Below are 60,948 nucleotides of genomic sequence, written 5' to 3'. Positions count from 1 at the left end.
GAAGCCTGTCAGCGGGTGGTTCTTAGTTAACGGCTCGCAAGGGGTGAATTGCATTTGAACCGTTTTACCCAGTTGGAAATAAAAAATCGGTAACTCTTTCGGAATGGAACGATGGAACTTGGCACCAATTGTATCGAATCGTAACAAAAACAAACCCAGCGTGAAGCTGTTAATTCCGACGCGACCGGAGGCCATCCTAATCGAATCGACGGAACCGAGAGAAAAAAAAACTGGGCTTTTGAATTGAACTATTCAATCCCTTTTTTTGTTAAGGATGAGAAAATTGAATTAAAAGAGTCGAATTGAATTGATTCACAATGGGGGAATTATTCGATTCAAACTGATTTTATTTCTCATGTTACTTTTCCCGATTAAACACGGTTTGAGCTGATTTAATAGCCCCGACTACGGAAGTTTATCGAAAAAAGATTTTTCATTTTTCAAAATTCCACTGCAACTAATCTCTTGCTTAAACATGCTGCCCACTTCTCGTAAGTATGTTTACAAATGTTTAGCCTGATTTGCTCGCCATTAGTGGCCCTTTTAGAACCCTCAGAATATTTTCAAAATATGAAAATATGTCCAATCTATCCCTCCGAATATAAATGACATACGTCTCTATACACAGCAGCAGCAGCAGTCAAATGGATGACGATCGATTTTCCCTCTAATCCAGATGCTGTGCCCAAACAAAAAAATCACACTCCCTCCTTTCAACGGTTCAATAAATTGAACCATCATTACACGGCAGAAGTCCCTCGAGCGAGAGCGGGCCGCTAACTGTTCATTCCCAGCGGCGGGTCCTTCCGACCAGGCGTACAATTTTTGACCTTCCCAACGGGAGACTTCTCACCTTGGACCGATCGGAGCGGCAACACGACGACAGTCGCGTCAATTGTGTGTTGATTAATTGGCTCCTTCCGGAGCGTCGATTGTGCAAATTTTGACTGCTGCTGTTTCTAGTGATTTTATTCATTTGCAATTCTGTTTTCTAAGCGGAAATGAGAGCCAAAACTGATAGAAGATTCATTTGATTTTGCACCTAAAAAAGTTTTTTCGTTCGGAACTTCATTTTCACTTGGCCCTTTTTCGCTACATTCATTTTGAAACTCGTTTGAGATTCTTGAAACCAGCAAGGATGAAATAAAAAACCAGCTGAATTTAGATGAAATTTATTTTGAATTAGTTTCAAAATTCGCACGACACCTTTGATACTGATTTACGAATTTCGCAGTAAGTTTGTCAAATTACAGTATTGAATTTTAGTTTTTGGAAAATTGTCTCACTGATAAAAGTACATATTTTCTCTTCATTCTTCAGTTATCGGTCTTGGAGTTAAAAAGCGTTGCAGTTAAAAGTCTTGCAGTTATCGAACGGCGACTGTATTGGGTGGTAATTAGGCATTTTCCAGAAATGGAAGTCGCCATCTTAGAATTCAAAATGGTGTCCGGGGTCGATTTTTATCTTTTGTGCATCATCCTTATCATTTTAAGCTGTTTTCCGAAAAAATTGAAATATGTGTTTCATTTGTGTGGAACCCCTTCCCCCTCCAGAGAATGGAGCGTGTCAAGCGATCATAGAAACGTTTCTTGTACTCTAATATCCTCACTCTCCAAATATGGTTCCATTTGCTTGATTACGTCTCGAGGTATATAAAAATTTGTTTTCTTTTGTATGAAGTGTCGAACTACCATAAAAACATGTTTTACCTCCAGAAACCTCCACATTTATAATGGGTATGGGAGCCATCCATTCCAGATGAGGGAGGGGTCACAAATCATCATAAGAACCTCTCAAAACCGCTGAATTTTCACGCCTTTGCTTAATCATTTCCAAGTCTATTTGAATCAGACAGACAGAACTTGATTTGTATATGTATATCAGTTGTTAATTGTAATTGTTAATCAGTTTCAAAAAAAAAAGAGTTAGAGATTCTACAAAATAAAGTGGAAGTTGAGCCCCTAAATTCAACCGTTAAATTCAAAAAAGTTTAAGGGTTGTTTATAAGACACGACCGCAAGTTAAGGTAGAATTACGACAGTCTTTCTTATGTCAAAATTTTATATTTTACAGTTGAAAATATTTACAAGATATACATTGAAGAATACACTTAATCGATTTAATGGTCTGAAGCGGTAAGTTTTAGTAATAATAACGTAAACAGTCTCTGATAAATCTTGCGGTGTACCCTAAAAACTTTTAAGCAGGGTCTAACCTTTCACTAATTAAGGTGTACATAACAAATACTGTGTACAACAGATAATCAGCAATACGGTCGCAATGACTCTTAGTCCTTGAGGCATACACAAAAAAAAAACACTTGTGCTGGTAGAACTGGAACCTTGGTCCGTTTCTCTCGAATTGTTGATGTCTTTGTTGATTCTTGTCGAGAATCACGCAACAAATAAATCAGACCTTTGTCATGTTTTTGGTAAATAGCTTGATTGTTTGCACCTGGATTGGCAAAAGGACAGTTCACGTAATTTGCATCCAGCTGAAAGTGGAACAAAATGGCTTCCACAGGCAAAGTTTTTTGGCACTCAGGAACGCTCTGGATTCGAGTTTCCATTTTGAAAGTTTTTTTGTAACAAACTGACACTATTTTTTTTTTCAATGGATAACCCTGATAAAAGCGTTGCTTAATTGGTTGGAATATGTTGAGTAGAACATGATGTAACGGTTTGATCAAAAAGTAGGCGCGGAGTGAGGTTTTTTAGCTATGGAAGGTTGGAGACGAAGTATCACTATGCAACAGGAGGAAACTTTTCCTTGTTTTTTAGCGTTTCTTGCTCGATAGAAAAAGAAATGTCTCATTTTTCAGTGTTTTATTTGTGAGGCATTTTTAAGAAGCACAGATGTTAATAGCATTGTCATATTTACAGTTTAAATGCATCTTAATTCTATATTTAACGAGGCGAAAAGTTATTTTCCAATGGCTTTTTTGCATTTTCAGACATTTTTTGGCAAATTTGGACTTTTTTAATTTGTTTCCAAAATGACCGATTCTGCTTTTGACATACCGTTATACCATGTCCAAGTGTTGAATTATCAGAATCATCAAATTTGCCATGTTTAAGCTTTCTCAGTCATCAAAAACCGTCGTGGTTTTTCATCACAAGCAAAAACACTCAATTTGTTCACGGGGCTATGGCAAAGCTAGCCTTTCTATATCGGATGTCGGTATTTGCGTTTGTTTTAATTTCTGATTGGTCGAAATTTGCGTTCGAAGCAAGGCTGATAGCTAGCGTCATAAAATCACAGATTTCAACATTCCGGAGGACGCTTTATTTACCAGTCGATTACTGCATAACTAAAGGAAATGCCTTTAAAACTGACTGAGTTATAAGCATTATAAATTGCAATATTTTCATAACGCTTTCATTTCGGTATTTCAATTTGCATCCCTGCCGTAAGACGTAATTCTACGTCAAAATTAGTTTAAGTGTTGAATATCAGGGGTGTGCTCAGCGTTCAAATAAACACACACAAAAAATGAAATTCTCAATAAAAACTGATTCAATTGTGTAACCTTTGGAAATTGAATGTTCGAATTTGGAAATTCTAGTCTAGAAATTACAAACCGAATTTGGAATCGGCGGGAAACGCCGCTAGAGATAAGGAAACGAGAATCATCCCGCGTTATTTGCAGCTGGTAATCCACAATGACGAGGAATTGTCCAAGGTAATCTGCTCCCAAATAAAACGAGAAAGAAGGCATTATTCAATTAATTCGCAGCTTTGTCAAAGTTGAAACCAACCGTTCTTTTAAGGACAACCACATATATTGAAACAGTTGCACAAGGTTTAACCTCTTAACGAAATTTAATTCGCGTAAAAAATCAACAGACTACAACAGAAATTCGTAGCAAAAGTAACAATTAAAATCTCCAAACTTCACGTAGGAAATCTCAAAAAAAAAATGTTAATAAAATAGACACAAAAATTTGAAAACTCGTTCAAAAAATCTTTCATTCCAAAGATTTTTTAGCATTCAAAAACTGCAAAAAAAAATTCTAATAAAATCTACTAATATTAATTTTTTTATATGGAATGAAAAAATACTTTTAAACTTAGAAAATTAAAAAAGGCAGAAAAATAACATTTAAATGTTTCAATAAGTGCTAATAAAAACTGGTCGTACGAATCTTTCCTGGGTCTAAAAAAATAAATTTAAATGTTATGTATTAACTCATGAATTTCGATTTGATTAGTACAATCAAAGTTGGAGTAAAAATCGTATCAAGTGACGTTTAAATCGCGAGAGTGTCAAAGTTTACCTGAGGAAAATGAAGTAGTTTTAAGGAACCGCGTTGACAGAAAACACACACAAAATTGTGTAAAAACTGGGTTGAAAGCAAGCTAAAAATGCCCTATGAATTATCCAATTGAAATAATAAAACTGTTAGTGCAAACGGACGCAAAAGTGCAGTGAGTAAGCCTAGAAAACCACGAGGCCGCCACTTTGTACGGCGGGCCGGGCCGGTTTATATACTTCCGATCATGCATTTTTACCGCATTTTTTTCTAGATTCGTTAGCTCAGTTCCCTGCCGAATGTTCTGTTCAAGGTCATTTTTCATGCCACACTTTTCTATGTACGATTGCAAATTTGCTGCAGCTAAAAATCTGTTTTTTTTTTACAGAAAAAAATATGAGTATTGTTTTGGTAAAATATGGATTCGATGTGTCCATTTTCTAGAAATTATGATTTCGGAAGGACATTCTTCTCTTTTATTTAGGTGAGAGAGTGTAAGAATACATAAAAAATACAACATCAAAACTGATCCTTCTTTAAACCTTATCCGGTAAACTGAACAACCATGTCTCAAACAAATAAGGTAAGTGGCGTTATTTTAAACTTTCATAACCAGTAGTTAGTGAAACTATACATTATTAGATGCTTTTTCTCTTGATAATAACGCTAACTTACCCACAAATAGTTAAGGCAAACACCGAAACCATCTCCCTTCAATAGTCTTTTTCACTGTTAACCCTCCACAGTAAACGACCGAGAAATCACAAGCGTTAGCAGCAGCAAAAATCATCACCATCACACATAAATAAGCATATAATGAACCCACCACCCAAAACGAGAGGCGTGGTTATGTTGTTTACCCTATGCTTCTTGTGTGCACCCCGCTTCTCGTACGTAGCGATCTCGTTTGGGTGGAGTTTCTCACCCTTCTTTCCATGCTGTTCTCCTCTATGTACACGTACGCGCCTTGTACACCTATCAGAGGGAATCTGAACTGTGCTTGCTGAGACCAGCCAGCATCAGTCAGTCTGCTTTCGAAGCTGGTTCGTGACGGATTAATTCTGAGCCTGTACGTCGTCGTTTGAGCATAAAACTTCAATCAAAGCAAGCAAGCAGGGTTTTCTCGCGCGACGGTAGAAAAATAAAAACAGGAAAGGTGCTTACCTGTGCGCTAGTGGGTGTTTTGTTTCTAAAATTGTTTACCCGGGGTGCGAAATTGTCACTGGTGACCACCGTCGGTTGAGTTCGGAGCCCTCGGACAGCGAGTGGTGTGCGTGTGTGTTTTTTTTGGTGAATTTTTGAAAACAAAACCAATCCTTCGAAGATGATGAACGACCCGGCCGCCCTGGGGATGATTCCCTTCGACACGATTGGATTATACGAGCAGCCGAAGCCGAGGTTCATCTTCAAAATGCCCCGCGTCGTCCCGGATCAGAAGAATAAGTTTGAGAGCGACGATTTGTTTAAGAAGCTGAGCCGCGATAGTGAAGTGAGTATTGTTTAAAAAAAACTAGGTTATGTTGTCCTTTTGGACAAGTTGTCAACTTGTCACCAGGTTATAAATTCACTAACCAGGAAGAGAATTTCTTTGAGTGACAGACTTTATTTTTATTTTATTTTCAATCGAATAGGAATTGTCACGATTTTTTGACGCGAGTTCAGTAAACTATGTTTGTTAATGTTTCTTTCAAACACGTAACAATGAAGTAAAAATTAAAAGTATCTTAAAGCGATGATTCGGCATTGCCGGAGCTACCTTCCTTCCTTTTCTAAATCAAATTTCAAACCGTTATTTTAATGTTACTTTTTCTACGTGAAATAATTTTACTGGATAAGCTTCGCCAACTTTGGACTTTCATCATGAGTTATGATTTTGAAGTAAATTTTGGAATTTTTATTCTGGTTCTTTTATCGTGAATTACTTCTTTGGAACTTGTTCGTGTTTTGTTTAATAGAATTATTAGTACCTGTGTTACCGTTAACGTCGACATAACGCTAGTTCCGAGAAAATTTTAAAGTATAACTCTTTTCCACGAGTTTCGCGCTTCTATATGACGCAAGTTAAAAAACTCATGTAGATTTAAACGTAAATTTTTTGTTATGCTCCTTTCAACACAAAATGCATACCTGGATTTCGAATTTAGGGGTATTTTACGTAAGTTTTGAAATGACGAGGTTTATTTTTGTTAGGTGCGTAGTTTTTTGCATATATTTTTATTGCAAAACTGCGAGGTGCAAAAATTATTTGCTTTTATATTTTCTCGAATATATATAAAAGCAAGCAAGGCAAAATTTCAGAATAAAGATTAATATTTGCGAATTTCAAATTGATATTCTTCAGTCGCAATTTTTTAGTTTCAAAAAACTTAAACAGAGGAGTTTCTTTCGGCTTCGCAGTCTATAGAACGTGAAAAGAGAACGATATTTTTTTCTTACACCGACGTTTCGAATAATCTGTATTCATTATCAAGGCTCGAGAGAATGACTTCGGAAATTTTTAGGGAACTCTATGTTTTGTTCAACACTGATTTAAAAATTTCTGAAACTTTGAGCTGATTTTTTTTAAATTTTTTTAACTTTAAAATAATATAAAAAATTTTGGAGCGTTTTTGTTTTAGTTTTTCCCTTACAACTTTTTTTTTGGCAAACTAAGCTTCGAGGTTTCGGCCGTTTTTGCCGTTGTTTTGTTTTTGAACCGTATTTATTTGAAGCAACATAAGGTTAAGGCTAAGCAGATTTTGAGTGAATTTTTAATTGAAATTTTAAGTAGCAGCTTTTTAGTTTTAAGTAAAACTTGCTTGTTTACTACAATCCACGTTACTTTCAAAATTGTTGGGAAACTTTCTGTGTTTAGTTCAAGTCGAATTACATATTTTAAATGTTTTGAGGCATTTTTTCAAATTTGTTCAACAAAAAAAGCACTTTAAGTTAAGTAAAGAGGGCAATGCATGTAGTTTTGAATCCAGAATTTATTTTTCTCTTTGAAGTAGGACTACGTCTTTGGTTTCTATACTAGATTACATTTTGTGAAATTGGAAATGAAACTGGCAAATGTTGCGTCAAATTTCAAACGATTATAGCAAGCGAACGACTTAATACATCTTAGTCATTTATATGTGGGTGGATAGATAAAATGTGTAACAATTGTTTGATATAATGTTCAACATTGTTGCTTTACTGCTTAGTGGTGAAAAAAGGTGAAAAGTTCCAAGGTCAAGCTTTCCCATACTTTTCCCTCGCTATTGGCTTGCTTCTCGAGCACGGATAACAATAACATGGATGGAATAAATTCCACTGCCTACATATTTTGACTCAACAAAGTGTTTTGGTTTGTTTGTCTTTCTCTAAGCTGCGTGGCCACGCCCCAGTGGCAAAAATCTACTCTGAACTCGATACAAAAGACTGCGTGTAAAAAATTCAGCTTCAGTCTAGTTTGTCACTCAACAGCGAGTGGAGTATAACTGTTAGAGGTACGCGACATTGAGAAACGAGAGCTGCATACGAGTCATCTTCCGCAGGCACTGCGGAACATGTTACCTTTATTTTGCACACGGCAGCAACAGTTACCATCGTACGCTGCAGAATATTTAGCTGGCACAGCTACTGGAGGGCACAGCGGAGAGCAAACTTTATTATGCGCGGTCAAGCAAAATATTCAATGCTACCGATGGTGCGATCATCAGCACGAATTTCTAACTGAAGATTATGGAATCGGTTCTTTTCAGAACTATAGATGCTTGAAGATAAGAGTTATGAGAATTTTCGCAACTACTACTAATGTGAAATTTTCATGTATTCATGCATCGTTAGTTTTACAATAAAGGCCATCAAATATAAACGGTAGTGTTGCCTGTGAACAGTTTATCGCAGAATATAATATACATTTAGTCTTACGTCACCATTTCATACAACCCCTAGGGCTATATACCTTGTAGTATTTTGACGTAGGATTACGTCTTACCGTGACTACGTTTAGAGCATTCTTCACATCGTTCTTATGTTGTTTGCTCGCTCAAAACAGAGACAAATATATGAAGCATTTGAAAATCATTGCAATAAAAACTGAAAAATGACATTAATTTCATTGCATGCTTCTCATTACAAAGTTTTAGTTCCTACCAGAAGATAAAAATATTAAACTACTACGATAAAATAATTTAACTCAATTTTTCTAACCTGGACATCAGCCTTGTGTTGGATGGATCGTTCATTATTTGATGAATGGTTTTACGATTGTTTCATACCTGCAGTCAGACAATTTTCGGTGAGAATGGGTATACCTCCGGAGGCTTTTCTACTGCTGAATGACTAAGATTGTGGTGTCCAATATTGTCGCAATAAGTCGATGGGTTGATTAAGGCTATTTACTTTGCAGTCTTTTGCCCAGCCTGTGGATCAAGGCGTCAAACAAAACATCAAATTTCTATACAGAGGAAATTGGAACTACACACCTTGACCAAAAAAAATCTCTTAGATGGTCTTGAGGTACGATGCTGGCCTAACAAGCCAGTCGTCTTAGGTTCGAGTCCCGGCTTGGGAGAGACTGTTAGTGTCAGTAGAATCGTAGCGCTAGTCCCGTAATTGTCCTGTACACTTATCAGTTGGCTGAGAAGTCTGTGTATAGTAAAACAGAAGGTCGAATTCCGATACGGAATGTAGCACCAAGGCTTTGCTTTTTTCCTTGACCAAAAGTTAATTGATCGTGAACCTATTTTTTTTATTCCACGAAATTTCCTTCGGTGTTTAGGTTCAGATGTTGCCGTAGTTAAGAACAAAGTGAAAATAAAGGATGTTTTTATTTTGGTTATACGAATCTCGAGAAGCAGTGGATGATGAATGTATCAGAGGATCTTGCAAGAAGGAACTTGGAATCATTGAAGAGACTCTGCAATAAGAGATTGACGGATAGCGAAATCAAGAAAAATCGAGAGAATAGTTTACTTCCATGAGCCTAGACTGTTTTGATGTCCCGAAGGCAAAGTTTGTCCGAGAAATTTTTGAAGTGTTATTAAAAATGATGTCTTGAAGGAAAACCTGCTGTCATAGGCAACAACACCGAGCCGTTTGCTTCTCTTTTATTATTTAAATAGTTACATTTAAAATCTATTAGAGGATTTATTTTCAAGCAGGCCTATGAATACACTGGCTCTTATATCTTCATTCTCTGACGCAGAAGAATGCAAGAGCGATCAAGTAAGCTGATAAAAATATAATATTTGAGGTACCCTCTTTTGTGCCCGACGTTCTACTGTGATGTTTCGCATCACTGATTCTTGTCGAAAAATAACCGTGCGAACTCTCGGTTTAATAGAAAATACTGATCGTCACTATGCTGCTAACAGTCAACGGGAAGGTTCTAGAGCTGCTTTCAAAATTTAATATTACACAGTCTCAGTTAGACACAATTACAACCGATCGCGGAAGCAATGTATTGAAATTTGTACGCTCGATGATGGAGCAAGAGCTAGAATTTCATTCGGGATTGACTGTTAATGAAGCGCAAATCGATGAACTTTCAAAACGTTTTGATGATGATGAGATTCCTGAAGAAACAGATAAGGATTTATTTGTGATGAACGAGATTTTGTTTTAAATTCTGTCAAATGTGAGGCACATCGCATAAACATAGTCGTGACAGAGGTTTTTTCACCGTCATTTTCTGGAAATGTCTTAGAAAATGTTAGAGATCTTATCACAATTCTTCGCGCTGAACCGTATAAGTCAAGCTTTGTTGCGAGTGAGAAAAAAATCTCATTCCTTTACTGTACAATACGATGGGGACGTACGTATCTTATGGTTAATTGCTTGATAGAACAGCAACAATTCATCGAAGATATCCTGACAGATACTTTAAACAGTACTTACGACAAAGATTTCTGGGACGCAAGCCAATCACTTCAAATTACGCTAAAACCATTGTACATTTTCACTAAAGGCTTGCTAGAGCAGGATCTCACATACTCGAGCTCAAGAAATGTGCAACTCACTTTCGGTAGCCCTCGTGAATGCATTATAAAAACAGGAAAAAAATATTTTGACAGTGATGCGTTTCTAGCAGCTATTTATACTGAATTAATTACTTAGGAACTCCATTTTTGACCGAATAACAGCAGAAACGCGGTTTGGTAAAAAAAAGCAGGTTTAATTCCGAATGAATTTTAACTTATATTGTTTTAAAATATCATCATCAAAAGAGTGGACAGCTACGCGATTGAACTCGGCAGGGGATGATTAAACTTAAATAAACTTAAAAAGTTTGCAGTTCAAGAACGCTTACCACTTGAAATGGACATCCTTAGATGGTGTTATCAAAACCAGTTGATTGATCTACATTCGTACAAGCATGTGTAGTTCTTGCTGCGCCATGTACTCAAGTTAGTATGGAACGAGCATTCAGTGAAGCTTTCATTGCTTTTCGTACTCGTTTAGGCAAAGTGCGACTAGAAATAATTCTTAAGACTTCTTCTTTTCTCACCGTGATAAAATCAAACCAGCACTGTACCTTAAATCACTGGTAAAACCCCCAAGTATCGATTCGACCACTCACGAGCCATAACAATTGATAATCCAAATAAAAGACATTACCCAATTCTACCGAAGTCTAGCGTTCGATCATAGCAAGCGCCTGAACATTAACACAAATCGTAAACAAATAAATCAAAGCAAACAATGACAGCGCACTTCATCATCGTATCACACAAATCAACACAAATCGATCGCCGTGTGATGACGACGGCGAAGCCGGCGGTTTATCCAACAATTGGAATCACTTTTTATGCATATTGACTGACAATCGATAAATAGAAAAAAGCACACCGTCACGTACCGCCTCGCCGTCTGTAATCGCGGGAATCCCGCTGTCGTCAATTCAGCGATACCGCTACTAACGTTTACGTTTTATTTTCCTCTACCCTTTCTTCAGGTTCGATACACCGGTTTCCGGGATCGCCCGATCGAGGAACGGCGTGGCCGCTTCCGTGCCGGGTGCTGCGAGGGTCACACCGAGATCTCATTCGCCGCCACCGGCATCAACCTGCAGCTAGTGTTCAATCCCAACCATGGACTGTACCACCACCCGCACCACCATCATCATCACCATCCGGCGCACCTGGGACTGGAGAAGGAGTGCGACTTCGACAAGGAACACGGCAAGGTATGTAACGCAATCGACAATGGAACGGGACGGGATTGACAACTCAATTAGGCGCGTATAATTGGGAGCGAATTCGAAAACGGTACAACGAATCGGATTCGCTGGGGTGGATTTCTGTTCGATGTTGAAAATTTCCAATTTTCAAAATCTAAAGAAGAAAAAAAACCTGACAAACAGTACGAAGTGAGGATGATTTATAGCCCATGCCGGTTCGAATGTGTTTTGAATGGGCGAAAAAAGGGACAAATCGATCTAGGGACGAGTGGCTGTCCGAGTCGGGGGTGACACATGATGAACATCATTCGTTTTTTCTTTCGTTTCTTGCATTGCAAGCTGCTAGCAAGTTTTGCACAAATCTGGGCTGATGCGTATAAATAGCTGCGCACTCGACGGGAAGCCATGTTGGTAATGTTCAGGACCTGCAGAAAAAAAAAGGTTCCAAATTGAGACCTGCGCACTAGGAGGACGATGGTGGTCCTGCCTGGCGAATTTGAAGCTTCAGAACGAATCGATTTTCTGCTCTTAAAGTATTTTTTAAACCGAAATGCTAATTCCAGGACGGACACCGGAAGTGACCGTTCTAAAGAATATTGCTTTGTTCGTACGTGCGACGGACAAACGGTCGCCAGATTTGGGTCCACTAATAGATGCCGACTGTGTGAGCCCTAGTGTCAAGTTATGCTGCTACGGGCGACTTATGAATCATTTTTCGACAATCCGATTGTTGCACACGGGTGGCAACGGCTTTCGGCCAGCGCCGTGCCGAGTGAAATGCTAATGAGGGTTTATTATATTGTGTCGCGGGAGTCCAACAAGATCGGTTGGAATGGGGATTCCGTTGCTCGGTGAATCATCTCGAATAATTTATTCGATTGCTAAGCGGCAGCAGCGGAGCTCCGGCACGGAGTTGTTTGGAAAAAGTGTCGTTGTGTTGTGGAAGTTTACCGGCAGAATATGTTTTAAACTAGATTAGCTCCAATTAGAAGTTGGGTTTACAGCTCTCAGGCTACAAGGACACAAAAGGGCACCTGAGTGTTATAAATCAAATTTGTATGATTTCATGAGGTCATCGATGACTGGATGGAAACAAAAGCTCTTTTACGAGCTCGAGAGGGAACACTCGTTCAGGATCTGCTAACTAGACTAAGATCTTCTTAACCGTTTATTGGACCAGAATCATTTTATGACGTCCCTTCAAACTTCATAACGATAGAATCGTTAAGCTGGGAAAAAAATGATGATAGATTCAAACTGGAAAAATACTATCTTATTCCGGCAATCAAAACTTAAAATAGCATCACTCTATTAAAAAACAACAGGGTATCAAACATCATCTGAAACTATTTGGCAAGGCTGAAAATAATATTTGTCGTTTCTGTACTGAAAAATCAAATCTTCAGAGTATTTACTGTGTATCTTTCCAGCATTTCTCAATAAAAAAGAAATGTTTTTCTCGATAAAGGACTCCAACAGCCCTTTAAAATATAGATTTCTTGTTATAAGGTAGTGCAGTTTATAGGCACATAATACCTAATTAGAGGCATTCGTAAATCAGGTTCAGACAGTTTCTACCCTTTTTAACATCTTACTTTTTATGATAATTTTCATCTTTATTGACTTATTTTATATTCATCCTTTCCTTTTGTAGTTTCGTATTTTAACAACTTCTTTCACACTTTGCTTCGACATTTTTTAACATTTCTAATCTATACGATATTTTCAACCTGTTTTTGACACAATTTTTCTTTATGACCTTTTTTTTCTTTTTCTGACCTTTGTTGTCATTTCTTATTTGTGCTGATTTTTTTTTGTTTTTTTTTTCACATATTTTATTTTCCTATTATTTATTTAAAATTATTACTCTTTTTTCGACATTTTTAAACTGTGTTTGGCATTTTTCATCATAACTAACCTTTCTTGAAGTGTTTGATCATATTTATCTTTTTCAGCAAATTTTCGCATTTTGACTATATTTGACCTTTTTTTGATTTTTCTAATCGCATTTACATAAATACTCATTTCTTAAATGTTGCATTTTTGACATTTTCATCAATAATTATTTACTTCGGCGTTTTTTTCATGTTCCGGTTTTGTTTTTCACGTCTTTGCAGATTCTTTGTTTCGATATATTGATACGTTTCACCTTTTTCATGACATTTTTATGGGTAATTGATTTTTTAGAGTTTTAACCTTTTCCGACATTTTTTTCTCTATATATATCATGGCATTTTTGACCTAGATAGCACTTCTTAACCCCTGTAGGTGCTCCTCCATAACAAGGTATCTCAATCAAAAACATATGAATTCTACATCTTGAAGTGGGTCAAGATTCAGAGAGGAAAAAGACGTCGTCGTTTTTTTGATTAATCAAAACTTTGGATGAACTGATTTTGGGGACGATACATCTCCAATTTCACTGTAAACAGAAGTAGAATCCATCACCTTATTCAATGAATTAGTCGTCGAAGGATACGATCGCTGCAAGAAGGGGCCATTTAACGATCAACTGCTTCAAAAACGGTTTACCTGTAGGTAAAAATGTCAGCGAAAGGATAAGTTATGTTGAAATTTTGAAAAATCCCATCTACAGTGTCTGGAAATTTCAGAAGTCCAGATTCTAATTGATTCTTTGACAAAACAGAAGGAATAATTGGGATTGTTGATATTCCTGGTAGTGCTTGAAACTCCTTACAAGAATTTAGTTCAGCCGATTCCGGAGTTTTCAACAGGACTATTCGTTTTCAAAGTATTTGTCATTCCAGCCAGATAGGGTTCTGTTCTAGCTTTTCCAAGGATGGTTAGGAGAAGAGCAGTTTTTGTCTCTTCCTAGACTCCCCGGGTTCAATAATTGAATCGTAATATCAGACTCATGTGAAGACAAGACCTCCCAGATACCGTGAAACGGGGCGAATAAAAACAGTCTCCGATATATCTTGCAGTGTACAGACAATACGAGTTACGGGTCGATATTTGTTAGGCCCAGAAACGAATAACAATCAAAAGTGGAGCTTCATGCTCATACAAAGAAGACCGTTCAAGACGGGTGCATGTCCAACTTTCTCTCTGTCATCACCAAGGAAATGGAGTGGCCTCCAAACTCACCAGATCTCACCGTAACGGACTTCTCGATTTGAGGGATGTTAGAAGCAAAGGCCTGCTCACGAAAACACAAAATTGGACGAGTTGAAGAAGTCTTTGCTCAATTTGCTAGAAATTTCTCAATATGACATTAAGTTTACCGTCGAGTCTTATCCTGCGGGTCTCTGAGCTGTCGTTAGAGCTAAAGAAGGACACATTGAATGAGTTGTTTTTTAATTGTTTCTACTCAATAAATTAATTTAATTTCAAATGTTTTCTCTGACTTTCCAGAAACATGGTTAACGGTCCTCTGTTTCTTGTTGCAATAATTACGGCGCACCTTGTAGACATGGCGTCCAGTAACACTTTGTGCTTGTAGGACTGGAATCCTGGTCTGCTTCTTTCGGGTTGTTCATCACACAGTAAATAAATCAGACTTTAGTCAAGTTTTTCACTAATAGCTTGGTTGACTGCTGGATTGGATTCTGATGGTAGCTGAGGAAGTTTATTCCTATTTCGTGGTCGCTTGACGTATGGGTGTATTTTCCAACGTAACATCCTCAGCGACTTACATCAGGCGTAGTGGATCCGGTTTTTTGTATGGTTTTGAACCTTTTTGTTTGTAAGTCCTGACCAAGATAAGCTTAGAATGTACAAAATGTTTCAGGCATCATTTTACATAGAAAATGAGATCGCATTTCTCAAATCTACTTGGTTTTGTGTAAAAATATTCCCTTTGGCGTTGTTTCAATTCGTTCCGTAAATTTACGAACCGGGAGTTTTTCATGAAATATAAGTGAATGGTTGATAAACAACTGTTAAAACTTGAAATGCTATATTACCGACCCAGTTCAGCACACGGATAAGCTCAAAGTGAAACAAAATGGCTTCCATAAGAAATGTTTTTTGGCACTCAAAAACGCTTTGAACTTGATCTTCCATTTTGTATTTTTTTTTAATTTAGATACACGCAGTTTGTTCGGTGTTAATCTCGGCTACGACTGAAAAACCGTTTAATCAACCTCTTGAAATTTGCATTGTACAGTACCTCCACAGTTATGGGTCAGCTACAAATATGGGTCACTTTTACGCAAATACGTTTATTCTCACGAAACTGAACAATTTTCATTAGCAGTGGTATTTTTTGTAACACACTTGTAACCTTATTTATATGAATAAAATAATTTGAAGTTGAAAATGTCACTAAAAACTATAATTCTGCTCGGTGCAATAAGTGAAGTGACCCATAATTGTAGTAATGTTACATTTTGCGGTGCGCAATTGTGGGTCAGTCCATATTTTGGCTATTTTTATTACTTTTACATGATAATGCATCAAGACTGAATAAAATAACTTATTATCAAGCTTTTACAACAATAAAATAATTTGCGTTATGTATTTTGACGATTTTATAGACAAAATGATTTTGAATGCCAAAAGTGACCCATAATTGTGCCTTTTGCTATGTGAGTAATGTTTTTCTTCCCAACCGATTTACACGCATCAACTGCAGTGAATCTAGTTGTTGATCGAAAGTACGCATCAGAACACAGAGATACAGGTATACCTCGATTTTACGCACATGCTCGATTTTGAAATGTGCGTAAAATCGATCAAGTTTTTTAAAATATTTTTTATAACCTAAAATTACCTTCCGTAATAGGAAATTGGCAAAAAATATGTGAACATCCAATTATTACGTAACGCTCGAAAGGGATATTGGAAAGTTTGACAACATATACAAACAATTTTTAGGTCCAGCAGAAAAAGAGAGAGAGTGACATGGGAGTGGGGTCGAAGAAGGTAATTTTTTGCGTGATGTAATTATTAGACATTCTCTAATGGGCCGTGTATGTCAGTGAACTCATCTTTAACATCTGAAGAATGCTTGAAAGGAATTACTTAAAACAATAAGCTGGGCGTGTGTGTGTACATGTGTGTATACGTGTGTATGTGTGCATGTATGTGTGTATATGCGTTAGGGCCCCAGCAAACCAGAAGTCGTATAAGGATGTTAATTTTAAGTCGCTCAAATGTCAAGTTTGAAATTACATAAAATGCAAAATTAAATTTGTTTACATCGTATAAAACTTGAATCCTATAAAACGCAATATCAGGTTATATATGAAGCCATTTAACGTGTCATACAAAATTGTAGAATGCGTCAATCTTCTAAGTCGTATAGAATGCAATTTAAAGTTTCAAATGGGGCCATTTAAGAGAGCATGCAAAGTTATAAAAAATCATAACCAACTTTTTCCTACAATATACGTATATGGCCTCCAGATTTGTACACATAGGCGCCTTTCATGCATTTTATATGGTCATTTTTTACCAAATAAGGGTTCACTTAACAGAGTTGAGCGCGAGTTATATTAACCAATTTGTTTGCTGGGGCGTCAATGAGATGTATGGGAAAAAATGACCTTCGAATATCGTTTAGCGGTAGGGATCAAAAGTTTAATTTTTTTCGAAAAAGGCCCATCAAAAAATTTTTCAATATCGACGATTTCATGAACCTGTGCATATTTTTCATCGGTGAAACTTTGATCGCTTTATGGCACGTGTTCCCGAAATCAGATTTAGCTGAAATTTTGCATGGGGACCAGAAGACAAGACTTTTGAGCCCTACCTCTGAATGAAATTCCAAAAATCGATTTTCATTGGCACCCTAATGTGACTGTATTTGTGTGAATGTGTGTATGTGTGTGCATATATGTGTGTTTATGTGTGTGTGCGTGTATTTGTACTTACACATTCTTTTTAACCACATACTAACACCGACCTCCATTGAAAACAGCCCCTTTTTCTTTCAACAGTATATACATATGTAGACGTTTTATACAAAAGTGTTCACATGTTTACATGTTAGACACGTGCACAACCTTTGAAAAGTTCGCTGTTTCGCAGGAGAGATGTTGTTGTTACTGTCTTCATGGTTTCGCCAGATGTGCCAATCTTTATGGACAGCCCCTGATTGGTGAACGTGAGTTGTGACGTTAAATATATGTAATACTGCAGTATGCACCATTTAATAAAAAACATAGGAATTAAAAATGTTTTTGAAAAAAGTGTGCGTAAAATCGAGGTAAAATGTACGTAAAATCGAGGGTGCATATAATCGAAGATGCGTATAATCGAGGTATGCCTGTAGATAGTAAAACATTCGTAGTTGATAATTTTTACGATTTTAAATCCATTTTTGAACAATCATACCACACGTTGACTGACCCATAATTGTAGAGGGACTGTATTTAGTGCTTGACTTTGTCCCGGAAATACACAACCCTTGGCCCCTGCAATCCCCTTGGATACCGCTCAACACGCTGGGTCGGCTTCTGCGGTGTTCCCATTTTGTCTTTTGGAGCCTTGTATCCGGGAGGATAAGATGAGGAAACGCATGGGGTTATGTTCCCGAAGTGGGTTCAGGCATTTTGTCATGTTTTGGTGTTTTTTAGAAAAAAATCGGATAAACAACGTCACGGTTCCGAAAAAATTGTCAAACTTTTCCTCCAATACCGCTCATTAGGTGGCTCACACCTTCTTCGTCCATCGTTTGGGCTATCTTACTCATTTGATTGATGTTTTTGACAACTTTTTCCTTTGCCTTGAGTCTCCTATTCATGATTGTCCAGTATTTCTCAATAGGGCGGAACTGGGAGCAATTGGGTGGGTTAAGGTCTCTCGGAATAAACTGGAACCTCCTTCTGCATACTATTCTTAAACGACTTTGCTATAATGACAGTTCACCAAATCTGGCCAAAGCATCACGGGATGGTCGTGAGATCGAATGAACGGCAAAATTCGTTTTTGTGGACACTCTTTCTGGTACAGTTCCGACATTATTGTCTGATTTGTAACGAAAATTTTCGTTTCTGCCACAGTTGCAAATCTCCTGCCAAATCATAAATTTTCGTACAAATTTGTCGACAAACACAAATTTAAGTTTGGCTTCTGAGTACGGTTTTTGGCCACATTATTCTGTTTCATGGTCCGGTTTGGCTGTTTTCTAGTTTGCTACAAGTTGAGTCGAATGAGGAGACTTGAAAGGTCGTCGAATACTCCTCACGGTGATGTGGGCAGCACTGAATTTTCTGGCCAAATCACGGCCCGACAGATTAGGATGCATCTTGAACTCACCACGCAGTTTCCGGTCGACAATTTTACTCCGATGATTGGCTTGAGGTTTCTGTGCCGCTGCAAAAGTTTCCTTATACCGTTTGATAACGCTCCACTCGGTACTTTTGGGCATTTTTAGCTATTTAGCAGACCACAATGGATTTTCCAAAAAAACTGTGCAATTTTTACTCCTTACAAAATACAGCTGTATTGCGGAATGTCAAAAATATATCACCGGAGCTAACAAAATCCCCTACACGTGGGCGCCAAGAACATCCAAATCCGTCCACCAAGAGCGCCGAAATTCGAGCAAAAGTTTGTTCCAATTTTAAGTGAAGTAAGGATTACATTTTTTTTACACTAGTTTTTTCAATATTTTTGGCCTTGTTTAACATATTAGCAGTCTTTGCTTCGTCAGCATTGTGGAAACATTTTGTCAATTGAAAATAGTTGAAGAGGTTATTTATAACACACGACCGCAAGTTTAACGTAGAATTACCACAGCCCGTCTAATGTCTATGAATTTTTTACAATAGTTTTGGGAATACACTCGATTGGAGTTAATCAATTTAATAGTTTGAAGCGGTGAATTTCAATGATAGTTCTCTTTTAATTTTTTTAGTTAAAAACAAGCGTTGATTTTAGATTGCCTTTTACCGATAACACGGGATGATTCTAGTTATAGTTCAAGACATAATGATAATAACACACGCTACCGGCACAATCACAACTATTAGCCGTGGCCGGGAAGGCTAAAAGTAAACGCGACGCGACTAATCTGGACAAAATTACAAACATGTCCGTTGCGGTTCGCCAATTGGTCCTTCTGCTGTGAAACGCTCCGATCGAATGCACTCCTGGTTCAACAAAAGCTAATTTTCCATTTCTGTATGAATGAAGTAAATCCGTTGGAAACTGACTGAGTTTTAAACATTTGAACATGGACAATTTTCGTGACGCTCGCGATGTTTTCGATTTTTCAATTTGTACCCCTATATTGCCGTAAGACGTAATTCTACGTCAAATAATTATTATACGATTTTTTGACGTAGGACTACGTCTTTTTTTTTTTTTTTTTAAGGGGGGATTTGTTAGTAGCTTAAGTATTTATGATAAATATTAGTAAATAATGAGTATGTGTGTCCAATCACAAATGGTGACTTCTCAACACTGTTAGAAATTTGTAATTTTAATTGTTAGGATTTGTTTGCTTTCGCAATTAGGACTTATCATTCGTAGGGATTTAAACCTACTTGTCAGAAAAGGGGAAGTAAACTTACAACTAACTTAATTGCTAACTTATTGGCTATAAAGAGAGCTTATTGTAGCAATTGAGGATTGCAACGATTTTTGTCGAAAATTGTTAATAATTTTATTTGACATAGCTTCTAATGGTTCAACACCAGTAAGTCTATGTGATTCGAGTGTACCAAACCAAGGAGGACGCTTCAAAATCATTTTCAGAATTTTATTCTGAATCCTTTGGAGCATTTTCTTCCTTGTTGAACAGCAACTTGACCAGATCGGTACAGCATAAAGCATTGCTGGTCTAAAAATTTGTTTGTAAATCAAAAGTTTGTTCTTTAAACAAAGTTTAGAATTCCTGTTAATGAGAGGATATAAGCATCTCGTATATTTGATGCACTTTGCTTGTATACTCTCAATGTGCTCTTTGAAAATAAGTTTTTCATCATAAATTAGTCCCAAGTACTTAACCTTGTCGGACCAACTTAAAATAACCCCATTCATCTTGACAACGTGATTATTGTTTGGCTTGAGGAAAGAAGCCCTAGGCTTATGCGGAAAAATTATCATTTGAGTTTTAGAAGCATTGGGAGAGATTTTCCACATTTGCAAGTAGGAAGAAAAAATATCTAAACTTTTCTGCAATCGACTGCATATGACACGAAGACTTTTTCCTTTTACGGAAATGCTTGTGTCATCGCAGAACAATGACTTTGTGCATCCTGGAGGCAAATCAGGAAGATCTGAAGTGAATATGTTGTACAGGACTGGACCCAAGACTGAACCTTGAGGTACACCTGCTCTGACAGGAAATCTATCAGATTTTGAATTCTGATAGACAACCTGCAGAGTTCGATCAGTAAGATAATTTTTTAAAATTTTGATTAGGAAAATTGGAAAATTAAAAGTTTGCAATTTCGCAATCAAACCTTTATGCCAAACACTGTCGAATGCTTTTTCTATGTCTAAAAGAGCAGCTCCAGTGGAATAACCTTCAGATTTGTTAGCTCGTATCATATTAGTAACTCTGAGCAATTGATGAGTTGTGGAATGCCCATGGCGAAATCCAAACTGTTCATTTGCAAAAATTGAATTTTCGTTGATGTGTGACATCATTCTGTTAAGAATAATTCTCTCAAACAGTTTATTTATTGAAGAAAGCAAACTGATTGGTCGACTACTTGAAACTTCAGCTGGGTTCTTATCCGGTTTTAAAATGGGAGTAATTTTTGCATTTTTCCATAATTTGGGAAAATATGCAATTTTGAAGCAGCAATTGAAAATTTTTACTAAAAATTCCATTGTGCTCTCAGGAAGATGTTTGATTAGTATATTAAAGATTCCATCGTCACCAGGTGCTTTCATATTTTTGAAATTTTTAATAATTGATTTAATCTCATTCAAGTTAGTTTCAATTATTTCTGCAGGTAAAAAATTCTGGGAAGAAATTAAATCAAATTGACGTGTGACTTCATTTTCAATTGGACTCACAAAATTCAAATTTGAGTTATGAACACTCTCAAACTGCTGAGCAAGTCTTTGAGCCTTTTGTTCATTGGATACAAGAAAACGTTCACCATCTTTTAAAACTGGAATAGGCTTTGAAGGTTTCTTAAGAATCTTCGACAGCTTCCAAAATGGTTTTGAATATGGTTTCAATTTTTCAACTTTAGTCTCAAAATTTTGATTTCTCAGAAAAGTAAATCTATGTTTAATCTCTTTCTGTAAATCTTCATAAATAGTTTTAAAAACAGGGTCACGAGAACGTTGATATTGACGTCTGCGGACATTTTTCAAACGAATTAGAAGTTGAAGATTTTCGTCAATTATTGGTGAATCAAATTTCACTTGAGCCTTTGGAACAGAATAATTCCTGGCATCAACAATTTCACATTTTAATGCGTCCAAAGCGGAATCAATATTCACTTCGTTTTGCAAATCAAGCTCATTATTGAAATTTCTCTCAATATGAGTTTTGTATCTTTCCCAATTAGCCTTGTTATAATTAAAAACAGAGCTCATAGGGTTTAAAACTGATTCATGTGTGAAAGAAAAAGTTATTGGAAGATGATCAGAATCAAAGTCAGCATGTGTGATCAAATCACTACATACATGACTTTGATCTGTAAGCACCAAATCAATTGTTGAAGGGTTTCTTACAGAAGAAAAGCATGTAGGACTATTCGGAGACAAAATAGAATAGTATCCTGAAGAACAATCGTTGAATAAAATTTTGCCATTGGAATTACTTTGAGAATTATTCCATGATCGATGTTTAGCGTTAAAATCGCCGATTATGAAAAATTTTGAACGATTTCTGGTGAGTTTTTGTAAATCACCTTTAAAATAATTTTTGAGCTCGCGTGTGCATTGAAATGGTAAATATGCTGCGGCAATAAATAAAATCCCAAGTTCAGTTTGAACTTCAATTCCCATAGTTTCAATAACTTTCGTCTCAAGATGGGGAAGAGCACGATGTTTGATTCGGCGATGAATAACAATTGCAACTCCACCGCCGGAACCCTGAATCCTATCATATCTATGAACCACGTAATTGGGATCATATTTTAATTTTATGTTAGGTTTCAAAAATGTTTCAGTAATAATTGCAATATGCACATTATTTACTGTTAAAAAGTTAAAAAGCTCATTCTCATTGGCCTTCAATGAGCGAGCATTCCAATTTAATATTTTAATTGTTTTATTTAAAATCATTGCTAAATTTTAAATTAGAAACAATTTTAATAGTAAAATTTGTGCCTATTTGAATGGCTTCAAACATTGATTTTGCCTGCAACATGGCGTCATAAGATCGAACATTGCCTGTTGCAAAAAAGAAAGTTTACCTGCCGTAATAGGCCCCAGGCAGTTGACATTAGAAAAAATATTTTCGGCAGCAATATTAGCTGGAGTGATAGGTGTACAATTATTTTCTAGCCTGTTTTGCTTACCCATATTAACGGTCATTTTCGAACTACCAACACTAGGCGGTATAATGTTCGAACTACCTGAACCTGTGCATAAGTTAAACGGGTATGCAAAGGAGTAGGTAAACTATGCGTCACTGGTACGCTTGGAGAATTTTGTTTTGAGGTTGTTTTTAATTGAGAAATTGAATTTTGTTTACCTTGCCTTGCCTTAACAATTGCTAAACGGACTGGGCATTGATAAAAATTTGACATATGGTTGCCGTTACAATTCGCACAGCGAAAATTTTTACTCTCTTTCACAGGACATGTGTCCTTTTTGTGAGAAGAGTCTCCACAATTAAGACATTTTTGGTCCATGTTACAGAATTTGGAACCATGGCCATAACGTTGGCAAGTACGGCATTGGGTGATATGCTTTTCACCTCCGCCATACTTCCTATAAATTTCCCACTTTTCACGCACATTATACAAAGCATGTGCTTTTTCAAATTTTAAGTTGTTAACCTCATTGCGGTTAAAATGAATTAAATAATTAACAAGGGAAATTCCAGTTCTCTGACTGTTTTCGCCTCGTGATTTTTGTTTCATTAGAATTACTTGGGTAGGGGCTATGCCAAGTAATTCTGTTAAAGTAAGTTTGATCTCATCAACGGTTTGATCGTTGGTGAGACCTTTCAAGACAACCTTGAACGGCTTGGCGTTCTTGGTGTCGTATGTAAAAAAATTGTACATCTTGTCAGTTAAATACTGAACAAGACGATCACGACCCTTTACTGAGTCGGCTAATAAGCGGCATTCACCTCTACGGCCAATTTGATAGGTAACTTTAACGTCAGAAACAAACGTTGAAAGTTCCTTTTTGAATATATTAAATTCAGAAGAAATAGTTACCACAATAGGTGGAACTTTCTCCTTTTTTAAAGATTTTATATTTTGTATAGTTTCATTATTAATAACTTCCATTTCACCAGCTTCTTGCTCAGGCAAAATATCAAAAGGATTGTCACTACAGACACTCGATGTGTCAGAAAGAGATGCCTCTCTTTTCCTCCCCGCAGCGATGCGAGGTTTCTTTTTCCGTCCAGCCATTTCAGGTGATACGAAAAAAGTTAAAACAAATGTTAAATTCAAAAGTAGGTAGTCTTGAGAAAGACTGATGGGAAATAACTTTCAGGTAGTCTTTAAAAGACACACTGACAAAACACAAACTTTGAAGCTATAGGCAGTCAAAGACCAGTCCACAAGCAACCGAAAAAACGTCTGATCTGTAGGACAGTTCAAGACGCACTGAGGACTATAGTATACGTCTTTATTTTCTGCTAACCGAGTACCCGATCTTGCTCGTGATTCTCTTGTTGTTATGGTGGACTGATTGATATCGAAAATTGAATCGACGTATTTTGGACTCTTCTCTATAGAATGATTGTTATATCAAATCATGGCGATTAAAAAAAAACGATCGAAAATTCGACCAAAGCGGATAAGACGTCTGAAGGTAGAAATATTTGCACAGAAGTTTAAAAATTGCTGGAAATCACCCACTTTATTTATATATTCTTGAAATATCTTATACAAACAGCCATTAATTATTGATAGAAACAATACCGGAAAATGTCTCCCCCTATGAGCGTTACGCAAGTTTATGGATGCCTTCTAGAACCCTTAGAAACCTGTTTTCAGTCTCTGCTCTAGAAGTATCAATATTGAAAAGTGTTCGAACATTTTCGACCCTAACACAGCTTCGCAGAATCTAGATGTTATGAATTGAATTTCAAAATGGTGTCAAACGAAGTCCATTCGCTGCTTCTTGGTGTACTATCAGTTTGAACATAATATTTGAAGAATATTTGAACATTTCCCTAATTTCACCCAGCTTTCTAGACATCATCACACATCGGTCTAAGAACATGATCCCATTTCAAACAGGCCATATTGGAGTATATATGATCGATTTTCACGAATTTCTTAAAACCGAAAGAAGCCATAGTGAATTTCAAATGTCGTCAGACATCGATTCCGTGTCATTCTGGTTTCAGAAACACTAATATTGGAAGATTTTCTCCATTTTACCAAGCTTTTCACCATCTTTAGTTAAAATATAGCGTCGAAAATTATATTCCTTTAGACATCAGCCTTCAGCCTACAGACGATCGAATTAACCGTTATGTACTCGGCAATTTTAACACACGTAAGTACTCGGCAGGGTGCCCACCAAAATGAAATGCTTCTTACTTCTTTGATTCTTGACCGATTTTCAATCTTGACCCGTCAAAAGATTGGAAAGTTTGTCTATTTTTAGTATACGGGACCTTCCTGCAAATCCGGATCTCCGGGGCCAAATTTTAACAATTGGCAATAAAACCAAACAATATTGGTATCGGAATCCATGAAATCACTCCAGAAGTTGACTTTTATAAATTCTGAGTCCATTTTCCGATTTATCCTCGAAATGACCACTCTGGAGCAGATTCCCGTGGGGCCCTAAATGGCCACCAACATGAGTGGATAAAACCCTAGCAATATGCATATCAAAATTCTTGAAATCACTCCAGGAATCGATTCACATCTATTTAGAGTCCAACTGATGGGTTGTCCTCGAAATGGTCGTACCGGAGCAGATTCCCATGGGGCCCTACCAACATGAGTGGATAGAAACCCTAGCAATATGTATATCAAAATTCCTGAAATCACTCCAGGAATCTTTTTTGAGTTTATCTGTCAATTTGGCTCCAGAAGGCTATTTCAAAAACTTATTCGAAGCTTTTTCAGTTCAGAATGTAATGATAAAGGCTTTATATTTTTATTAGGAGTTTACTGGCCCATTGCAAATCGTTTATTATTTCAAGTTTTTGCACGAATAACAAGTCGTTTTAAGTCTGAAACATAACAAAAATAAAAAAAACTTTGTAATATGAATAAAAAAAAATAACAAATAACAAAATCAGCAATCGTTGCAAATGTCCTTGCTGTGCTCGTTGCATATTGGCTTGCAGCATGCTGTAAACGTCTTCCTTGTCTTTCTGCGTTTATTGTCCAAATTTTTGCAAATGTGGCAGACGCCAGCTTGTGGGACTCTTCAGTTGTTGATCCGAGTTCTTTGCCAATAACTTGCTCATATGCATATTGCTAGGGTTTCTATCCAATCATGTTGGTTGCCATATAGGGCCCCACGGGAATCTGCTCCGGTAAGACCATTTCGAGGACAACTCACCAGTTGGACTCGAAATGGATGTAGATCGATTCCTGGAGTGATTTCAAGAATTTTGATAACAATGTTGTTCTGTTTTATTGACAATTATACTAATTTGTCTCACCGGAACATGCTCCCGTAGATCCGGATTTACAGGAACCAGATGTGGTTACAGGTTCATGTCAATCCCAGATTCTGAAAATAGACAGATTTTCCAATCTCTTGATAGGCCAAGATCGAAAATCGGTTAAGAAATGAATAAGCAAGAAGCATTTCATTTTGTGGGTACCCGGGTACCCTGCCGAGTACTTACGTGGTAAAAAATTTCGAAGCCCCCCCCCCCCCCCCCTTCGACCCCTCTTGTTTGTACAAACAGACTAATGATGAAAAATGGTTTTTTTCCACTAGTTAGGAGCATTCCATAAGTTTCAGCTGTCTAAGTTGACGTTATCCTTGGTTTTTAAAGCAATAAAGTCTGAAAAGGTACCCGGGTACCCTGCCGAGTACATAACGGTTAAGTTAGAGAGTTCCTATAAGGTAAATGAAGAAAATCCGTTGGAAGCTGACTGAGTTTGAAGCACTTGAAAGTAGACAATTTTCGTGACGCTCGCGATGTTTTCGGTTTTTCCATTTGTACCCCTATGTTGCCGTAAGACATAATTCTACGTATAATAATAATTATACGGTTTTTGACGTAGGACTTCGTCTTTATTTTCTACTTACTGAGTACCCAATCTTGCACGGGATCCAATATAAGCTCTTGTTGTTATGGTGACTTAGAAGTTATTGAGGTCTGACTGATTGAGCTAAAAAATTAAATTGACATACTTTGGACTCTTCTATATCAAATGTTTGTGATGTCAAGTGATGACGTTTAAAAAAACGATCAATCGAAATTCGACTAAATTTAGAAATTCTAAAAAATTTTATACCCAACAGCCAACAATTATCGATAGAAGCAACGGTAAATACCGCAGAATACCGGAAATAAACATCATCACACATCGGTTTATGAACATAACGAAATATCTTGACTTCTTTATCAATCTTCGTCAGAGGTTACTCTTTTCTTCCAATATTTATTTGACTAAATTTTTTGTATAATACGTATGCCAAGTCTGGTGAAAATAGCTTCAGGCATTCAAAAGTCATGCACACATAATACAAATCTTGACTTTTGAGTAATGGTGCATTTTGCTTCAAGTTTCGAACCACTTCCGATTTTCGAAACCGAAAGTCGCTACCATGGATTTGAAAACAGAGGTCAACTTTAGGTTCTGGTCTCTGGACATCAACTTCTGGCCTCGAGACAGGACAGGGACCTAAACATCAACGAATTCCATCAGTGTATTCCGATTATACACGAGATAGTCAATTAATGATGGTTTCTAAAGTTAGGATTGTTAGCATTGATTGTTTCTAAAGGAGATTGTTACCTTTGGCAGAATATTCAATGATTTGCTCTGAGGATGCTTTTGAAGCTGATGTTTTAAAACTGCGATGTTTGATGCTCGTATTCAGTTCGACACGCAACGAATTAAGAACAGCATCACACAGCGAATATCTCTTCCATGGCATTCTGGCTCTATTTTTATATGAAACTATTTCAGTTCCAACTTCTAGAAAAAATTGTTTTATATAGTTTTTACAACCGCCAAGGGTTCCAAAACGAAATATAAAATCTAACTGGTGAAGAGGGTCTTATCAAGTGTTGGCCACTAAATGCTCAGTTCAAGTAAAAAAAACCTTCCTACAATGAAGACCATTATCAAATGGCACCATGTGACACCCTTCTGTGTCACAGAAAAAATAAGCAAGCAAAAACAAAAACGCTCGACGTCTGTTTACAAATCATTACGGCATCACAGCAAATTAGAGTTGATTTGCATCGTTTTTTTTTTTCTTTTTTTCTTTTAACCTTATCATCTCCGACTGCACCCCAACAGAACCAACTGAACGATTAGGTCAGAACAAAAAACATAAAACAGCCCCACTTCAGTTCCACTCATTTAGCAACGAACAATAACACCGAATGACATGCCCTGGAGTACTTATTCCGGCAGCACTGCAATTAACCTTTTCGGTCAGAACAGAACTTGGACGTCAGTGTGTGTGTGTATGCAAATAGTTTGATTGCACCCAACTTAGAGAGGGAAAAAAACGGCAGAAGTGTTGATGCGTCTGTGACAGCTTCCTGCTCGGTCCTTGCTTATTTTCAGTGGGCGATCAAGGGCCATGTCCCCTAAGTACTTTACCCGCCTTCGCCAAATTGGTTTGATGCGCTTGCTTGCAGGTTCTGCACGGCCGGCCAGCTGACGACAGCGCAAGCACCAAACAGAAGAGAAACAGACCATAAGGAAGGCTGTGCACTTCCGAAAGATCGCGTGCCCCTAATTGGCCGTCCCACACGAGGAACAAGGGAGAAAAACCACTTGATCTTGTTGCTTTTCCTTTCGAAAAATGGCATGGACTGGCAGCAAGTTTAAAGTTTGTTTAGCAACTGACGCGCTTTTTGACAGGGATCATGTTCCGAAAGATCATAACAGCGCAAGTCAAGTGATGCTGAAAAGTATCGAGTTTCGTCCGGAGTTGGTCACATTCCTGAAGGTCGAAAAAGAACTAATTGGGTCAATTTACCAGACGGGAAAACTAGATAGAGAGAGAAAAACGAAACTCGTGCACGGCACGAGATCGCAGTCGCGACACGGTCTGACGACGGGAAAGTACTGCACAGCTTCCGTGGAGGTCCCAGGGATTTACATGAACGTTACGTACGGTTGACAGCCGACCTGCGCCCTGTACTGCGGGTGGGTGGACGCGGGGAAATCCCCATGCTGCAAGTAAATCGCTGTTATGACAAAATTGAACAGTGAGGGAAAAAAATACTTCGGGAATGTCGCAACAGATAGAGCTATTAAAGTGAAGGGCTTCTGAATTTGATCTCTTTCTATAGTTTAAGCTGGGAACATAGAGATTAAGTGTGATTTCCTAGGAAGAGAAAAATAACTTCAGCTGTTTCTTTTTTTTGTTTCAGGTCCACATTAAGTCCCACTTCATTATGAACGGAGTGTGCGTTCGGTTCCGCGGTTGGCTGGACATGGAACGGCTTGACGGTATCGGTTGCCTGGAGCTGGACGAGAAACGAGCTGCCCAGGAGGATGCTATCCTGCGGGAGCAACTTGACCGCTACAACCAACGTCTGCGGGACTTTGAGGACAAGCAGAGAAGCTACCAACGAACAACGCAAGATGAGTTCGAACAGATGCGCCGGAATAGTTCCGGAATCGGGGTCGGTGTTGGTACCGGTGCCGCCGGCATGTGGAGGCGATAAGCCAGAAGCTCTGCAAGGTGACATTTTAACTCTTTCAAATCTATCTCGATCAACGTAAAATGAGAGCTGCTAATCACATTTCGATCGCATTTCTGTAAATATGAGTTAAAGAGAGTTGGAGGTTTTCGACGTTGTTAACTACTTAATTTCGCAATCATTTACCTTTAGTTTTATTCTATTTTATTTTGTAATTTTAACGCAAAACTAGCATACGACGAGGTTAGATTTTTTATCGATTAACCGTAAGTGAGATTTTTTACATTATTTTCTCAATGAAAACAAAAACCCGAAATTTCAATGGAACTTCAACCAAAAAAATCAAGGCAAAGAACACACGATGGTATTTTTTCTGTCGACAGGCGTTAGGTTTTAAGTAGAGAACGTATCAATAAATTTGATAGCATTTTGTTACGATAGTAGTGCGTACAGGGATGAATTTGATGGAAACGAGAAAAGAAACTCTTTAGTAAATGTGTTAACAACATCATTTATCAGCCTACACCTACAAATTGTCATCGGCAACTGTTACAACCCCATTGAATCGGACCGTAAGACCATGCGATGATCAAAGGGATGCTCCGGTGTGTCGAATTTATTAAATATTAACTCGGTAATAACTAAAAAGAGGCAACTCACTGTGCCAGCGTGAAAACACTTATCTAATAAATCGTATACCGGTCTGTCTGCCTTCCCTTTACCTCATTTAACCCATTTATTACACCCGTCATCGTACCATGACAGATTAACTCTTTCGACCAGGGGTTATTATATCGTTAGTACCACTGCTACCAGTGCAAGGCATTATTCTATAGTTTCGGAGCGCACGAAAGAGAACAACAAAAACGCTGTCGACGCCGTCATCGGCGAGTCCACCCTTGTGTTAGAGCTTAACTCGTTCTGTATTGTCTTTCTTTTTCTACTGAAAAAGGGCTCGATGATTCTGTTGTTCGGTTCACCTTGTTTGAGCCTGCAATTGATAATTTTGCTGTAATAATGTATTATAGCCAGTAGCGTAAATTTGCCTACAATGCATCATAGTAGACTGCGATCTAAAGTTTACAAACGTCAAAAGTGTCGCATTGGTTAGTTTTCTTTTCTGTTGCGATGTTTATTAATTTATCAAATTGCGTTGAATCCTGGTGTGTGCTTTTACTCTAACTGGAAGGATTTTATTTGGAAGACGTTTTTACGGTGTGTTGAGGAGACGTGAGTACAGAAAATATTAGTGAAAGAATCATAAATCACAAAATAAAGCAGCATAAAGATGGGCCAATGTTATCCAATCTAGGTAAGATAACTGTGAAAATAGATAAATAAACTTGTTCAACATTTTTCAACTACCAAAAATATCAAAACATCATAATGGCAAAATTATTTTAAACTATCAGACCCAGCTTCTACCGCAATTTGTACTAAATGTTGTGTTGTAAATTTCTTTGAAGAAAATGGACCATGCTTAACTTATGTTTCATTTTTGACTTATTTTTAGTTTTGAAATCTAATGGTTTAGAAATGCATAGATTTTATTTAGTTAAACCATAGAATGTACCGTTTAGCTGTAATCAAATAATTTTACTGTATCCCTCTATAGTTTGAATGTTTGTTAGAAAACTTTCATGTCACGTATTTAAATTAATTGAAAACCTGATATTGATATATCTGACCCTTCAAATCGAAGCTTTCGATAATAATCAACTTAAAATATTTAACTAAAATTCCCAAAAGAAAATTTATCATTTCAATAAGCACGATAGTGGGAAGTTCTTTCAAAACATCTCCGCCCACAGATAGCAGAAATTCACAGGAACCAATTGAAATCAACACAAAGATCATTTCGAATTCTTGTAATAACACATAATGGTTCACATTCTATCATTTTCATTCGTCGTACCGAAACCACTGCCACAGCGAAAATTAAGCTAAACCTGCTAAATTCAACGTTGGGTTGTTCTTGCAAAGAAAGGCGGAAAAGGTTAATATCAATACGTCCTTTAGGATTTTTACCGGACGCAAAAAGAAGCATTCAAATTCCTTGATCCGAACAAGAGTAATGTCGTATATGGACGCCATTTTTTTCTTTGCTAGAACAAAATCCAACAAATCCAACACCTTGTTTTCATTTTCTTGTTGAACTTAGTTTTGTTTTTTTTTTTATACAATACTCGCGACAGTGGAGGGGGATGAAAAAAAAATTGAATGTTAAGAGCATTGAAGAGAGAGGCAGTAACCTAAACCATGTTACTACACGGCATCAGAAAATCAGTGGTTTGGCTCGCTCACATCACTCACTCTCAATACGGGTTGCGTTGCAATAGAGAAATAAGTACGAGAGATTATTGAAGAGAGAGAATCGAAGAGAACTACAGATGAAGTTTTTTTTTCTGCTATCTTTAGCGATACCGCTAACCGTGCAACGCACGTGTTGTATAAATTAATAATTGCGTAATTCCGTCAACAACCAATTCGAAAACAACATTCATAGCAACTTTTTAAATTTCGTTAAGCAGTAAGTCTCAAAAGATTCCAGTTTAATCGAACAACAGCTTCTTTCCCTGAGGTACAGTCACAAAATTTAATTTTCTCATACAGACATCTGATGCAACCTTGTGTTGCATAGTCTGGAACAGTATATTCTGTCGACATTCCTTCGCCAGAATAAAGTGCTGAAACTAGACACCTTGTTGTCCGCATGCCAGCCAAATGAGTAGGCCGCAACAGAGAATAGCGATAAAGTTTTCAAAGAAATAAACAGATAGAAAAGGACAGACGAAAAAATTGAAAAAGAAAACTGTTTCTCTCCGGGGTTTCAGTAGAATTTGTTTTTAATAAAATCGATATAGTAACAGACTTGAATCCGGGCGGTCTTTATTTTTTCCGCACGTACGGGAAAAGGTCTAAAAGAATAGCTAAGCCTTTGCTATCGAACTTCCAGAAGTCGTGTCGCAAAGGAATTAAAGCTGCGCTTTTGTTGGTTGATGAAAAAAAATTGAATTTTTGATATCGAAAAAAAATTGGTTGTGCCAAATGCCTTAGAAATTTATGAGTCGTCGAGATTTAATACTGGAACACAAAAAGTCGATTCTCCTGAAAACTTTTGACGTGGAACTACGTTTTTGTTTTCTATACTGGTATGCATGCTGTAAAATTGGAAATGAAACTGGCAAATGTTGCGTCAGATTTCAAACGATAATAACAGCATAACCACATTATGGATAACAATAACCAATATATTGTTGGATAGATAAAATGTTGAACAATTTTGTAATACGCTAGTTATCATTATTTTTCCACTGCAAAGCGGTAAAAATCGATGAATAGTGTCAAGGATAATTTTGCGCGAACAATGAACCAATCACATGCGAGCACAGACGACATGAATAGACACCAACCATTCTCTGTGATATTCGCTGTATCAAAATCCAAAAAAAAATTGACAGAGTCTCCCCGTCCCAATAGGTCAATTTATGTTTACACTTTACTTCCATGAACTTAGACTAATTTGATGTCTCGGAGGTAAAAGGTTTTCGAAAAGTTTGAAACAACACCTTTTTCTTGAACAATTTCTAAACCTGCTGCTAGAGCTCAATAAAAACTGATGTCTTGAAAGAAAACATGTTGATGAAAGCAACAGTTACCGTAGGTAGAGTATATGTGGAGCAGAGCGCTGCTAGTTTCCCGCCGTCTATCATTGCAGCGGGCACGACTTCTATTCGCGTGCAATCAAAACTGCAATGCTGCTACTGGTGGTGATTGAAAGTTTATCTCATGAATATGGTTACCATGAAAACCCATAGATTACTCAACAAGAATTGAACATTTTTACAACGGTTATAAGTTGATATTTTTATTGAATTTTATCTTCGATAATCACTAAATAATCGTGACCGCATTATATCGACCGAGTAAGTTTCTAAAAAATACTAATTAATAGAAGATTAAGAGCCGGCGAGTGCTTGTGAATTTTTTGTCCATTTAGTAAGATCTATTCAGAATATTTTTTTTACATTTAAACATTGTTAGATGATATTTTTTTATTTTTAACTTTACAAACAATGTTATATACCAATATTAGCTGTCTTCGTAATACAGTGAACGTAATTGTTGGCAAATGAAACAAACTTGTGAAGCAAAACTTTAACTTCGTTGTAATTGTTAAATGTTTTTGCACACAACAAACATTTCAGACACAATATAGCCAAGTGTAAATAAAGTTCTTTCGAGCGTTGTCAAACGTTTTTCTGAAAAAATGGAGGAAAGGCTGAGAATAAAAATACGTAAATCACTGAACCGAATTAATTCTATCTGTAATTACAGTAATTACAGTGTTTAATCCCTCGTTACCATTTCATACAACCCTAGGGCTGTATACCTTGTAGAATTTAGATAACACCACGATCTATTTTATCCAGTTTTCGCGACAAAACTGTTGGGGTAGATCTTACACTTCAGGTTTGCTTAGAAATTCTCGATAGGACGCAGCTGGGAGACGTTAGGCGGGTTCACCGACTTGAGTACCCCATCGATATTCAGCCGCTTCATCTCCTCCAAAGATCGCTTCGAGTGTTGGGTCGACGTCAGATCCAGCCAGAACACCGCGTCTTCTCCTTTATGGTATTTCTTGATAAACGACGCAACTTTCGGCCCTTCGTATTATAAATTTTCCCGTTCGCGGCCAACCCGGAGCAAAGGAAGAGCGGCTTTGACATCCCCTTCTCTCTGATTATCAGCCACAGCAGCACCTTCGTGGGAACTTGATGTGTGAAATAAACTTCACCTCGAAGCTCACTTTCTTCGCGGAGGAAGGAAAATAAAAAGTGCCCTGCCAGTCGTTGCCATTCATGGTGAGATGGGTCTCGTCATCCATCACCACCGCCACGTTGCGATTCGCCGGAAAAATCGACTTAAGCATCTTATTCAGCCGCTACCACTGTCATTGTCTGCGGCTCCGAGAGCAGTGAATGGGTCTGCCTCGTGGTAGTCACTTTTCCCTCAGTCTTCCTCTTCAGCATCCTTCGGAGCTTCTTGTAGCTCAGGGTTGTCTGCCGTCCGGAGCTCTAAATATTGCCCAATAGTGCAAAGATATTATAGATACCGGAACGAGTGTATCCGGCGTCCACAAAGTGCCGAATGATGTCCGTTTTCGACGCGGCGGGGTACCGTACACTTCAGAACGGAGTAGCTTCACAGTTTTCGCCATCACGGTTAGAGTTCGACTGAGAGAGCTGTCAAATATTCCCTGCTGACTCATGAGTTTTTTCTCTTGAAATTCGTGAAGGAGGTTGTGACTAGTTTGCTGCTCGCCCAAGAGCCCGTAAAACAAATTGCAACGATTGTGGAATGCCACCTGGCTACCTTTTACCTATCCAACGTTCACTCCTTGATGGACCACGTTCACGAAAGCCGGGAGGTGGCCGTCCATGGTCCACTTGCACTCCGAAGGTCATCAGATCAGTAAGAGACAAAGTAAGGTGAAATCCTATCAAATCGATCCGGAACAGCATTGAAAAAGACGCATGCCATCATCGTATTCTCCGATGCGAAAATGTTCACCATCGATCTCGTATTTAACACACGTAAAGACAGGTTTATTTCGCCGAAGAAGATTGAGGATGTTCTAGAGAACGTAAAATTCAAGTTTACAATCAAACATCCGGCCGGAATCATGGTTGTCGGGGCGGTTGCGTCCAATGGCTTGAGAATACCGAGGTTTACATGAACATTTTGAAGGACCACATTCTACCATAGATGAAAGCCAACTTTGGAGCACACCAACACGTCATTTTCCAACAGTACGGAGCACCGTGTCATACCTCAAAAAGGACTCAAGCGTGGCTGAAGGAGACATGGAGTTCTGGCCAAAGGACATTTAGCCTCCTAGCAACCCCGACTTGAATCTTTTGGATTACTCAGTGTGAGCATATGATTAGACTTAGATCTGTGAACGTTCTCACCCAAGGGATGGCGCCCTGAAAGCTTCTATTTCCAAGCCATGGAACTCGATGACTGACTCATACATTGTGATGGTCTTGGTATGCTCTCGATTCCGTCCTCGTTTGGAGAAGGTTATCGCGAAAAATGGTGGACATATTGAGTAATGCAATCATAAAAGGCTCAATAAACGATTCCTAAATAAAGTTATGTTTATTTGGATTATTTTCTATGAAAAAAAACTTATTTGAATCTGGGGTATTGTGGTATGCCACAATTCACTCTATGTGCGTACGAGCAGGATCATCATTATTTAGGGAGTTGATGTCCTTGCTACATTGCACATTTATTCCAGTTGGGCAATGTGCCCATTTCCGAAGATACGCATTCTGCGTTATATTAATACTATATAGGTATTCCGAAGTCTCGCTTTCGATGCCACAAAGGCGACGTTTATCATCGAGTTTGCCTAGCTTCTTGAGATGATATTTGCTGGGACAGTGTCCTGTGACAAGAACGAAGCTCTTCTCGCGATTTGGCTTTATGATTTTTTTTGATTGTCGTAACCCGCTTGTGCTAACCCAGTTTGCTTTGATGGTTGCTTTCTCCCATTCGCCGAGTAGAGCTTTTGAAGCGCTCGGTGAGACTCCATAGAAAGGTTCTGGGCCAACAAAGTTAGTGGATGATCCTTGTCTGGCTAATGAGTCTGCCTTTTCATTTCCTTCGATTCCGCAGTGACCAGGAACCCAGGGTAAATTATCCTAGTTTTTCTTAGCTAGCTGTAGTTTAGAGTGATAAAAAGGAGAATTCAGGGCTTCAAGTGCTGCCTGACTATCGTGTCTTTCCAGACTTGTATTCACGCATTCTATTATCGCGTAAATTTCCGCTTTGGAATACCATTGGCCAATGTTTTATGGGGAGAAACTTATTTATTCCTGGCCCTGTGGATCCCGCGCCCACGGAATCGTTCATTTTAGAACCGTCTGTGTAGAACCAAAGTTAGCCGTCACGAATTCTGGGCTCATCTTGTTCCCAACTTTCCCGTTCTGTATCTTGTATTCTGCAGGAAATTTTGAAGTTTGCTTTTTTCCCACCCAATCCTCGTTGCTTTTTATAAGGTTATTTATTTGGAAATCTTTCAGTATTCTTAGGTGTCCTGTAGGATCTCTTTCTCTTAGATTAGCCTGTCGATTAAGCCTAAGAGTGCTTTTTCCGCTTCTAGTTGAACCATCTGATGAAGTGGGAGAAGATTAAGAAAAGCATTTAAGGCTTTTTATGGAGTACTTCTCATAGTTCCCCAACCGATGCTCAGGCCAATCTTTGGATTTTACGAAGCTTAACTTGAATGGATGTTACAGTCGTTTTGGGACACCAAACAAATGGGGCGTAGGTTTTCTTGGTCTGATTGTTGTTATATACATCCTTCGTATGTTGCTGGCAGACCCCAGATTCTTCCAATGGCTCTACTGCATACCTGAGCAATTCTCGCTGAAACCGTCCCACTGGTGACATGAGGTCTTTCAAAAAGGATATTTTCATGTCTAAATGATCGAAAGTAGCGAAAAAGTGAGAAAACCACTTTGGTTAGTTCATATTGATGGACCCCTCGGGCACAAATCGATTAAACGGTTTTACAAAAAATGATTTTTGAGCAACTCTTGACCTTTTCATTGATTTATTTCTCTTTTGAATATGTCATTAAACCCCCTGTAACCAACGCATCGGTCTCAAGAGGAAAGATAGAGCTTTCATTTGAAGTAGAAATACTACAAGGTATACAGCCCTAGGGTTGTATGAAATGGTGACGTGGGACTAAACACTGTAATTAGGGGATTTCTGCATACAGAATCAATGTGTTTGCTCAGCGACTGTACGTATTTTTATTTTCAGCCTCCCCTGGAAATCAATTTCTGATATATATTCAACAACACTCGAAAGAATATCGTTCATATCTGACGATATTATGCCTGTAGTATTTTTTGTGCAAACAACTTGTATTTGACAAGGCACAAGCATATCGTGCTTGTTGAAGAAGCACCAAAAATTTCTCATAATGCGTCAACGTCAGAATTAACTCTATATCCTCAAAAACCAAATCCAATAATACTTACGTTATCATAATGAATGGTTTTGTCTTATTTAACTCTAATTAAATCAAATCTTTAATATGGATCTTACTTTCAAAATAATATGGAAGCCCTTACAAAGGTTCATTTGAGGTTGACGGTTGAGATTCTGAATATGTGTGGATGAAGGGGACAAAAATGAACCTGATCGTTGCATCAATACAAATGCAGCGAGTGAAGTCTTGCTAACACATGCATTGCGGTGCTTGGCTGTATGTTCTCCTCCAGAAACACATACAAGCGTGTGGCCGTCATAATTTTTATTACTTTTTGTTTGTTACTCTTTGTGTATAATGCGCAGTCATAAGACACAACAAGTAATGAAAAATTGCCCTAAAGTAATAAAATGTTCCCCGTTTGCGTTGGGTGTATGTTAAACAAAATTATTAACAAGTTCCAGCAAAAAATCGCAGCAATCTACATGTCCCTTATATACGTTTTCCTGAAATCCATCCACGCCCCAGTCTAGTCCTGTTCCCTTCCGCCTACATCCAACCAAACGACAAGAACACCTTAAGACTCCGGATCCGGAAACAGCAACCAGACCCGCACGATACTCTCAGGGCCCGAGGGAGACAACCCAATATGCCAGTCCGTAACATCTTGGCCCAGTAGTGGAACATATTACATATGCTGCTTACCAATGGCAATGGAAAACCATCAAACAACAAACCAGTGCTTTTAATGCAAAACATTCTAGCTTTAAGTTAGATTTAGTTTCAGCTCGTAGTCGGCAGCGAGGATAAACAATTTGCTTTTAGTTATTAAGATACTTTAGAAAGTAAGCTACCAGATATAATTGGCGTCGGTAAACATTAATTTGTATTTGTGCCGTGTCAAATAAATTATAGATGAAAAAAAAAATGTAGCAATCCACAATTACATTTTTATTTTTTGCTTGACAATTTTTTTCATTTGCCTTCAACTACATTCGCTGTATTACGAAGACAGGTAATATACGTTTATTATGCTAAAGCTTAAAATAATAATATATCATATGACAATTTTGAAATGTAAAAAGAGATTCTGAATGAATCTTAGTAAATAAACAAAAAAATCACAAGCATTCGCAGGCTCTTACTCTTCTATAAATGTATATATTTAGGAATTTACTCTTTCGATACTATCCGGTGACGATTATTTAGTGAATATCGAAGATAAAATTAAATAGATATCCGTTGTAAAAATTTACAATTCTCGTTGAGTAATTTACTGCCTGTGATCGCATAGTTGTAACATTCGACATTTTATGGATTTCGTGCTTTTTATTGGGAAATGCTTAGAATAGTATGTACTTTTCACATCTAAAAAAATTTGCTTATGTTTGTTTGGAAAAAGGCGTAAAAAATACCAAGTTGTTTTGTCACATAGCGTGAATAACCGCATAATTGTCACACTACTTAACTTTTCCAACTTTTTTGTCAAAAAAGTTTGCATCTGAATCCACATCTGCATCCTTTGGAACTCGGAAGTTATGCTGGTCCGGTAACCAACCACCAGTGTTCCGTTTCTGATGTTCAGCTCATGCTTGTTGAATACATGAAAAAATTCATTTTCCCTGTGATATATTCCAAAAATAGCTTGAAAGTAACGACATAAATGTATCATTGCGAAAATCTCAACCAATTCGACTTCGAGAATGATATTCAATGTATACATAGTGTAAAGTAGTGCTTTCTTCATGATACTAAGTTTAGCTAAAGTGTCTATTTGCAAGAATATATTAGGAACAATGCATTTAAGGTCAAAATATTAAAGTGCGATTTACTCGAACAAACAATTTTGCAAATGTTACAAATATGCGATTATGAGCAGTTTATGGTTATCATATTTATGAGATAAACTTTCAATCACCATCAACAGCAGCATTGCAGTTTTTGATCAATTGCACACGAATAGAAATGTACGAACAAAAGTGTACCACTTCAATACGAATAGTACCGCTTCAGTACGAATAGAAGTGTACCGCTGAAATATACGAATAGAAGAGTACCACTGCAATCATAGACGACAAGAGACCTGCGGTTCTTTACTCCACTGGTACTGTTGCTTTTACCGGCATGTTTCTTTCAAGACATCAGTTTTTATTAGGTTCTTCAGAAATTGACACGCAGGTTTGGAAATTGTTCAAGGATGGGTATTGTTTCAAACTTTTAGGAAAACTTTTACCTTCGAGACATCATTTTAGTCTAAGCTCATGGAAGCAAAAATAAATTGACCTATTGGGACGGGGAGACTCTGTCAATTTTTATTTCGATATTGCTACAGAGAATATCACAGGGAACGGATGGTGTCCATTCATGTCGTCTGTGCTAGGAATGCTCGCATGTAATTGGTGTATTCGCGTAAATTTGTTATTGACACTTTTTATCAAGCTTAGCAATGAAATTAGAGTGATAATTAGTATATTACAAAATTGTTATACATTTTATCTATCCAACAACATATTGGTTATTGTTATCCATCATGTGGTTATGCTGTTATTAACGTTTGAAATCTGACGCAACATTTGCCCGTTTCATTTACAATTTTACAGAATGCATCCCAGTATAGTAAACAAAGACGTAGTCCCACGTCAAAAAATTGGCAGCCATATTGGATCCAGCCACCAGTGTTGTTAGTCTCGCTCGCAAGCAGCATACAACACCTCATGTGAGGTTCTCGGTGTCGCCGCTTTCACACAGTAGAGAATTCTCCATTCAAGCTATTTCTCGTTCTTTCCTGCTTTCTTTCTTACTCCCGAGATCATATGCACACACTCCCGTCTACTCTTCTCGTGTGTACTCGTGTATACCTACTCCCCAACTCGCGAGAACGACCAGCCGAAGACATGATTCAAGATGCTTTGCGATGATAGGGTATCGGACTACTTCGGCAGCGGTTCGCTTCGGCTGGTTTTGCATTAGACTGCTGTAAAAAACTTACCGAAGCAGTCCGATACCCTACACGTTGCCCCACTGTCGGCTGTCGGTGCATGTCGGGAAGAAAGCATTTTCGTTTTCGAGCACAGTTTTTCAAGCACTCCTCCTAGTCAAGCAATTTTAGTCGAGTACTCCTACTCACTAGCAGGAACTCGCGTACTCTTTTACGGTAGCTGAGAAGCAATACGAAAGAGTTTGTTCGTGTCAGTACGTGCTTGCTGCCACTCAGGGGAATGCATGAAGAAGAAAGAGTATCTCCAAAGCGTGTGTGCAAAAGACTTGAGAAGCGTAGCATATGTCTCGTTCTCAAGCAGATAGGAGAAGAAAGGTTTTGCTTCTCGCTCGATTTGCAACGCTGCCAGCCACCATCTTGGATTTCATAAGAAAAAAGTGTTTTTGAGCAAGTTCGCAACCATCGATTTTGAATTTGACATCACCATTGGAAAGCTGAGAAAAAACGCTTTAAGATACTTTCAAAACATTAGGTGAGCATTGAGGTTGCCTTGTCCTTCTGGTCACTTTTCAAAATCGACCTTCAAACAGTACAACGCAGGACGTGCGGCCAATACCAAATCATGCTGAGCCGGTGGTGTGGGTCTGTGGTGCTTATTACGGGAGTCACTTCACGGTGAAATCAGAGTGAAGTGAACAAAATCCTATTACGGGACTCACGTAAGTGAGAAAAACGTCGCGAAGTGACATCTGCCGTGGAATCTGGGTTATTGGTGCTTATTACGGGAGTCACTTCACGGTGAAATATATTTCACTCTCACGCTCACTTCACTTTTTTAGACCTATTCCCGATTCCACCTCAAGTGAGGTGTTTTGCATTTCTAAGACATTCGGCATAAAAAAATGTTTTTCGGTATCGAAAATTTCCTGAACTAGTTGCATTTCTTTCATCGGGCAAAAATCACTTCACTGATATGACACTCATAATAACCGAGATTCCACGGCAGATGTCACTTCGCGACGTTCTTCTCACTTACGTGAGTCCCGTAATAGGATTTTGTTCACTTTACTCTGATTTCACCGTGAAGTGACTCCCGTAATAAGCACCATCATGAGTGTCATATCAGTGAAGTGAGAACGGAAAAAGCGACGTTTCGCGTGGAATTTTGAACGGTGAAATAATTCCACGAAGCTGTCATAAGTCTTAAAGTTGATTGATTTGTGATCTAATGGTAAATATTGGATTTATTCTTCAGTAACGAAGCGAATCAGAGTTTGATCCGTGTCTTAAAGCGGTCAATTTTTCATTTTTTTGCCCGATGAAAAAAATGCAAACAAAAGGAAATTTTCGATACCGAAAAAAAACATTTTTTTGATGCCGAATGTCTTAGAAATGCAGAACACGTCAAGATCTGGTGTTATCTAAAAAAACGGGAAAAAACGACTTTCTGGGACTTAGACATGTTTGAGCTGGGAAACAATCTCATTTCACTTGTCCTATTCTCAATTTCACTTCACTGTCAATCTCACTCCACGGAGGTGATTTTTGTCACCTCACTTGAGGTGGAATCGGGAATAGGTCTAAAAAAGTGAAGTGAGCGTGAGAGTGAAATATATTTCACCGTGAAGTGACTCCCGTAATAAGCACCTGTGTGTAGTGTATATTAGGGGCCATCCATGTTCCACGTGGACAGATTTTCAAGAATTTTGTTACTCCCCCTTCTTCCCCTCCCTCACAACTTCTCATATAAATTCTCAAAATTTTGTATGGACCGTGAACATCACACAGACCCCCCTCCACAAAGTTGTCCACGTGGAATGTGGATGGCCCAATGCCTGTGTGACTTTGGATCTGTTCACAAATTACGTAAAGCAAAAAATCGTATCTTTGATCCTTTTTCACTGCATTCACATTGTTTATTTCTTCACTTCCTCGCTCCTCCTTGAGTGTAACGTATTTTGTGATTAGGCTTCTCTACGATTTTTTTGCTAGAACAAAGTTTGGTTTCCTGTTCGGAGGACAGTTTTCGCGTGTTTAGTAATTGAACAAATTAATGTTAGATGTTGTTTTTGCTTTTGTTATATACTGTTGTTTTCATGCATTAAACTACTATCAACAAACTTAGGTATGGTATACCAAGGTATAGTATAAATCAAGTATATCCCGAGTGATCTGGAGAAGATTGGTGTATGCCAGCGTAAGTAAAGTAAGAGTAGAATCATCACTTTTTTATTTTTATCTTATCGACGAAAAGGGTACATTTGCTACCTAACGAAATTCAGCCAATTGATTAAAGGCTATTCAAAAATTACGGTGCGTGGGTGCACTTACTACCTGTGAACTAGGAATACTGACTGTCCACATCATACGCACACCACAGGCTCAGTATATTGCGTTGATTTGATATTGGCCGCGCGTCATGCGTTGAACTGTTCGAAGCTCGATTTTGAAAAGTGACCAGAATGACAAGATAACCTCAATGCTCACCTAATGTTTTGAATGTATCTTAAAGCATTTTTTCTCAGCTTTCCAATGGTAATGTCAAATTTAAAATCGGTGGTTGCTAACTTGCTCAAAAACACGTTTTTCTGATGAAATCCAAGATGGCGGCGAGATCCAAGATGGCGGCCAATTTTTTTCTACTTCAAATGAAAGCTCTATCATTCCTCTTGAAAACGATGTGCTGGTTGCAGGGGGTTCAATGACAAATTCAAGTTAAATAAATCAATAAAACCTAAATTAATCCACCTAGCGGTCAGACCCAGCCTTTCTCATTCAAACTTTTATTTGTAAAAATAGATTTACATAAACGCTTCAAACCAATAAATATATATTCACTCTTTAGGTTCTAAAATATTGATGTTGTAATCTATACATATAAAAATGCTGTCCGGTCTGTCGATCGACGTGAATATTTTTATGTAGGGTTTTTGGTACCGATAAATGATTGTTTAATACACCTCCCTCTTCTGTAAGGGAGGTGTCCCATACAAATGAAACAAATATTTCTGCACAGCTCGAGAACTAATCAACTAAATGGAACCAAATTTGGCAGGTAAATGTTTTTAGTGGTAACAAATATGTCCATGATGTTTGACACCCCTCCATCTTTCGGAAGGGAGGGGTGCCATACAAATGAAACACAAATTTCTGTACATCTCGAGAGCTAACCAACTAAATGGAATTAAATTTGGCAGGTGAATGTTTTTAGAGGTAAAAAATATGTTCCATAATCGACCTCAGGTAACAATTTGGATTGTAAGATAGCAACTTCCGGTTTCTGGAAAACAGACAAAAATGGCCGATTTCCACCCAATATAATGATATCCGAATCTCTAGAATGATACACAGGAGCTAACATCGACTGCAGATACCATTTTGAATTCTAAGATGGCGACTTCCGGTATTGGGTGTTATTCGATCATTTTCGGCTGTTTCCCAGGAACATTTGCTTCTAGAAGAGGGAGGGGCGTCGAACCATTATAGACATATTTGTTACCTCTAAAAACATTCTACCAGGATGACGCTCAGAGGCCAGAAATTATCTTAAATACCATTTTGAAATCCAAGATGGCGACTTCCGGTTTGGGAAAAACAGCCTAAAATAACCAAATACCATCCAATACTAGTATTTCTGGAACCAGAAATATGCAATGAGTTAACAATTGACCTCAGGCACCATTTTGAATTGCTAAAGGGTAACTTCTAGGAAACAGTCGAAAATGACCGAATAATACTCAATATGGATATTTCCGTAATCGAGATGATGCATAGAAACCAAACATTTACCCTTGACACCATTTTGAATTTAAAGACGACCACTGTTAGTTTCTGGAAAACAACCAAAATAACTAAATACCTCCCAATATGAGTATTTCCGGTGTCAGATTGATGCCAGAAAATTTGCTGAAAATGACCGAATACCACCCAATACGAATATATTCAGAATTAGGGTGATGTACAGAAGCCACAAGTCGAGGATGTTGTCATTTCGATAAAACCAATCATTTCAAACGATTTGTCTTTTGACTTTGATCATATCCTATGGCCGATTCGTCGTGCATTTGCAGACTTCAAACAAACCGCAAGGAATCAATGAACTAGGAACGTTCAAATAGTACGACACCACATTTAAATTATGTTGAGGCCACATATATCGATCAAAGCAGGTATAGTTTTAAATAGTCTTTGAATTTCTCTTCTTTCCATAACTTTTGAGCCACATATCAAATTGTTATGAAGTTTGAAGTGCATCGCTGGATTGTTGTTCTTTGTGTCGAAGTTTCCGCTCGAATAGTTTCAATCGAATTGTAACGTGGAAAAGTTTGAAAGTTTTAAGTGAAGAAGCAAATAGGGTGAGGAAATTTGATAAAGCTGCCTGATCGTTTTGCAGGAGAAAAATTTCCAACTGCACTGGAGGTTACGGTTTGATTTTTGAAAAGTACTTTTAAAGATTGCAAGTTATGACTAGAGAAAGAAGCTTCCGTAATCTGAGCTAGTAGATTGGTCCAAACAATTGTGTTTGTGTTTGTGTTAAAAGTGAGAGTGCCGAATTTCGGGTTTGTTGTGAAAATGCAATGTACCAATGAAAAACCATTAGCTAAAATGTTAAGAAAGTCACCGTTGCTATACCGCGGCATTCCTAAGGTAAATTGGTTATGTATATTAAAATATGTTTAAATGACGACTGAAAACGGTTAGTTTAACAGGTTTATCGGCCTAATCAGTCCGTGTATACAAGCGGAAACGATTTGTTTCTTCTTATTGTCGAAATAAAATCACCGAAACTGTCGAAAAAAGAAGAAACAAACCATTTTTGCTTGTATACACGGGCTGAGTAAACCGTCAAACCCGTCAAAACATATAAAAATCTAATTTGAAATCAACTTAAGGTGAAACGACACTGAATCCAATGCATTCTTTTTTTTCCATAATACAATACTCACGAGAACAGTAATCCACTTCCACTTTGTTTACCATGGAATGGGGTGGAATTGATATCACTTTTTTTGTCAAACAACTTGGTTCATGTTGACTTTTTCCCAAACAATATTTATTCAAAATGAGTAGTGGTAGGGTAGGGAACATATTCTAAGCAGCTTTAGGAACCGCCTATGTATTCAGACGAAATACTCGAAATGTGTTGGGTGAAATTAAAACAGTAGTATATCAATCTGTTCTCTATCGTTTTCTCTGTCAGAACTTGTTTTCAGATTGCAAAACCAAGTTAGCAAACTTTAACAATCATCAATTAAAGTTACCAATCGAGGGACACTATTCCAATCACCCCGAACCTATTTTAAGCAGTTTCCATCTGTTTTGCAGGCGTTTTTTTTTCAGCACCCGAAGTGGCTCCTGAATGGCTGCAACATCGGTCGATTTGTTTCGAATGGTAATTGTTCACAGATTTCTTTGTGATTAACGGTATTTCTTATATTCGTAAGACAGCTGGGCTATCAAAGTTTTCGTTTCCATCATTGAAACTGTCGATATTGATCTAAAAGAAGGAGTTTGAGGCGTGTTTTCTTCGACTGATTAAAATAGGCGCTACTGATCAAGCCGTTCCTTACCCTATATCCTTGCCCGAAAAATCCCTATGGTTAGGACTGAAATTTATATCGTTTACTTTACGTAACTTTTTGAGATGAATCGGGGTGAAATTGATCAGCCATGCCGGCACTCTATTGTAAAGGCACATTTGTTCTCTATGTACATGGTAAATCATAATTTTAAACTGAAACAGGGTGGCCAGCGAACCGGGAAAACCGGAAAAAATCCGGGAATCAATACTAAACCGGGAAATTCATCATGTTTATTTTAAACATTATTTTTCATTTACTACATGCTTGGGATCTGTTGTATTTGTAGGGTAAATGTACCCTTAGTGGAGGTAGTACCAATAGTGGAGGTAGTGCGATATAGAGAGTTTTTTCTTTTATTTTGAGTAAGACTGGCAAAAAAAGTATAATGCAACATGTTTGTATGGGTTTTATGTAATGTTTAAGGGAAAATTCCCTTTTTGCAGTGAAACACTAAAGAGAAAAAACGTTTTTCCAAATCACTAGCTGAATACCGCTTGATTTTTAGTGTTTTTTTTCTTAAGCTGCATTCGATTTTATTTAAGGGATATTCACTAAGTTAAAACAAAGTCTCATATAATTTTTAGTACTTATTGTGTAGAAAACTCATCAATTTAAAGAAAGTGAGGAAAGACGTGACCTGGAAACTGCAATGTGTGAAGATTAGTGTACACTGTGCCAGACATGATCCAGTAAAATTATATGATGATTCCTGGAAGCAGCCATTTCATCCGGTGGCGGAGCGCTTCCTCGAAAGTGGTCACAATCACCAAGGAAACGATGTGATTGTTTATGTACGAGTGGTGAAAAAAGTAACGGAATGCTTTGTGCGCTGAATGCTGACTCGATGTATAAGATAAGTGCATTGTGTTTATATTTACAAAAACATTTATACTATAATTTCGCTCAGTGGTTGAGTGATTCTTTTTCGAAACTCGAGTAGATTTTTCATATCTTCCGTGAAATATTTAATATAAGCTAGTTTTATAGAATCTTTTCTAATATTTTCAACATTTGAATAACTTAAACTTTCACATAGTTTTGTGAGTATTTAGTTAAGCTTCATTTTTGAGATTTTTCTAGCTTTTAAACAATTATTGATTTTTGAGTGACTATTTCAAAGTTTTGTAAATCGGGATTACATGAAAGCACGACTGTATAACTAAGTGTGTATGTTTCACTTTTTCGATTTTTCTAGCTTTTGGGCAGATGGTTTATATACTATGTTCCAATTATGACTAGTTCGGCATTTTGTTAATAAACTCAATACTATATACCGGACAATTTGGATATCTGCTTTTTCAAATAATTAAGGCTTTGTATGCATGAAACTTTGCCAATTTTTCTATTTAATAGGTAACATTCGCATCGAAATGTCGTGTCCCCGAGCGTCTGCGTCGGTAGAAGGGAAATTATCGGTCGTGTGCAATGCTTCGGTGTAAACCGCGTTGACGGCTCGGGAGAGTTTTGCTCATATGAACGTTTTCGAAATGAAGTGATTTCGCGGCCTACCCAGATACTTGTTTATGTCTCACGGTGACCATTTAGCCGAAAATTTCGTTCGGTAGATAAATATCGTGACTAACGAAAACGCGATGTATACCGTCCAAAGAATCACGTCAGCCGACGTATACTCGGGATTGACAATTAGCTGGTTGCTACGAGTGGCAAAGGCTACTTCGCGCGCGTCGTACGCAGAGGATCGTGGTGTTTGGCAAGAAAGATACTCATAGTTCGTTTCCGTAATAAGCGCGCAACATTTTTATATTCCGTTTTTCAGGTGTGATTATCGCGGGATCGTTTTCTTTTTAAAGCAGACGAAGTGAATACGAGAGACGTCGTTAGTCGATCTGTTAGATAGAAAATATCCGGTTGACCGAACCCCTAGAGACTCCGCGTTTATACCTTTAATGAGGCCGTATTATCTTCAAATAGATCATCAACGCGCAATAGCTTTCGATATAAAGAGGATCACCCTACGAGGAGATATCCAATCATTTGAAGTTGTCTCAATTCGGTCAAAGATCCAGTATCCTTGCGTACGATTTATTGTTGCGGTGTTACATTGTCAAACTGAATAAGTTCGAATTGCATTATGAAAATCGTGGCGCGACACTTGTTCTAAAGAACCCGACGCTCGAAATCAGCGCATCGTTTACCAAAACGAACCCTGCTGTATACCTTGCCCTTTCTCCAACATCCCAGTGGTTTCTCGTGGAAGTGCAGAGGTGTTCTCGGCTTCCATAAAGCGAGTATCACGTCAACATTTTCCTATACAAACTCCTTCTTTGACCTGCATTCGGATGCGGCCGGCGCCGATATTGCCTAATAAACAGATTAAGGTCACCAGTTTTTACACATTGAGGATGCATGTTAGTCCCAAGCATCATCTATTGGTTCTCTGTGTAATTACTGCTGATTTGGCAATAACGGAGTAGCAACCGCGGGCGGTCAATCATGCTCATGCTCATGCTTGAGAGATGACTCGTTCATATGACACTAGTTATGTTCAAATAAGTCATGTAATCTTTGAGATAATAGACTTACGTTGTTTTATTAACAATTTAATACATAACGGTTGCTTAAGTTCGATTATAATCAAATGAAATGGGAACGTGTAAGGCAGCCAAACTTTGAAACCACGTGTTGAATCATAATTCATCAGTTAACCCTTAACTAGCCCGCTCATCTGATAATAATAATCAAATCGGTTGTGTAGTTTCTGAGATAATGAAGTTTCGTGATTTTCACAAGTCGGCACATTACAACTGAATTTACAGTTCGATTACAGTAAAATTCAATAGGGTCTCCTGAGGCAGCTAGACCATTCATTTGACACTAATTTTGTGGAAATCGGGTCGGCCATCTCTGAGAAAAGTGAGTGAGTCCAAGTAGTCTTCGGAATATGTTCCTTTGCATAGCTGCATTTCACATTTTTAAACATAACAGGCAAAGTAATAGTCCGATTGCAAAATAAATCAATAGGGTCTTATGGGGCAACTGGACCTTCCATTTGACACTGATTTTAAGAAAATCGGTACAGCCAACTGTGAGAAACATGAGTGAGAATCAACAGTATTCAGAACACGTTCCTTTTCATAACTTTTGAACCACAAGTTCAATCTTTATGAAATTCAAAACTTAAGGGTTTTCTAAGTAGCCCGTTCTTTTGAGACCAATTTTGTTCAAATCGGTTGTGTAGTTTCTGAGATATTGATGTGTCATGATTTTCACATTTTTGAACATATCCTCTAAACTAAAAATCCGATTACAATGAAATTCAATAGGGTGTTATGGGGCAGCCATCTCTGAGAAAAGTGAGTGAGAATAAAAATCTGCACATACACACACACACACATACACATACACACACACACATACAGAAAATGCTCAGCTCGTCGAGCTGAGTCGAGTGATATATGCCATTCGGCCCTTTGGAGTACTTTTATACTTCCGGTTTTGCAAGTGATTGCTATACCTTTCTAGGAAAAAGGCAAAAAGGTGAAGGATTGCTCAAAAATCAATTTTTGTAAAAACCGTTTAACCGATTTGTACCCGAGGGGTCCATCAATATGAACTAACCAAAGTGGTTTTCTCACTTTTTCGTTACTTTCGATCATTTAGACATAAAAAATATACTTTTTGAAAGACCTCATGTCACCAGTGGGACGGTTTCAGCGAGAATTGCTCACCTATAGAGCGTTTGTAGCCTTGGTGATTGCTTGTTCGATTCGAGCATTCCAGTTTAGTTGAGTAAGTGACTCTTGAGTTACTATGATTGATGCAATATGGGTAGTTTCGACATCACGTGTGAAGGTAAACCCGCGAAAAATCGGCGATTTTTGTCCTTTTTGCCTTTCTCCTAGAAAGGTATAGCAATCACTTGAAAAACCAAAGGTATAAAAGTGCTCCAAAGTGTCGAATCTCGTATATCAATCGACTTAGTTTGACGAGCTGAGCATTTTCTGTATGTGTGTGTGCGTATGTGTGTGTGTATGTGTGTGTGTGTGTGTAACGCTCTCCCAATCTCACTCGATTTTCTCAGAAATGGCTGGACCGATCTTCATGAAATTAATTGCAAATAAGAGGTCTAGTTGCCCCATAAGACCCTATTGAATTTCATTGCAATCGGATTTTCAGTTTAGAGGTTATGTTCAAAAATGTGAAAATCACGAAACATCATTATCTCAGAAACTACTCAACTGATTTTAACAAAATTGGTTTTAAATGAACCAACTATTTAAAATCCCTTAACTTTTGAGTTTCATGGAGATTGAACGTGCGGTTCAGAAGTTATTTAAAGAAACGTGTTCTGGAGAGTGTTTAATCTCACTCATGTTTCTCAGAGATGGCTGGACCGATTTTCATAAAATCAGTGTCAAATGGAAGGTCTAGTTGCCCCATAAGACCCTATTGATTTGTTTTGCAATCGGATTATTACTTTGCCTGTTATGTTTAAAAATGTGAAATCCAGCTATGAAAAGGAACATATTCCGAAGACTACTCAAACTCACTCACTTTTCTCAGAGATGGCTGAACCGATTTCCACGAAATTAGTGTCAAATGAAGGGTCAAGCTGCCTCATAACACCCTGTTAAATTTCAATGTAATCGGACTGTAACTTCGTCTGTAAAGTACCAGAATGTGAAAATCACGAAACTTCATTATCTCAGAAAGTACACAACCGATTTGAACAATATTGGTATCGAATGAACGGGCTAGTTAAAGGTTAATTGATGAGTTTTATAGTGATTAAACACGTGGTTCAAAATTTGTGAAAAGAAACATGTTCCGGTGACTTTTCAAATTCACTCGTTTTCCCGAAAATGGCTGGACTAAATTCAACAATCTGAGTGTCAAATGAAAAGTTTGGTTTTCCTATAGGTTCCCATTTTATTTGACTATAATCGTATTTTTATTCCAACCGTTATGTATTAAATTATAAAAACAACGGAAGTCTATTATCTCAAAGATCACACGACTTATTTGAACATATCAAGTGTCATTTGAACAGGTTGTCTCTCAAACTCACAAGTAAGAAATTTCATAGCAATTTGATATGTGGTTCAAAAGTTATGAAAAAAAAACGAAATTCAAAGACTATTTAAAACTTTAACTGCTTTGATCAAAACATAGGGCCTCAACAAAATTTAAATTTGGTATTGTGCTATTCGTACGTACCCGGTACTGCTCGTGATTGAAGTGTACGAAATTCAAAGTCATTTCTTTTATTTCGCTATTTCTTCACACGTATATTTTACTCCTAATTAAGAATTTTTTTAACTTTTTGCCTTTCTCCTAGAAAGGTATAGCAATCACTTGCAAAACCGAAGATATGAAAGTACTCCAAAGGGCCGAATGGCATATATCACTCGACTCAGTTCGACGAGCTGAGCATTTTCTGTATGTGTGTGTGTTTGTGTGTGTGTATGTGTAGATTTTTATTTTCACTCACTTTTCTCAGAGATGGTTGGACCGATTTTAATAAAATTATATGCAAATGAAAGTTCTAGTTGCCCCATAAGACCCTATTAAATTTCATTGTAATTGGATTTTTCTTTTGGAGGTTTTGTTTAAAAATGTAAAAATCACGAAACATCAATATCTCAGAAACCACACAACCGATTTCAATAAAATTGGTACCAAATGAACGGGCCATTTTAAAAACCCTTAACTTTTGAATTTTATATAGATTGAACATGTGGTTCAAAGGTTATGAAAAGAAACGTCTTTTGAAGACTGTTTAATTTCACTAATGTTTCTCAGAGATGGCTGGACCGATTTCCACAAAATCAGTGTCATGAAAGGTCTAGTTACCCTATAAGACCCTATTGATTTTTTTGCAATCGGACTATCACTTTGCCTGTTATGTTTAAAAATGTGAAATCTAGCTATGAAAAGAAACATATTCCGAAGACTAAATAAACTCACTCACTTTTCTCAGAGATGGTTGAACCGATTTCCACAAAATTAGTGTCAAATGAAAGGTCTAGCTGACTCATAACACCCTATTGAATTTTACTGTAATCGAACAGTAACTTCGTCTTTAATGTGCCGAATTGTGAAAATCACGCAACTTCATTATCTCAGAAAATACACAACCGATTTCATCAATATTATTATCAGATGAACGGGATAGGTAAGGGTTAACTGATGAATTATGATTTAACACGTGGTTTCAAAGTTTGGCTGCCCTATATGTTCCCATTTCATTTGATTATAATTGAACTAAGCAACCGTTATGTATTAAATTATTATTAAAACAACGACTTTCTATTATCTCAAAGATTACAAGACTTGTTTGAACATTACTAGTGTCATACGAACGAGTCATCTCTCAAACTTACAAATAACAAACTTCATAACAATTTGATATGTGGTTCAAAAGTTATGGAAAGAAAAGAAATACAAAGGCTATTTAAAACTATACCTGCTTTGATCAATATATGTGGCCACAATATAATTTAAATGTGCTATCGTACCATTTGAATGTTCCCGGTATCGCTCGTGATTGAATTGTTCGAAATTAAGAATCATTACTTTTATTTCGCTATTTATTGAGCATTTACATTACGTCAAATTTCATATTTTATACTTATATTACAACATCATTATTTTAAAACCCAAAAAGTGAATACACATTTATTGGATTGAAGCGTTCATGTAAATCTATTTTTACAAATAATAAGTTCGAATGAGAAAGGCTGGGTCTGACCGATAGGTGGATTAATTTAGGTTTTTTAATGTGAACGTTATGGTGATAGCCGACCTTTCTAATAGAGATACATTTCAAAAGGTCCTATCTGCTTTGACCGATTTTTTGATCGATCACTTTCATTCAATCACCACAACTTATTAAACATCTTTTATGACACGTTATTTGCACAAGTTGATAGCGGAGAGATCACTCTAGCCTTCTGAATGAAAACTACGCTTGGGAGTTACTAAAGCTGAACCATTACCAAAATGAAAAAAAAAAAAACGCTTCGGAATAACGATGAAAGCAGATAGGACCTTTTATAATGTTTATTCAGATTTCGAACCATAACGAAATGTTCAACACAAAAATTACTTCCAATTCTTGCAACAACATTCATTGTTGTACAATCTATTATTTTTAAGTAGGTATTTGAAACTGATTTTTCGCGTATTCTAAAGTAAAGCATATGTTTATTAGGCTGATATTAGATTATATCTTGCGTTTTCCGGCCTTTGTGAGTGATGCAGACAAATTCATTTTGTTATCAATCTCTTAAAAAAAATTTTATGTTTTAAGTAAAGGAGACTGGACAAAAATGTATGAAACTTGGTATTCTGGTGTATACCGAGACGAAATACAAATAGTACGAGGGTGGTATCCAAGACACGACCGCATGTTTGACGTAGGACTACGATAGTTTTATATTTCATTTAGAGAATTCAGACTTTGTTCGATTTGACCTCGTTTCACTTTCGACACGGTTCGACTTTGGCACACATTAGCCAAAAACGATCGGTTATGTTTAATCATAGTTTATAATTTTCTTGTTTTGCTTTCAACCAATTTAAACTCATCAACCACCAAAAGAATGCCATTTTGTTCATTATGTTGCCGCAACCGAAACCAAAATAGACATGATCAAAGCAGTACTTAATACCGTGCTATACCTCTAATTACTCGGAAGGGTCATATCAAGTGTCTAGGTCGTTGAAGGCTTCATGCGGACCTGTCCCCGGTGCGTTCCGGATACTTTCAGATTATTGAGCTTAAATCCATCATGCGACACCTCTAACAACTAACAATCCTAAAACTAGTTCATTGATGGCCACATATTGTTGAGGTCATATGCCACCAGGAAGTCATAAAAAGAAAAGCGTTTACTTTTAACATGGTCTGATTTTGACAACTGAAAAAACTCTGATTATTTATTTAAGGACATCTATTTGAGAAGAAAAAAAAACTGTTTTTAACATTGATGAATACCTTTCATCCTAATGCTTGTATTTATATGTTTAGTAATAGTTTCTTGCAGATGCTGATGTAATATTTTTGTAATTGAAAAATACGAATATGAATGTTTAAAACCTAACGTCAAGATGCATATAATTTGGGTTTTCTCTATACCACAACCGCGTAATGCAACTAGGATTGTCAAATTGAATTAAATTTATTTAACTGGAAACATATAACCATCAGTACAGCTTAAACGAGCTATCTGAACTATCTGTTTAAAAATTTTTACGAAGCATATTGGTTTTCTATTGTCTTTTAAATAGCCTATAGTTGGCCATTTAAATAAATCTGAGAAAAACAGAGTGTAGAATTCTAAAAGACAGCAACCCAATGCAACTTCTAATTTTAGGAGATTGAAAGAAGTTTTTATCATTAAACATGGACATGAAATCACTACGGTTGCAGTTCAAAAGCCATCTACTCGTCACGACAACCAAAACGAAACGAGCAACGGGGTAGCAAGCTTCTGATTAGTAGAATGTCCACGATTTTTAACTCAACTTTTGTTTAAGAGATATTTTAATTATTGTATAACAATCGTTCGCAATATTCTACCTGTCGATTAAGACATCGGTGTTTGAAATCTGTTCAGGGGTAGTAATACAATAAGCACTTTAAAACGATGAGAAAACATCTGTTGCAGCTATATAAAGCGAGCTCGTGATTGGTTGAAAGCTGCAAAACTGAATTAGAAAAAGTGGATTTCAACTGAACTTTTTACTAATTTACTGTTCAATGTACAATGTACAATGATATGTCAATTATTGTATCACATGCTTTGGAAACCGTCGTCGTTCGATCAAAGCATTGGTGGTCAAAATCCGTTCAGTTGTAATCACATATTGGATGCAACATCCAACATCGTGATATACTGTTTCGTACAGAATTATTTTATCCCTGGCCGCACAGCGTAGTGTGCGAACACGCACCACTGTACGTCGACAGCAGCTACATTGTTTCCACTTGGCTTGACTGCACATAAATGGCAATCGAGTGCTACTGCACTGACGACGAGCGACCGTCTTCTCATACATGGCTCGGTGCAGTACTGTTGCCTGTGCCAGCATGTTTTCCTTCAAGACATCAGTTTTAATAACATTCTCACAGCAGATCGTTTAATTGTCTGATAAAGGAGGTTGCTACGAACTTTCCGAAAAAGCTTCACTTTCAAGACATCAAAATAGTCTAGGTTCATGGAAGCAAATATTAGTGGACCTATTGGGACGGGAAGACTCTGTCAATTTTTTTTTGCCACTGAATAGAGGTTGTCATAGCAGGCAGTTGGTGTCCACTCATGAAGTCTGTGCCAGGAGTGCTCGCATGTGATTGGTACATTGTTCGCGAAAATATGACCTTGAAACTTTTCATTAATTTTCACTGTTTAACAATTAAGTAACAATGATATATGAAGAATCAAAAAATTGTCCATCATTTTATCAATCCAACGACATATTGATTATTGTGATCCATCATGTGGTTACATCAAAATTACCGTTTGAAATCTTTCATTCCGACGTTACATCTTGGTTTTTAGTTTCCTCAGAATGTATCTCGATATAGTGCGGTTAGACGTAGTCCTACGTCAAAAATAAATCAGGACTCCCAAATAAAACTTCAAAATCAGGACATGTCCTGCTAAATCAGGACGGATGGTATCCCTATTTATAGGCTGCATTTTAACCTATCAAGATTCCATTTGCAGTGAGTTATCACAAGTTTACGTAGCGGGAAACTTTAAAAATTTATGTTTTATTCACTAAATGGTAGATTTAAACTAAGAAAATACAATTAGGTTGTTTAGCTATATCAGTATTTTATATCATCTGAAAGATCTGCATTTTCTAAGTAAAACGTGATTCAAAAACTTTTTCTATCGTTGTGCTTCGCTTTTGAAGTAGAATACTTCTCTCAGGAAGTTCGGCTACATAGGGATGTGAAATGAAAATCTAAAACCGAGAAAAGTGAAAAATATGTCCAATTTCAAATGCTAATAAATCGGTTAGTATTCGATGGATTTCCTTCGTTCTTGCAGCAATAGATTGGAAAATCTTCTAAGATTCTTCCCAAAATAAGATAATTGTAATTTTATTATTCACACTATTGTACTATTGAAAATAGTCAAGCCTTGTCAAAACGAAAAATTCGACCTCTGATTGGTCGTTATATGCTCGCTTCCCAAGCACGGTCGACAGGATCATATACCTTGCAATTGAAAACATGCTATTTGGCCTATATAAGAGCCTGTTTCAGCCGGAGCCGCTCATAATAGTTCTAGACAGCGACAACAGCAGTCGTCCTTCCTTAGCAGCAGCACTAGCCCTGTGGTTGGTCACCACGTCTCAGGAGCAGCGCGGTTTTTCTCAGCGTGTGGTGCCAGACAGCCATTATTCCCCCCGTGTTGGGGCAGCATGAAGATTGCCATCAGGAAATCCAATTTCGGAAATCAAAATGCCTTTTTTAAGGCAAATAAACAAGTCATTGAAAGTTAATAATTTTCGTCAACGCAAGCAAGCATTCTGTGTTGCATCCTAGCAATTCAAATTTGTCGCACCCGTCTAATTTACTGAATGTGAAATAGCTTCCACAGTGCATGTTGTCCGTGTATCTTAATTCCCCCAATGTTAAGGCAGCTCAAAGGTTGTAATTAGCAACCGATTTTGAACAGCAAAATGCTTTTTTGAAGGCAAATAAAAAAATAATTGAAGGTTAATAATTTTCTGGCATCAACACAAGCAGACATTCTGTGCGGGATGCAATCAAATTCTGTTGTAGTTGTCCAATTTTTACTTTATTTAGTGATCCCCCCACTGTAGGGGCAGCGCAAAGGCTGCGATCAGCATGACCAACTTTGAATAACAAACGGATAACGTTTATTCACTAAAAATTCATCCAATTCAAAACAGGTTTTTGTCTGAGTACAATAATTTGCACAAAAAGGCATTAAAAATTTTACCGCATTATTAGACGCGTTTCTCCAGTCATGCCTCGTGAACGTGAAGGTTCCCTATCACAGACATAGATTTCGTGCTCCAGCACGTTACAACACGTGGAAATTGTCTTTTTACTAGTGCAACATTTCTTGGAATTGTTTTATTATTCTCGGGTAAGAGACTACGAGTGCATTTATTGCATTTATTGAGAAATCCATCGGAAGTGTATTCAGTGCTATGTCTAGATATATGAACGCCAAATACAAGCGTGATGCTCGGAAACGCGCGAATGACCAGCATGGGGGAAGTGCATCGAAGAAACCAAGTACCAGTACGGAGGTCAATGTAAAAGCAGCCAGAGGTAACACGTGTCCAACCTCTGGTTGGGACGCTGGAGAAGGGCCCTCTACTAGGGGTAGGAGAAATCGAACCATTTATTTATTCCGTATGCTCTCATGTCTAATTTACCTTGGATATAATACTGCGAAAATGATGAAATTTATATATTGTGGTGCATGCAATATAAGCATAACTTTTGAACTTTCCTAAGGGATGTAATAAGAGGCAAAATAATTCTAACTTTTAATTCTCATCATTTTCGTTGCATAAACAAAGATTTACAAAAGGTACAACAGTTTACTGAAACAAAAGGTCTGAACTGTGCCTAAAAGGTTCCGCACATAATATACCATAACTGCCGTGATATGACATTGTGACGTAGATCCAAGTGATCAGTTTTTCAGTACGGCCCAAAAACGAATGAATTTCTCGTCACTTTTGTATGGAAATGTGTGCCAACGTCACTTTGTTTTTTTGATTTTATGCAACGTACGGATAAGTTACAACGAAAAGGAAGATATCGATAGATAGGTATTCGAATAATGAACAAATTGGTATGAAAAACTCATATTCGGGAAAATGGCACTTACGTCACTTTGTCATCTCACGGCAGATAAGTCCTCATCTAAATGTCATATCTGCATAAAAGAGCACGAAAAGTTCTGATTGCATTTTTGAAGTGGAATACTTCTCTCAGGAAGTTCGGCTACATAGGGATGTGAAATGAAAATCTAAAACCGAAAAAAGTGAAAAATATTTCCAATTTCAAATGCTAAGAAATCGGTTAGTTTTCGATGGATTTCCTTCGTTTTTGCAGCAATCGATTAGAAAATCTTCTAAGATTCCTACCAAATGCAGGAAATTGCAATTTTTTTATTCGAACTATTGTACTATTGAAAATTCTTAAGCCTCGTTAAAACACAAAATTCGACCTCTGATTGGTTGTTATACGATTGCTTTTCCAAACACGGTCGACAGAGTTATGGACCTAGTAAATTGAATAATGCATTATTTGGCCTAAATAAGAGCCTTCATCAGATATTAAACAGATATTTCATCAGATATTAAACCGAACAACTGAAACTTGAAGAACACAAATGAATATTTGAAGAGTTAATATTTTCGCTATAATCCAAAGTTAATTATCTTCATCTACATGCATACTCTGCCTATTATTATGTATTTGCGTCGCTTAGTGTTTGGCTACGGTGTTGCAGAAATGACGGCGCGATGCGATTCGGCAAGACGAAATGTGTTGAAATGTATAGCTCTACTTCGCCGTAAAAAGAGCTGTACATTTCACCACGGTAAGACGAATCGCATCGCGCCGTCATTCGAGTTCTGCATAACTGTAGCCTTTGTTCCGTTTCCGTTCAATGATGTCGTATTTAATGTGCATATTACAATTCGGCAGCACTTCAACTGCTCATTTGCGCAAAATTTTAAAAATATTCAATACACTTTATTCAAAATATCAAACAAAATGAAATGAAATTAGAAAAAATGACTGACACGCAAGCAGCCGGGTTATCTTTCTTTCAAAAGTATTCTACTTCAACTTTGCGGTCGTGGCTTTGCATACAACCTTCCTGTGATTTTTTAAATCACGATTTGAAACTGATCGAAATCGCTACAATGACAGTTCGCCCATATATCAACTGTCATTGTAGCGATTAAGAGCGAATTTTTATTCTTCATTTGAAAATCGAAGGATAATGATATAAAGTTTTTAGAAATCACGTTTCGCTCAGAAAATTACACTCTTTCAGATGATTAAAAATCGGAAATCCGTGAGTAGCTAGACAACCCAATTCCAACACGCTATGTACCACACTACCTACCAAATCATGTTAAAACATAACCTCAAATGAGAAACTGAACCGGATTTCATATATTTGCAATTTCATGTGTATTTTCTTGACAGTAAGCAGTCTACTAGATGCTGCTGGAAGTTTCTCACCAGCTTTATTCTTCTTGACGTCAAGAACATCCACGAAAAACAGTCTCCTGTGTATAACAGCCTTGGCTAAAAATTAAATCTATCATCGTTTTTCTAGTTCTGTCTGAAGTTCAAATCCAGAAGTCGCACGGTCGTTTTTAGTTTTGCACTAAATCGCCAATATTACAAAGTATTTATCGTTGCATTTTTGAGCACCTATCTACTGTCGGTACCCGCATAACTGCCCCATACTGATATTGGTCACTTTTTAGTTATCGGGAATCGACTTAATTGTTATCATATTTTCTGAAAAAAAATTAAAATTGATACCTTTGTATGGAAAAACATGGAAAAAATACCAAGTTGTTTTTGTCCCATATTGAAAGTACCCGCATTACAGTCCCACTGCATAGTGGTACAAACTGCAAACATATAATTTTGTTCCAGATTAGTGTATATCGGATTATTTCAGGCATATAGAAGTATGTCATTTAATTAACTAGACTAATGTTGTTTTTCTGCAGTACAATCTACGTTGCCAATGATACTGACGGTTGCTGGTTGAATTTATATGTGATGGGACAAAATATACGAGTACTTTTGTAATGTACCCGCATATATTGTCCCATTTTGTCTTTTTTCAAGTTATATAACGTAAAACCAATTCCATCCATGTTTTATTGTTTTCAACGATAAACTTGTGGTGCCATGAAACTGTTATGGTCATTGGTTCTGGATGTAATTGCTGGAAATCCGAAAATTCACGGATAATATTAAATCACCGTTTTTTCAACATGTCGTTTTTCATTATGGGACAGTTATATGGGTACCGGCAGTCTACCTATATCATAGATCATCTCACCGAATCTCTATAGCCTCACTTTTCTGACAGTTAGTGGTAACGTTGTTAACATTTTGGACTTTGCTTATTTTCTGGTGGAGCAATCATGTGCGCAGTGAAAATGCTGCTCTATTCATAGTTGTTTTTAATGTGCTGGCACCTAACGCACAACATTTACAGGACATTTTGGTCACAATTGAAATGATCTGCTATAATTGAGACCAAAACTGCACCGTCCGAAGGTAAACAATATTACCAGTAGCTATCTAACTCAGATGCGGACGTTACCCCGGTGCTGGAGTTGAGGTTCACCAGCAAAATCGTCGAGACTACCCCCATGTCGACTGGCTGGCATTCGGACGGAGTGTCGATCAACATGTCAACTTTAATCGACAAATCGACACTACCGAAGGCATTGATGGGGCTGTCAAAGAGATCCAAGCTGCCGTCCATCTGGCCCACGAAGAAAACATCAGACAGATTCCGGTTAACCGTAAGTCCTTTATATGTTGATTTGATCCCACTAGTAAACAAATAAGTCAGGCTTCAAAATATCTTCCGGAGACAATACCAAAGTATTGGTTATCGTGATGAGAAAATTCCGTCAGATAATTTCACTAAAATAATTAGAACTAGAGTTGAAGAGTTGCGTAACCGTAACTTCTCTAAATTAGTCAGCGGTCTAGACAATTGGGTCCTAAAGTTTTAAACGGTTTCATGATTTTTATATATCAGCTGAAAGAGGGCAATTTTCTGAGCAAAACGTGATTTTTAAAAAATGTTCATCGTTTCCTTTGATTTTTAAATGAAGAATATAAAACTGCTAGAAATGCCTTAAATGACAGTTCTCTTATATACCGTACATGGGCGAAACGTCAACTAAGACCTTTCGAGCAGTTTTTTTACTCTTCATTTAAAAATCGAAGGAAAACGATAAACATTTTTTAAAAAACACGTTTTGCTCAGAAAACACGGCTTTATCGAATGATATATAAAAACTGGTATAGCTTTAGGACCCAATTACTCCAAACCCTTCTGGAAACTCATCAAAGTGCATGAAAACAAACCTAAACCTACGTCAAAAAAAGTTATTATGAGAC

General features: G+C 37.4%; 1 protein-coding gene across 1 annotated transcript; it reads left to right on the top strand.

Annotated features, from left to right (window-relative positions):
• Positions 1–5,261: 5,261 nt before the first annotated feature.
• On the top strand, positions 5,262–29,715 carry LOC129717681 (protein big brother). Its single transcript, XM_055667767.1, has 3 exons — positions 5,262–5,742; positions 11,176–11,406; positions 29,003–29,715. The coding sequence occupies exons 1-3, from the start codon at positions 5,578–5,580 to the stop codon at positions 29,297–29,299; spliced, it is 693 nt and encodes a 230-aa protein (XP_055523742.1). The 5' UTR covers positions 5,262–5,577; the 3' UTR covers positions 29,300–29,715.
• Positions 29,716–60,948: the final 31,233 nt, after the last annotated feature.

The sequence above is a fragment of the Wyeomyia smithii genome, chromosome 1, assembly GCF_029784165.1.
Source record: "Wyeomyia smithii strain HCP4-BCI-WySm-NY-G18 chromosome 1, ASM2978416v1, whole genome shotgun sequence".
NCBI classification, from domain to species: domain Eukaryota; kingdom Metazoa; phylum Arthropoda; class Insecta; order Diptera; family Culicidae; genus Wyeomyia; species Wyeomyia smithii.
This window is presented reverse-complemented; position numbering and strand designations above follow the sequence as displayed.

What these genes read in the sequence shown, in the direction of transcription:
- LOC129717681 (XM_055667767.1), top strand. Translation starts at nt 5,578, where the DNA reads ATGATGAACGACCCGGCCGCCCTGGGGATGATTCCCTTCGACACGATT. An exon ending in AGCTGAGCCGCGATAGTGAA is followed by an intron (nt 5,743 to 11,175) that starts GTGAGTATTGTT and finishes CCCTTTCTTCAG; the next exon opens with GTTCGATACACCGGTTTCCG. An exon ending in TCGACAAGGAACACGGCAAG is followed by an intron (nt 11,407 to 29,002) that starts GTATGTAACGCA and finishes TTTTTGTTTCAG; the next exon opens with GTCCACATTAAGTCCCACTT.